General features: G+C 39.9%; 3 protein-coding genes across 4 annotated transcripts; 1 reads left to right on the top strand and 2 right to left on the bottom strand.

Annotated features, from left to right (window-relative positions):
- Window positions 1-43,195: 43,195 nt before the first annotated feature.
- Window positions 43,196-56,578, bottom strand: si:dkey-28n18.9 (uncharacterized). Its single transcript, XM_020937035.2, is given in 15 exon segments — window positions 43,196-44,437; window positions 45,580-45,645; window positions 47,308-47,397; window positions 48,713-48,799; window positions 49,806-49,845; window positions 49,954-50,024; window positions 50,026-50,042; window positions 50,135-50,165; window positions 50,414-50,488; window positions 51,631-51,714; window positions 51,848-51,972; window positions 52,042-52,102; window positions 54,267-54,374; window positions 54,727-54,834; window positions 56,342-56,578. Coding segments are annotated over 15 exon segments (1,107 nt in total). The 5' UTR covers window positions 56,348-56,578; the 3' UTR covers window positions 43,196-44,299.
- A 1,708-nt stretch (window positions 56,579-58,286) lies between these two features.
- LOC129411061 (dnaJ homolog subfamily B member 9-like) lies at window positions 58,287-61,442 on the bottom strand. 2 transcript variants are annotated; one of them, XM_055160799.1, is made up of 3 exons: window positions 61,324-61,442; window positions 60,827-61,081; window positions 58,287-58,772 (listed from the first exon to the last, which is right to left on the bottom strand). In XM_055160799.1, the coding sequence occupies exons 2-3, from the start codon at window positions 61,044-61,046 to the stop codon at window positions 58,507-58,509; spliced, it is 486 nt and encodes a 161-aa protein (XP_055016774.1). In that variant the 5' UTR covers window positions 61,047-61,081; window positions 61,324-61,442; the 3' UTR covers window positions 58,287-58,506. The 2 variants fall into 2 exon arrangements, with proteins under 2 accessions (XP_055016774.1, XP_055016775.1); XM_055160800.1 differs by having other exon boundaries at window positions 61,306-61,414.
- A 541-nt stretch (window positions 61,443-61,983) lies between these two features.
- Window positions 61,984-69,007, top strand: zc3h10 (zinc finger CCCH-type containing 10). Its single transcript, XM_020936998.2, is given in 4 exon segments — window positions 61,984-62,191; window positions 64,878-65,048; window positions 65,051-66,021; window positions 67,423-69,007. Coding segments are annotated over 3 exon segments (1,599 nt in total). The 5' UTR covers window positions 61,984-62,191; window positions 64,878-64,933; the 3' UTR covers window positions 67,936-69,007.
- The last annotated feature ends 3,082 nt before the right edge of the window (window positions 69,008-72,089 follow it).

Here is a 72,089-nt window from a genome sequence, read left to right as displayed (position 1 = left end):
GTATACCTGATCAACATATCATGCTGTTGTTTTATATTTCTGGGTTGAGGGACACTCAGGCGTTCAGACCGCCTGATGTAAGTCCTGTGTAGCTGTAGGTCATCAGGGACAGCAATTTGACCCAGAGCTCTGTATTAGAATTGTATTGAATAGGGAATAAATTCTTTGTGATTTTAATCGATCATTTCCAGTCATTATTTCCTCCAATGGAACACGCTAACATTTTAACATGAATTGTCTCTGATTTTATCAAATAAATTTCCCCCCAAAAGTGTGACTTGTACCCCGGTGTGACTTATTTATGTTTTTTTCTTCTTCATCACGCGTTTTTTGGCTGGTGCGACTTTTACTCCGGAGCGACTTAAAAATCTGGAAAATTCATACTGGGCAATGTGGATGAAGTGTCTTGCCTAAGGACACGACGACAGGTCACAGCACACACCAGCCAGTCATCTGGTGACATTATACACCAGATGCCCTCCCTCTTACAGCCCTCAGCATTTCATCGTACTCTAAACTCGGCAGCTTAGAGCACAATAGAATAATTAATCAAACTGGTGACGCACGCTGATTTAAACCATATTATCAAACACTGGAAACGAGTGCCTATTGTAAATCTCACAATAGACTCAAATGTGCAAATTCTGTCTTATTCAAAAGCCTTAAACTTCATGTAAAAACACAAAGAAAACCTGTCTCCGCCGTCACCCGGGAAACGCACCACTTTATTTGGGATGTCCATGAATCAGGAGCTAATTAGCCACACAATAGGAGCTCATTAAGCATTCATTTGTAATTTAGGGCCTCTGCTCTGCACACTTCCTGTCCTCTGTGGGGTTTAAAGACACGGACACAGATGTTTAAGTGTCTTTGGCTTGTACTAAAGAGCTTAAGGGACATGTAGGACACCAGGGGGACGCTAAGATGGACAGAATGAGTGGACAGAAGAGCAGGAGGAGGAGGAGGAGAGGAGGAGGAGGATGGGGATCTGGGGATGTAGTCAATACACTTTTGTTACACAGGAGAACAAAGAGAGCAGGAGGAATGGGGATTACACGTCAGCAATATATAAGACATAACCAAGGACACAGTTTTGTCACATAGGAGGAGGAGAGATAAAAGAGGAGGAGGAAAGGAAAAGGAGGAAAGGAGGAGATAAGGAGACGAGGTGGAGAATGTGAAAGAGGAGAATCTGTGTATCATTCGTTCATTTGTATTTTCTTCATTATTTGTCTCCAAAACCAAAATGAAAAAACAGATAACGATTAGTTTTTCAGTTTTCGATTTTGTGTTTAAATGAAGAATGGAAAAACGGATAACGGCCGTTTCCTGTTTACGTGACTTCCGTGACTGCGATGCCGGACTTTTGCACTGCGTACGGACTGAATCAGGACTGATCCAGGTCTGATCTGATGTTATAGCGCAAGTTCCAGTTTTTTTAAAGGGGTACCCAAAAGTACAAATTTACATAAGACAGACTTAAGGCACATTCCAAATGTTCTGTCAGGGCAGAGCAACTCTGGCCTGAACAGCAAATACAGTAGATTTGGCAACATAAATTACAGACTTCGGGAGAGATCACTGTAAACTACAAAGATTGGCACATGTGCACTTTTGAATGATCCTGGTCCTGTTGATACAATAAAGGTCCAGCAGTTCTTCTATTTGTGTCTGTCACAGGTAGCAGAACTGCTATAGCCGCTGCATTCAAAATTGGTATTTCACATGCAGGAGCTTCGGGCTTCGAGCAGATTACAGATTGCAGACTCTCAAAGCGACTGCAATCTGGCTTAACCCGAAACACACGATGAGACCGGTGTGCCCACATGTGCTGCAGGAGAAGCTCAGAGAACTGTTGTATTTCAGTGAAGTCTTTGCTGTCCAAAATGCGGGAGGAAACCTCGTGCTGCAGGCTCAACAAATCCCGCTGGTTCCACAGGAAGTCCTCCTCTGAGGAGGCCATCCAGTCCTTAGTTGCAGCCTCCTCCTGTCTCTCAAGAGAAGTCACAGCTGCCTTAGGTCCTTGGAGGTCTCTCTGCTGATGCTCTGCTCTGATACCTGGATCTTGATATGGACAACTTGTTGTGGATTCTCCAGCCATTTAACAATGCACTCTGCAATTTGTTTGCTGTAATTTGTTTGGAGGTTATGGCACAGGTCCTTATGAATCCTCTGGGCCACTTCCCTGATGTGGAGCACGTCCAGTTTCACCCGAATAACACGCCAAGACTGGAGTGCCTGCAGATTCTGCTGGAGCAGCATGAAGAGGTCCTCGATCTGTAGTGCCCAACACCAGGGAGGACACCTCCTGCAATAAGCAGCACCAGTGCTCGCCGTTCCATAGGAACTCCTGTGAGGCAGATGCCCTGCTCTTAGTTGCTGCAGGTGTCTCTGCTCTTTGATCCGTTATCTCTGGTTTTGGAATAGTCCTGAAATTCTGGCTGCTTATTTTTTGAGCAGCCTTCATTTCACAGACTGTTTCTTAAACCAGCCTTAGTGTAGACAATTCGTCTGGTATCTCTGATTTTAGAGGGTTCTCTTGAATACTCTCCTCATCTATTACCTGGATCTTGGTCATTTTTGGTGGTATCTGCAGCCATTTTATTGTACTCTGCAATTTCTTTGCTGTATGCAGGGTAAATCACCAGCCCACATGGTATTCAGAGCATATGTCCTTATGAATGTTCTGGGCCACTTCCCTGATGTGGAGCAGGTCTAGTTTCACCCGAATAACACACTGAGACTGGTGTGCCTGCAGATTCTGTTGGTGCAGCATGGAGAGGTCCTTGATGTCATTTTGGTCTGTGGTCCCAACACCAGGGAGGACACCTCCTGCAGTAAGCAGCAACAGTGCTCATGATCCCACAGGAATACCTCCTTTTCTGGCTCACTCTTCTGCTCCTCCCTCGGTAACTCCAAAATTGACTCCACCAACATGTCTCTGATTGCTGCAGTGCTATCTGTCCATCTCTGTTTGTTTAACTCTAGGAGCATTTGTCACATTATAGATGTGGAACTTGGGATCATATCCATGGAGATGGGTTTGGTCTCAGTGGATCTGTTTTGGTCTCAGTGTCTGAACACTCACAGTCCTCTGGGACTTGGGAGCCACACGAGGAATGTCTTTGGCAAAGTTGGTCATTGGACAGTAGTGTGGCTTTTGATGGGTCCATCAAAAGCCCCAGGTTCTATGTTAGGGCTCAAAAAACGTGTACAGGTGTAATCAAGCACAGACTGGATGAACAGAGGGAGGATATAGAGACATTTTGGGAGGATCAGGGAATGAGTGGCGGCTGTAGGAAAAACAGGGAGGTGGCAAAAGAAGGAGTGGAACAGACTGGGAAATGGGGCTGGACTCTTGGCAATAATACATCACTGTTGAAGTTACTCGTCTCAAGTTGACCTGAGTCTAATTGAAAAATAATGTGCTTTTTCCGCCCTGAAAGTGACTGCTACTTTACCACAATCATTAAGATCCACAAATTCATATCTGTGAGTAAAGTAAACGAGTGCAAGTTCACCCTGTTAGATTTTACAGCGGGGAGAGCGAAAGGACGTATCTGGGGATTACATGTCAGCAATATATAGACATAACACTCTAACTATTGTCACGTAGAAGGAGAGGAGAAAGAAGTGGAGAAGAGGAGAGAAGGAAGAAGAGTGGAAGAGAGGAGGAGGAACAGAGGAGAAGAGGAGGTATCTGGGGTTTATATGTCAGCACTAGTTATAAAGCTTTTTTGTCATAATATAAAGATAAAGAGAGTGGGAGGAGGAGAAAAAGAGGAAGAGGAGAGAAAGAGGGCAGGAGGTAGAGGGCAAGGAGAGGAGGAGAAGGAGAAGAGAAAGAGGAGGAGGAGAAGTATCTGGGGATTACATGTCAGCAGTAAATAGCCAAGGACACACTTTTGTTACACAGGAGGAGGAGAGAGAAGAGGAGAAAAAGAAGAGGAAAGAAGGAGAAAGGGAGGAGGAGACAAAAGGGAAGAGGAGATAGATGAGGAGGAGAAGGAGAGATGGAGGAGAAGATGAGGAGGAAAAGAGGAGAAAGGGAGGAGTCCTATATTAGATGGGCAAAACACTGCAATTCTAAAAGCTGAATAATTTTCCACACAAAACAACAGTGCTCGACCAAGTTCTGTCATTGTGCCCTTATGCAAGACACTCACTCACCTTGGCTGGATGAATGTGTGAGAAACTGGAGGTGGCATCGACGTCAGGGCAGATGTGGCTACACAAATCTTACAGCTGCGTCCAGGTGGTAAAACTGACTTAGTCCTTGATTTAGTTCTTGGTTCAGTCCCTGTTCAGTCCCAGTTTAGTCCCAGTTTAATCCTTGTTTGGTCCCGGTTTAGTCCCATTTTAGTCCTGGTTCAGTCCTGGTTTAGTCCTGTTTTAGTCCTAGTTTAGTCCTGGTTCAGTCCTGGTTTAGTCCTGGTTTAGTTCTGGTTTAGTCCTGGTTTATTTCTGATTTAGTCCTGGTTCAGTCCTGTTTTAGTCCTAGTCCTGGTTTAGTCCTGGTTTAGGTCTGGTTCAGTCCTGGTTTAGTCCTGTTTTAGTCCTGGTTCAGTTCTGTTTTAGTCTTGGTTTAGTCCTGGTTTAATCTTGGTTTAGTCCTGTTTTAGTCCTGGTTTATTCCTGGTTCATTCTTGGTTCATTCTTGGTTCAGTCCTGGTTTAATCCTGTTTTAATCTTGGTTTAGTTCTGATTTACTCCTGTTTTAGTCCTGGTTCAGTTCTGGTTTAGTCCTGATTCATTCTTGGTTCAGTCCTATTTTAGTCTTGGTTCAGTCCTTGTTGTCAGTTCTCTTGTCTCTCTTAAGTGGATGTGTGTTTGACCTTTGACCTCTGTCCTGGCGTCTGATTGGCTCTTCTTCATGGGGACATGAGTGCTCTCATGTAATGACAGTTCATGGAAATGATTCTACTCAACACAACAGCACTTCAGCAATACACTCATGTGGCTCCATGTACACGGAACTGTGAGGATGAACATGACTCTGAAACACTCTGAAACACTGAAAACTAAGTCACAGGAAAAAGTGCAGTGTTAAAATTGACTCTCACAGAATCAATTTGTACATTTTCTCACAGTTTGTATGAGTCCAATCTGTTAATTAAGTTCCTGTTTAACCCTGAAATTAAGAGTTACTTTAACATTTTGAGAGTAAACAGATAACACTTTATAGAGTTATCCTGATTTAACTAAGCAACACACAGAGATGTTTTACTTTTACACTTTATTTTAGTTCATTTAAGATGAAATTACGAACAAAACTGGTTCAAACTGGTCTTCTCTCACAGGAGTTTGAAGTGGTGGGTGGGAGGTGCCAAATTAACACTCGTGGAAGTTGAATGAGCTTTAACCATATCAACTCTAGCAAATTATTCTAACTCCAACACACATTTAACTTTTAAACAGTTAAAAGAACACTTTTTGTATTAAAAACAACTCTGAACTATTTTACCCTGAAATTTGAACCCTCCACTTTTTGCTGTGTAGATCTACATATGAACATATTCATTACATATTTATCTTGTTACACATGTATTTTCAATTTTATTTATTTTTTATTTCTTAAATCTGCACTATTTTTGTTCACTTTTCTGTTGTGGAGTCTGCCTCGTGCTCGTCTCCTTGGGGATGTAATTGTTTGTAATTCATCAAAGTTATAGATACACACACATCACTGGTGCAAGAACAACTACAGTGAACACAGAACATGAGACAAACTGCACACTGACTCCCAAACTACCTTTCATAAAAGACAGTATTTCAATCAGTGGATGTTGGTCAGATCCACTTTGGGAGTAAGTGTGCAGACTTTCTCTCACTTTCTATGTTCAATGACTTTGTAACTGCCTGAATATTCCACAGTATAGCATTAGACTTACATAGGGGTGTAATGATATCCAAGTCTCACGATACAATATCATCATGATATGAACTTCATGGTACGATATTTATTGCGATATCGTGGAAAAGCTCAGTATATGGTGGGGAGGCTCACGGTTAGGGATGTAACAATATCCAAATCTCTCGGAACGATGTTTTCACGATATACATCTCATCTACAGTATTTATTGTGATATTTTGTGGAAGTTAACAAAACTGTGAATATGCTTCTTTTCCCTCTTAAAATGCCTTGACAAGACTTAATCCAAAGAACTAAGACTTAAAAGTGTTAGAACTGTTATTTCTTCTTGTAGTCTGCACTGAAATGGAGCAAAGGATCATGGTCTATGTAGTTCCCTCTGTCTTTTTTTTTTTAGCTATTGCTGCATCATAACTCTTCATTTAAGCAAAGACACTTGCAATTCGATATATTGGTCCATGATATTATTGTGAGAACTTTGACAATACGATGTCATGATATTTCTGTTATTGTTACATCCATAGACTTACAGTATTTATTTGTGTGAGTACAAGAAGCTGACTCCAGGAGACGCTCTGCTCACGTCATAAACTGTAGAAAGAAGTGGACTAAGAGCGTGTGGCGTCACCCTCGTGTTCAGCTCCAGTCAAAAAGTTCACAATGCAAATGGTTACAGCGGCAAATTTGAAGCAAGGTTCTATATTATAAAATAGATTATTTTTTTCAATAGGCAAGATAATGGAAAAACAGCAGGATCACATAGAGCGGGTTAATACAAACAATTTAAGACCAAAATGACGAGGCTCACAGCAGCAGATACAGAGAGAGGAGCTGCAATATTCCACTGTAAGTCAATGGGAGTCAGAATCAGAAGGAGTCTTAAAAGGTTAGATGGGACTGTGGCCTTGGAGCACAGTACTGAGAACATCTTAGAGAGTCTTGAAGCTTTACAAAGGGGCTGAGCAGAACTTGAGACCAACAGAGACAATCAGAGCTGTTGTGGAAATGAGCACAGCTGCTTGACCCAAAAACCAACCAATCCGAATCTTATCTTACCTTATCTTACTGGCCTCCCTCAGCCAGCACCGGTCTTAGCCAAGGCTGGGTGGTATCAGCACACCCGGGAGAGACTGGAGCAGGGAGGGGCTTGCAGCTTTGCACCGCCCAGCATGGTGGCCCAGTCTAGTCGTTCTGTCTGTACTGTGTTTTGTGTTGGGACTATGTGCTGATGTCGCGGAAGTGTTTTTTTTTTTTTGTGTGTGTCTGGCAGGGTATTCCCGGGTTTGACTACCCCAAATTTAAGACTTTTTCTAAGACCTTTTTTAGGCTACTTAAATGAAAATTAAGACCAAAGTCACACCCATTATGCGGGCGAAAAACACCAGGTCTAATTCTAATAATGACCAACCAACTGCCGGTGTTATATCTAGAATCTAAGGCTACATTTATATAAGGACAGTCCTATCAGAAGACACAAAATTTGGCGTAGCGTCTTCACTTTTTATTCTGCGTTAGACGAGTGTTTTTGAGAGGAAATCTGCGTGCATACTGTGATGCAAAAGTGTGTGGAATTGGATTGGGTTCGCATGCCATGCGGCTCGGTGATGACGCTGATGACGCTCGGTGATGACACTCGGTGGTGATGCTCGGTGGTGACACTTGGTGGTGGCACTCGGTGGTGAAGGTGATGATGCTGATGACACTCGGTGGTGACACTCGGTGGTGACGCTTGGTGGTGACGGTGATGATGCTGATGACACTCGGTGGTGACGCTCAGTGGTGACGCTCGGTGGTGACGCTCGGTGGTGACGCTCGGTGGTGACGCTCGGTGGTGACGCTCGGTGGTAACGCTCGGTGGTGAAGGTGATGATGCTGATGACACTCGGTGGTGACACTCGGTGGTGACGCTCGGTGGTGACGCTCGGTGGTGACGGTGATGATGCTGATGACGCTCGGTGGTGACGCTCAGTGGTGACGCTCGGTGGTGACGCTCGGTGGTGACGCTCGGTGGTGACGCTCGGTGGTGACGCTCGGTGGTGATGTATGTGACGTAAACACGTAGGCGATGTGAGCAGATCTGACCAGAGTTTTGCGTCTTGGGCAGTGTAGACGAAACTGGTGGTTTACTCATTGTCACCAGCGCCAAAAACCAAAGTATTGTTTGTGCATACTCCAACGTTCATTCATGTTACGTTATTTCACGTTGTTGTTTTTTTTCCCTCCCTCCATTTAACATTGCACTGAGTAAAATAAAAATAAAAAGGCCAATGAAATTTAAGACCTTTGTGAAAAAAATAAGACTTGGACAACATAATTTAAGACTTTTTAAGGTCTTAATTTAGGAACATTAAATTTAAGACCTTGCGGCTACTCTGGTCTGGGGGCTGTTCTCTTTCTTTTTTTTCTCCTCCCCCTGTCCTCATGTTATGCTGAACTGTTTTCTTCTTCTACCTGTCTTCCTGGTCTATGTCCATCACCTGACCCCACGCCCACCCATGTCATGTTGTATTGTGTGTTTGTGTAATGCACAGATGGGGTTGACAGGTCCAGTTTCACTCCTCGTGTGTCTTGGGCATGTGGAGAAATTTCAGTTCCTTTGTATTTCTCATACATGTGACATAAGTGACAAATCAAAGTTATTTCAAGTGGGTGCGCAGCAGTTACATGTCTAGATCAGGGAACATAAATACATCATATCATGTAATAAAAAAGATTGTAATAAAACAACATAAAAGTGAATTTGCAGAGAAAAAAAAAAAAGATAGCAAAGGGAGCAGAGTTAATTCAGTTTGAGTTCATGGAGTCCAAGTTAATTTCACACATGGAGGAAAACACTTTTTGAGCTTTAGGTCCATTCATATACAGTGGTTTTTCGTTTATCGTGGGGGCTATGTTCTAAAAAAACCCATAATAGGAGAAATCCCTGAAGTAGTCAACTTTATATTTTACAATTATTATATCTGTTTTAAGGCTGTAAAACCCCTCAGCACACACTTTATACACTTTTCTCACACAGAACAGTTACAACCCTTTTTGCATCCTTCTTAAAACTTATTGCTGCTGTCATCCTGATGTTATTTTCCTCTTTCTTTATGTAACGAACCGAAGATTAATTTATTCTGTAATGGCGCCTACAGCCACATAACTTGTACCTTCCTTCAGCATGTCCAGAAGTCCATCTTTTTGTGTGATGGTTACATTTTCGTCTGTCTTTTGGGAGCGACCGCAGGAGTCTTTGTTGGTGCAGAATGTTTAGTCGACATTGTGGGTTTTATCGGGGAGAAAACCTGCAAACATACAGCACTTCAGAATCATACTGATACAGATCCAACATTTATGTACATTTGGCAAACTGAATGCATGAAACACATCACATAGGAAACCGACTGACAATGGTCTACAGCCAATCAGGACGCAGGAGTGTGTTCATACGCTGTAAATAAAAAAAAAAAAACATGCAAAATTGCACACAAAAAATCCACGAAGCAGCAAGACCATGAAAGGTGAACTGTGTTATAGTGAGGGACGACTTCAAAGATTTTATGTATAACTTAAATTAGTTTTTTTTTTTTTTAAGTAAAGTTAAGAGGACACTTCTGAATTTTACATTTGTCAATATAAAATTTGGCAAGACATAATATTAAATATACACAGAGTTTATCTTTTTTTATACTAAATTAGTAGAACAGAAATGATCTCTATTTAATATCTATTTAACTAGACTAGTAAGGAAGGAAATATGAATCAATTTTTCATTCCAGACAAAAAGAGTTGGAGCCAGAGTCAGAAGGAGCCAGAAGAGCCGCATGCAAACTCCCTATTTGGAACATGGCGGCTAGTGTGTTAGCTGTGTTCATTTATATACACAGCCTTTTATATACACAGTCTATGTGTATTTATATACACGGTCTATGGCTGACATAAATAATTCATGGAATAATTCATTTTCAGCATTAAAACACCAGCACTGGAATATATTAAGTGTAGACAAGCTTGTACTCCAGAAATGAGTCAGATGAACTGTCCAGCTGAAGCGCTCACTCGTGATAGGTCTAAGACTGACCAATCACAGAGCAGCACTGACAGACGTGCTTTAGCCTATTTGATCAGAAAAACAGACTGTTTAGATTGTGAATGGTGCAGAAGGTAAGAGCTTTGTGTTTTCAGTTTTGATATTTGATTCTTTCTGGTTTATTTGCCCCGGAAGTTCTGCTGCTAGAACAACTTACCTGAAACATCGTTGCAATTTCGTGGACAAACATGTTTTTCTTTATGGCTTTTAGCTTCTAGTTGTTCACTGAATACTTTATGTACCTTATTCCACCTTTAAAAATGCCTCAAAAATAAAAGAATCTCTGGAGAGCATTCAAGTGCAGTTAAAAACTCTTTGCTGAAGATTCACATAATTAGGACATACAAATACAGACTAAAAGGGAAACTTTTTAACATACAGGTGACAGGAGGTGAAAAAACTGACTCCACTCTCCTCCCATGTTGCACCTGCACTCGCCTTAAATAAGGAGCCATAGACCACAAAATAATACAAAAAATAAGCATCACTTAAGTAAACTTATTTACATTAGCAATAATTAATTTAAAGAAAAATGTAAATAGATCAAATTATTGTTTTAGCAAATATTCAATAAATAATCATGTTAACCACAAAGAATGACCAAAAATCATACATTTTAAGTAAATATTTAATCAAACAAAATAAGAATAATTATCTTAGTAATGAAAAATTTACAAAACTGGGTTTAGGCTCTCACAATTAAAATTAAAATAGGCACTGAGACTTTTTTTTTGACTGGAGTGATTTGAAATACATTTAAAAATAAATGTTGGAAATAGAGATTGAAATCTGTTTTTTTTTTTTTTTTTTTTTTTTTTACACTAAAACAAAATAATGAAATAACAAGCTGTTTTCCTGTTTTACTGTTTTTCGTTCTTAACTGAAATTCAAAAGAATGAATGGTACATGGACCTTTTCTCTCAAATGGATTTAACTAAGTTTATTTTTTCAACTTGTTCTGCTGTTGTGATGCCTCCACCAGTCAGCATCAAGTATTTGTTTGAACTGATAAATGTGTAGCCTGATTCATCAGCTGGTTTCACTTTGTAGAAACCGTGACCTCGCAGCATTAGGATTCATTCACTTGACAGTAGGCGGCTACTTTTTTTCATTTAACCAATCGCTGCTATTTGGTCGTGGTGTATGTAATGCACCACTAACGGGGTTAACTGGTATATTAAGCTTTTCCCAAATCCCATAGGAAGAAGGACAATAACGTCTTTCCCCTTGATAAAATTCACCAAATATTCTCTTTGTTCCGGCTTTAAATCCTCAGTCTCAAGAATCGTTGCCAACACAGAATGTTTGGCTCTTTTCTGTTTGGCTGGTGCCTGAACTCGCACTTCCAGGGTTTTTGCAAACCGTCTAGTGTTTTCTGATTTCTGACCTAGTCGCTGGAGAGAAATTAAACTGAGTGGAGTGTAGAACTCAATTCAGAATTTTAAACATGTCCAGGAGCATTAACTTTTGAGAGAAGAAGAATCCAGTGCATTCTTCCATTAAAAAAACAGGATTTGGAGTTTTTAGCATAGAATATTCCACTACTCAATTAACTGCTAATTGCACCATTTAAATAGCACCTTTTTTGGATTCTATTGGGATTAATAGTATACCCAGTAGAGCAGACTTCTCACTGTTTAATGACCAGTGAACTGGCTCCACTTGTGCCCTTGTGAGTGCAGCAGAGGTCAGATGTGAGCCCGTCTCCACAGCAGCAGCAGGACTCGTGTATGGGCGTCCCTGTCTCTGCTGATGGATTGGTTCCACTTGAAGGCCTCATAACATCAGACTCTGCAGCTTTATCAATATTCATGTGTGCCATCCCATAATATCCAGCTCCTCATTCATATTAATCAGGCCCAATTAGGAGCAGAGATCCAGAGAAGACGGGTTCTCTCAACTGTCTCTAATGACAATGAGAGGGGGACTCTACATTTATGCTGTTGGTCCATTACTGAAGTATAGAAGATTAAAGAGCTCCTCTCATGCAAAATAACTCTTTTCACATTGTATCTTCTGCACATATACAAGCACAATTTGGGTTTCGGTACATCCATTGCACAATAGTTCTGAAATCTTACTGATTTCTTGGAGACAGTCACAGACCAGGGACTATGAAAGGCCGACTATTGCTCATCCCCCCGCCCGTCCTGAGAAAGCCCAGTCTCCGCCCTCCAAACGTGACATAGGCTCTGAGTGAGCCGCCCTTCCTCCGCCCATCTCAGGGAGGGAGGGGGAGACAGGCGTGCACCCTGATAATGGTAGGAATAAACTTTTATTCATCATGGAGATACAGCGCGTTCAGCCGCATGTGTTGGACCCAGAATTGGACGAGGACTTTAAGGTGCACGAAGCTCAAGCACCGCGTCGACATCAGCTGAATATTACTGACAGTGTTGGGGAGTAACAGATTACATGTACCACAGTTACATAATCAGAGTACAAATTATGAGTAACTGTATTCAGTTACAGTTACTGTTTCAGTGAGTGGTAATTGGATTACAGTTACTTTGTTGAAATAAATGGATTACACGGCGGTATTTTCCTGCTTTCACATTTTGGCCTATATCCCCCTTTTTTTTTTTTTTTTTTTCGGTAATTCCACTCATTGCCAAACACTAAACCAGGTCTAAACCGGGTCTAAACCAGGTCTAAACCAGGACAAAACCAGGTCTAAAAACAGGTCCAAACCAGGTCTAAACCAGGACTAAACCAGGAATAAACCAAGAATAAAAACAGGTCTAAACTGCAGTATGTCTCAAACAGCACTGAACAGGACTAAATCATGCCACACTAATAATATTTTAATTTGGTTAAGTAAAGACTGGGTTTTTTTATTGTCTTTTATCAGACAAAACGTCTTATGTAAAGATTTCCTGGTCTTTGCTTATCTACAGCAAACCAAGTAATCCAAAGTATTCAGATTATTTTACTTACTTTAAGTAATTTAATGGATTCCGTTACAGACTACATTTTGGGGTATGTAATCTGTAATCTGTAGGGGAATACACTTTAAAAGTAACCTTCCCAACACTGTTTACTCATTGGTAAAGTATTAATAAACACTAGTAGATACAATTTATTATATCGTGTTCACTGCAGTGTAGAACAATGAGCTTATGCTGTCGCTTCTGTTTAGGTGTTCATGTGGGAATTGTCAGCCGATGCGAGGTGGAGGCGGTAGAGCGGGGGACGAGGGCGGGTGTGAATCGCTTTCTGTTATGTCAAACGAGTCATAGGTGTATCTGCTGCGTCATCGTTGTAGCAGCTTTAGTTCGTTGTCACGTGGGAGGGTGGCAGAAATACGCTGCACTTTATTTTTTAAAAATGCCGACTCAATCTAAAAACCACTTTGACAAATACAAGGCCCACACATCACTCTTAGAAGGTAGAAAGCTCTGAAAAGTTGATTTTGCATGAGATGGGCCCTTTAAAAAGTCCACAGTGGTCCTTATAGTTGAAGGTTTGCCTCCTGCTTGTCTCCATGGAGTAAAAAAAAGGCTATCAAATCATGACAGAATATGTTTAAAATCTGAAATAGTCAATATGAGCTCAAAGGTACAGCCACGTTTATAAAAGAGAACAGAACAAACATTTAAAATTTTGTTAAAAGGGCGCACCTCTGGAACAATTGTACAGAAGAAAATTATGAACCACCCTCTTCCACTTTAAAAAGAAGTTTGAATGTTTAACTCTGGGCAGATATGATAATTATGATTCTTAGTTTGTGCTGTACTTTGCTGTAATTGCTGTGCTCTTATTCTCTTGTTTGTTTCCTCTCGCTGTATTTATGAAGATGAACTAGTTTCAAGATGATGCTATGACAAAGGAATAAAGAATAGACGTAATGAGCTCAAGTTTCAGCCTGCTTCTTTACGCTCTGTGCATGTTAAATATGACAGTTTGTGGAATAATGTCAGAATAAACCTGTGAGTGAGATAAATGTATCAATCAATCTTTCAGTAATTGGATTCCAGATGTAAAAGCATGTTTACTAACCTGGCTCTCTCCAGATGTGTAGCACTCGGAATAAAGTCAATCTCTGTGTCTGAAAGTGATCCAAACCAATGGTGATGCGGCGTTCAAACAAATACTTCATGTTGACTGGTCGAATCCATCACAACAACAGCAACAAGCCACAAATAAACAATAGACCTTTTTCATGACGGTCGGAAGTGCTGTGATGTAAGGTGAACTAACACGTAGAATGCTCTTTTTTATTTTGAAAAACATACAGAATGATGGACTTTGTGTGTTTGTGGATGCATTAGACATCTGTGTGTTTTTAAGACAACTGTGCGTCTTTTTCTCTATTGGATGTAACAATAGACTTTTTCACGACGGCCGAAAGTGCCTCGATGTCAGGTAAACGTCACTTCTGGTTAATGCTTTTCTGTGGCAAAATATCTGGGCCCGGTCAAGCAGAAGTATACAACAAGGCCAAAAATTCAAGTTAATGCATCTGATATAAAAATGTATTCAACAGATACATATGTACTCTAGTTTATGAAACTGTTTACCTTTTTTCTGTACCATTTTTGGTTCTAAAGTTACATACGTTTTAAACAGACCATGTATGAAACATGGAACAAAAATTATTTCCCAAATTTCAAAGACCTGCAAATCATGTAAATAAATGGATGTATTTCATCATATCTTGTGTTATTCCATCTTTGAACTATTGATGAAGGTACAAAATAAAAAAATAAAAAAAGTATTTAAAATGATAAAAATTTGCTTGGAAGGACTGACATATTTTATAGAAATAGTTTCCTTTCATTTTGAAGTAATATTAAAGTATTCGGAAGAAAAAAGTTGACAAATTATGTAAAATCATGCACCTTCTACTTGCTTGCACAATTTTCCCTCCATTACTTTTCCCTCCGTTACCAAGACCTTTCTTAATAAAAAATCTCATTACTCAAAAAGTAAGAGTTTTTTTTAACCTAATCTTGTACCATATGGTAGAAAACTATATGAAGTAAATATTCAAACCAGTTTGTTAAGGATATGTAAGTGAGAACCGCTAGTTATCACTGTTTGTATTTATTGCCCAAAAACTGCTGCATATTTCATTCCCTCCATTACCGACATGAGTTTTAAAATTTTTTGTCAATAACTTGAAAGAATATCACAGGTTTAACTTTACCCTGTTGGAGTGTTAACTCTTTCCTACATTCTGATACTTTACTTATTTCAATAGTCCCTCTAGTTTCTGAATAAGAGCTATTTGAATGTAAAAAATCAACAACGATGACACATTAGTGACACACTTAACAAAACTAACATTATGGTCATAAATAAAGCAGAAGTATTAATTCAATTAATTAAGTAATTTGCTAACTCAGACTGATTTTACAATTAAACTTCTATTAGCATAGATAGATAAATATATCAAATGCAAATATCTACATCATGAAATCAATTTTTTCTTTAAATTAAAGAATCAGTCAAAGTTACTTATGTTTTATTCATGACCATAATGTTGGAGTAGTTCTAATAGTTCTAATGTGTCGTCATTGTTCACCTTTAAGTTTTCGTCTTTCTTACCTTAATAGTTGTGGATAAATTCTTCATGGACAGAATATGTTTTTTGTGGACCTTGTCTGTTGTAGTGAGGGCCCGTCGGGGCCGCTTGTGATGCGCGCTCTGTGGGTTTGTGGATGTGGTGACAGCTGTGGGGGGAGAGGGGAAGGCCGGGGGACAGAGGCTGTGGGGCTTCTGTCATCTCGTTTTAAGATTTTGTATTATTTGGATGGATCACAGACGAGCCTTAATGTTTCAAATGCAATGCACATGATTCCATATAATATCAAATATACAAACTGTAGATTGTGCAGAGTCTAGTCTCAGGGTCTGATCTGATTCTGGTCTGGTTCCTGTTTTGTTCAGTTCATTAAGTTTACTAAGTTACACATTCCAAGACCAGACTTTGAAAAGTCAAGATTTTCAACAATGAAGGCTCATGGTTAGAAAAGTTAACAATTTAAAGTTTTGGACATTTGATTTTTCACACTAAGTTCAGCCCAAATACTAACACATGAAATCAACACAATCTGATCCCCCCACAAATCCTGGATCTTATTCTTTGCTCTTAGTTCATTTCATAATGTTTTATAGAAGTATCGGATTGGGACTCGGACTTAGGGGCAAAAAAATGTGATCGGGACATCCCTATCCATCATTCTGCATGTTTTTCAAAATAAAAAAAAACAGCATTTGTCTGCGTCGTCGTGTTTGTTTTGGTTCACTTGACTCACCCCGTCCACTGTCCTGCTCTGTGACTGGTCAGTATTGAACCTATTAAAAGTGAACTAGACGGATTATCAAGAGTTTCTCACAAAAATCTCAATAATTCATTTCTTGGCATTGAACATTTTCACTGTATTGTGGAACATTTCAAGTAAAGTATTAGAATCTTCACAGAGAAAGCTGACTAAGAACCGTCCACTAGAAAAGTTACGTAGTGCATTATGTAACTTGTACAAAGTGAACTGGAAAACACTGCTCTGTTTTGTAATTTCCATCTATTTGGAGTGTGTAATTGCTTTCTTCTTTGTGACACAGACTGAGCACATGTCTCTGTGTTAATGCTTTTATAATTGCCTCTTCACAAATGCTACTTTCTCCACTTCAGTGTAACATTATAACATTCTGTCCTGTATTCCTCTCTATGAGAACGTGCTTGTCTTTTGTCTATGTAAATGTGAGTGGTTGGTCCCCAGACTCGTGCCCTGTGTGTGTGTTTTAGATACAGAGAGATGTCCTCATGTTTAACTGTGTGTGTGTCTCCTCTAATGCTCTTAACCCTCATGAATAAAACTCTGTCTTTATACAGAAGTGCCCCATAGGCTCACGCACTAACGCACTATTCTTATGTTCTCCATTCATATACGTTCACATAATAACATTACATTATCTACATGTTATTGCTGTGACTGGAATGTTCTACAGTATCACATTAATCTCACATTTCATTCATTTGTTTTTGTTGCTAAAAATAAATAAATAAATAAAAAACTAGAAAAGAGCATGCATTCTCCTGTGTGTGGGGCAGCCTGTCCACAGATCTGACCTTTAACTCAGGCAAGTGATCCCATCTGCTTGGAAATAAATAAGCTTAATGCCATACTGTGGGATATTCCATGCAAAACAATAGCATTTCTATCAAGAAAAACAGACCCTCCACCAGAAAAGTTTAGCAAGGGCAGATATTGGGCTATTTTCTGATCTGCTTCATGTTCTAGTGTGGTTTTCTCATCACAAACAGACCTGGACTTGTGTTTTGTTTCATTCTCACATGTTTAACACACAAACCTGCAGATTTAGGCAGAGTTCAAACAGAAAACACTCTCTCCCACCTCGTGATGTCATGTGGTAATACAAGAAGTGCACCACTGTGTTTTTAAACTTCATATCCATTGCTGTAAATTTTCTAGGCAGAAACCAAAATTTGTTGTATTTCAGTCCCTCTTGTCTTCTTAAATAAATTCTCTAAATCAGACATGTCAGACTCAGGCCCGGGAGCCAAATTTGGACCGCGATATAACAGTATTTGGCCCACAAGATCATATTAAATATGTATTAGAGCTGTGCACTGATTATAGTTCGACTATAGAGACATGATTTATATTAAAATGTTGTTATTATTTTATATTCTGCTTGTTCTGGATTCAGTGTTTAAGCAAAACTATTATTAAACATTTATTTTAATAAAAAAAAAGGTTTAACATTACAGATCTCGAAAAAAAGAGAAATGCAGATCTTGCTGAAATGATTCAATAAATATTTAATTTGGCCCACGACTTAGTCCCAGTTTTTAATTTTGGCCTCTGTGAATCTGAGTTTGACAGTCCTGCTCTAAATTATTGCACAAATTCCAAAGAACTGACTCAGGGCAAAAAGACGACAAAAACTTTCAGAGGCGATAAAAGCAGACGCCCGAACTTAATAACGTTCTTAAAGAGGTGGACACCTGCAGCTTTTATTCAGGTGCGGCCTATATATGTACAATTTTTAAATTTTGTTAAAATTTTGTTGATGCGGGGTATATTCAGGTGCACTCAATAGTCTGGATTTTACGGTAGATTTCATATTTTGGCTTGAGCTCTCAATTATATTAAAAATCTAAACAGCTTACTGCATTTTTGTGTGGTATTGGTTTAATTTGGTCCAATTTTAGTCCTGGTCTAATCCAGGTTTAGTCCCAATGTAATCCAACTGTTACTTTAGTCACAGAGGTGTCCAAATGAGTTTTGTCGGCCATGTAGTTGTCAGATTCTTTAGTTCTACCAAACTGTTTGGAAAAAATGGCCGGATATGCAGTCAGTTAAAAGTTTATTCAGTGAAGCACAACATTTAAAATGAGAGTAAAAATGAGTATAAAATTGGATAAAAGAATCCTAAAAACTATATAATAAAAAATAATATTTAAAAACAAAATCTGGTTTCGGCTAAAATCAGAATTGGAATCAGAAAAATGAGTCGGGCGGTCACTGTTTGAGGGTCCGTGCGGATCTGGCGTGATAGTCCCTCTGGTTCAGCCACCGCCACACCACGTAGTGGTCTGTAAAACGGGAATAAAACAAAGTCTTTCAGACTACAGCAAGTTCCACCACACTGCACTTCAGGGTTGACCAAGTGACGTCCCTTTACTTAGCTCTTTCATGCATGTAATTAGGGCCGCCACGTCCCCCCGCGTCCGGGCCTCTGCCTCCACTCCGCCACGGGTACTCCAACTCTGGAGCCGCTGCGGAAACAGAGGGCTTCTTAACTCTAGTCTGGTCCGATCTACTGTCAGGCCTCCCGCTTGCCCACAAGGTCCCCCAGATACATCCCACTACTTAGCTCTTTTCAGGCATTGAATCTCTCATTGTCAGCGCATCCCTCTGCCTGGTCCAGCCGGTCCAGCTTCGCCCGTTCCCGCTCCTGCACCTGTCTTGCCCCGTCTTTTCTGGTTCCGGTGTTACGACCACAGCCAATAATATTGGGTGGGAGGGAATTCAATTAGTTCAGTTCACCCAGTCCTTCACTCCAGTATAAAAAAAAACACAACACTAAAATCACCGCAAATAAAATACAAACAGAGTAAAAAAAAAAAGGGGTTCTTCTCACATTTGACATAGTCTCCCTCTGAATACTCCTAAATGATCATAGGCAGCTTTACTGTTTTACTGTAAACTCAAGGAATTCTACGACTCTAACCTGTATAATATCTTATTGCATTATGATATTGACCTAAAAATGCTTCTATCTGAAAGTCTCTCCTCCACAAATCTGTTTCTCTGTGCATTCCTCAGTGAAAAGTTGGAGTGTGTGGAAGTGTATGTAGTCTGAGCCCTAGTAAACTTCACACCACCTCTTTATATAATTAACTGTACGATCATTTCTTAAAACATATTCTTGAACAAAGCTTTTCATCTCTCTCTCTTTCTGTGATAAAAATACACCGAGCTTCAAAGACCATCCCTGGAGAATCTCAAATCTCAAACTAATTTATTCCACCACTCTGCGCCGGAGCGGACATTTTATCTCCTGACAGTTAAGAATGGGAGCGTACCATGTGTGTGTGTGTTGTGTGTGTGTGTGTATGGGTGTGTGTGTCTTCATTAGTGGAGATGGTACGGTCCACTCTGTCTGCTGCTCTGGATAAGCCCTGATCTTCTAGGCTTTCACCGCCCACACACAGACTTAATCCACCAAATGTCTCCTCTGGGCCCCACGAACCCTCTGCTCTGCAACCTGAATGGAAAAATGAATCAGTCTGGGTGGTATAACATATATATCTATCAATCCACTGGTGAGAATTAGGGATGATTAGGGAGAATCCAACCCGAGCCCGACAGGCATTAAGATATTTGTGAAAATAAGCGAAAATAATGAGAAGACTTTATTCCTCATCTCTAGTAAAGTGGTAAATATAAAGTGCAGCATCTCATTCACGTTATCCATAGTAATTGTCCTCCGCAAATTTGACCCCAGTCCACAAAACAGTGCTATTAATCCAATTTGAAGTGTTATTTAAAAGTAAAAAGTTGAGAGTAGTTCCTCAGGTGTGTCTGTTTACATCCACACAGAGCACAGATCGAGCTGAAGCTGCAGATTAGCGATCTTGACTCGATTTCCTGTGGATTTTATTGCCAATCTTTTATACTTTAAAAATCATGTATCTGAAATATTGCACCACATTTCACAAATAATACCATATTTTCCGGGCTATTAGGTGCTCTGGATTATAAGGTGCACTGTTATTAAATGGTCTATTTTCCAACTTTTTTCACAAATAAACTGCACTAACTTTAAATTAAACACAACAGTTGGATGGGTCGGTGTGACTTTGTTTGTGGCGTTCACGGTGACTCTGGGCTTTGTTCAGTTGTGGCGTGTAGGGAGGGTGCTGTCTGGGACCGCTGGATTGTCGGCGTGTTCGCAGTGACTCAGTTGTTCAGTTGTGTCTAGAAGTGGCACATTGCACTCGCTTTTTCAGGTTTGTTCCTCTGTTCCGTTCCCTCGTCGGTGTGGAGTGATGAGTGTGTCTGCGGGTGTGTTTCGCTGCGCGGTCGCTGTCTGCTCCGTGTGTGTTTGTGTGCGCTGTGGGTGGTGCGGTTTGGTAGTTTACTGAAGTCGTGCTGAGACACCCGAGTGGAGTCATGTATAGGGCGCTCTGGATTGTGGGGCGCACGTTGTTTTTTGTTGGGGTTAGAGGCTTAAGAGCTCGTCTAATAGCCTGGAAAATACAGTAATAACACAGTTTTGGTTTGTTTCCAAACTAGAAGTGCAGTTCTCTGATCTTTTGAACACTTAAGAGTCTGAAAGTGACTGGTTTTACTGTAGACAGGAAACAGCTCTAGTTCTAGATTTGTCTGATGTGAGTCTTGTTTGTTTCTCCTAAAATTCACTAGGTGCAAAAGGAGAGACACAAACAGGAGTCCTACTTGAGACACTGGGGAGAAACCTTTTTAACGGCTCAAATTTCACATCAAATAGTCTTAAAAACATACTGAACATACAAAACTGAGAAAGAATAAACCATTTGTGATTTTCAAAAATATTTTTATTAAAAGGCACAAATGTGTACACTTTTACTGATTGGTACATTTTTTTTTTTTTTTTGTATAGTTATAGTTTCAATTTTATATACACACACATAGAGCTTTGGCTAATAATCATAACTCCAACTAAAACCTTTCACATGTTCCAAATGCAGTCGTTAATGAGTTTAAGTTTCACATATTGTTGTACATAGAATGTTCAAAGTTTCAAAAACCGGGTTGCTGAGATAAAGAGTCTCCCTGGGTCTCATCAGGAATTTCTCAGTATATCTTCAAGAGACAGTGTGTCCATGGAAGATGGTGACTGGTTCACATTTTGGGTACAGTTCTTTGGTTGAAGCATTTATCACTTGTATTGTACTCATCACATTGGAAAGATGCTCGCACTGTCTCCAGTTGACTTCTACCTGCAACACATAATTAAATAACTTAGTGACAACCAGAGGGAAAAAACCCTTAAACTTATAAACTTATATACATGAGAGAAATGACTTCACTTAATAAAGCTAAAATAATTTAAGTTTCCTATAAAAAAAAATACTCTTCACATAAATACATTATTTAGCTACTGTTAGATTATATTAAATAATATGAACGTTTTATGATTTCTGCTTGGATACAGAAAAGGAACACACAAAAAAGTATAACATTTACAGAAAGCTCATTCCACAGAAAGCAGGGAATTCTCTTGTGTAGCAGCTTGTTAAGGCTAACTGAAACATAAACTGTTCAGTGGCATTTCTATTTGAGAATGAGAATTACCACATACCCTAGTACACAGGTGTCAAACATACGGCCCGGGGGCCAGATGCGGCCCTCCAAGACCTTTAATCTGGCCCTCGGCTGATTTTCTACTAAAATATTTTAATTATATTTTCTATTAAAATTTTGTTAATTTTCTGTGGTGTTTATCACAGCAGCATCTCCAGCGTCTCTGTACGTGGCCCCTCCCACCAGAGCAGCACAAATGAAGACTTGTCTCTTTCCAAACGCTCTTAAAGGACGATCGTTTTGACTGTTGACTGTGACACTCTCATCAGAAAAAATGTCCAACATGAGAAAAGTGGAGCCGAGTGCAGGATTTTCCAAGAAAAACTGACTTATTCCTATTTACATACAAGTTAAAACATTGTGTTGAAATTGCATTTTTCTTAAAGTTTCAGGTTGTTCATAATATAATATTTAAGGAGTTCATCAATAAAAAAAATATTTCTGTAATAGATTTGCTTTTCTCTACACAAATATTTGAACTTATTGTTATTTTTGGGGTTTATATGACATGAGTTTTCTGATCCGGCCCCTTTGGGATCAAAGTAGGTTGGATACGGCCCCCGGACCAAAATGAGTTTGACACCCCTGCCCTAGTATGTAGACTAATCCAACACACTGAAATTGAAACACACACCAGAGCATTTTCTGTTCCAGACTCAAATCAAGTGCGGCTCTACAGTTAGGTTCAAGCTAACAGTGCTAACGATAATGCTAGCAGCTAGCGGTAGCTGCTAATGTTAGCACATAGGAGTTAGCATTACTGTTAGCATTATTAGCTTCAACCTAATTTGCTGCGAGCCACAAAGAGAAATGTACAGACCGTGAGTGCAAGTGCATTGTTGAGCAGGGTGACCAAGCATCCGTTTTTCCCTGAACATGTCAGTTTTTTGCGTCCTGTCCTGGGCTTCCGGAGGTTTGTGTTTTTTTTTAAGTGATGGAAATGTCTGGGTTTTCATTTTCTTTCATTGGGGCCATTAAACTGAGTGTCTGTTCGTTTTCCGTCCCGGTCAGGACAAGTGGGAGGCTATATGCACAAGTTGCGAGGTGAGAGTAGCTCAGTATCAAGGCCCCACCCCCCACTCCCGGTAAGGTGTCCAGGTAAGGTGTCCAGGTTTTCACAAACGGAAATATGGTCACCCTATTGTTGAGGTGATTCCAAATGATGTAGTTTGTCCATAGCCACTAAATAAAATGAAGACATCTACATCTCCGCAAGTGCTAGCAATGATTAGCTCACTAATTAAACAAGAGTTATCATAAATGTGCATTAAAATGGTTAAACCAAGAAAAAGGCCCATGCCTGATGCCTGATAAGCTCTGCCAATATTTTAGGCTGATTTTGAATATTTTCCCCAAATGAGGTAGATTAAATTTATTACAATTTCCCCCCAAAGCCCAATTTTGAAACCATAAACCTGTAAGAGAGCTGTGTAGTTTTCTGCAGTTATATCTTCATATTAAAGTGTGAATATAAAGCTTTGTGTGTATTTTTAGGCAGCAGATCAACCAGTAAAATATCGGCCTGTGCTGGAGATTTAAGGCTGATAACAGATGAGCTAAAAAGTCCAAATATCGACCTGATATATCGTAAAAGTAAGTTCTTCCAGTTCGCTCCACTGGTAGAAGGAAGTCATGGGGAGGAGCAGTCACAGGATCTCTGCTTGGATGACTCTGCTCCATAACCTAATCCCAGAGAAGTGAAGAATATGAAAGGATGGCCCCAAACTGTGTCATTATTTCCATATTTTTGCACACATTTGTTTTGCACTAAAGTAATCCTGCCACAAAAAATATGAAATAAACATCTTTACTGTAGCATCTCTGGCAAAAAATCCATCAAATACAATGTTTTTAATCAGATTGTGTGAAGAAAAATGCTTCTAAAATAGACGCTGGAAAACAGATCTCACAGTGCATCCATCTTTCCCCATGGTAATAAGAAATACTGTGTAAATCTGCTTACTCTGCACTCTGCTATTCTTCTGTGATGACAAAAAAGGGCATTTCTTTGGTTTATTTTGTTTTGTATGAAAATCTGTTTTAAAACTCATAAATCCGTATTTTGTGTATGCAGACTTAATGGGTCACATGTATCTTCATTACTGTTAAAGGCTGTCGTAGAATGTGAAAAACAGAACCAGTTCATGGGGAATAAACCCACACTGGTCTCTTAAAACTGTGAAACTCATAAACTCATGGTGAATAATTATGGTCAAAATGCATAAGGTAGGCGAGAAGTAACTTTAGACCACTGTACAATGAACTAACTCTGTTTTTCACCATTTAAAACAGGTGTTAAGTCAGGTGCAGTGCCTTTTTAAATAATACACAAAATATGGCATTTCCTCATAGAACACATACATGAGAAAAACTGAAATCATGAAACAGAAATGTTCAATTCATTTCCTATTTACAGCATAAAGCTTTTGTCACTTATGTTGTTACCTGATCAAAAAATACATGGAGTTGTGTTTTGGTTCATGTTTGAGTAACCCTTTATTATTAATTGTCTATGTCCCAAACTCATATTACATATTGATTTGGTGTATTTTCTGTTATTATCTACACCAGGAGTGTCAAACTCAAATTTACAGAGGCCAAAATTAAAAACTAGGACTAAGTTGTGGGCCAAATGAAATATTTATTAAAGAATTCTATATGTTTTCTCTTCTTATGTGTTATGCAATGTTAAACCTTTTCTTATTAAAATAAATGTTTAATAATAGTTTTGCTTAAACAATGAATCCAGGGCAAGCAGAACATAAAATAATAACAACATTTTAAACAAATAATGTCTCTATAGCCCAGTGTTTCCCAAACTTTTTTCTCTGGGGACACATATTTTAAAAGTCACAAACCTTTGTGACTCAAGTCAATAGACATCATTCATAAATCATAAAATAAAGGTGGATTTGAGCATTATTGAACATTAATGAAGATATTTTATTGTTGACTGAGTGATCGTGTCTCTGAACAATTAGTATGACTCAAGTTTGAAACAATGAAAAACAGTCACTGAAGCAGCAATAAATCCATAAATCGCCTATTTGGACATTAAATGTAGAACATTTGTTTTTATTTTCAACATTCAATTGAATGAGCAATATTGGAACAAAATAGTCAATAAACTAATTAGAAAAAGATTAGAAATTGTACAGAACATGTCTTAACATTTGAACATTTCTAATCAGATAGTTGGGCCTGTGTGAGTTTTTGTAGTGTGTTCCAGTCCAGGTGCAGGAGGAGACGCAGCATGAATATCAGTGTCAGAACTGTATATCACAGACCTACATGCAGATCGTTACAAGGCGACCCAAAAAAAATCTCTTGCGACCCACCTGAGGGTCGCAACCCAGTCTTTGGGAAACAATGCTAGACCCTATCTGTAGCCGCAGCTCTAATACATATTTGATATCATCTCACTGGCCAAATATAATTATATTGCGGGCCAAATTTGGCCCCCAGGCCTGAGTCTGACATGTCTGATCTACACCTAGGAGTTCTGTATGAATTATGTTTATTGACCCTAATTTGCATTAAAGTTTGTTTTCCCCTAAAAAGTTGCAGGAACGTCTCTCACCAGTAAAGTTCCCAGATGTGCTGGTCTGATGTATGGACATGTGAGATGCTACAGGCTAAAAAGACCAAAATGACGAGTCTCAACTGTTGATGTCCCTAACCTCTTGCAAGGTCTCCAAAGATATGGGAAAAGCAGCTCTTTAAATAAAATCACTCCCTTACTTGTGTGCTTTGAACTGCACATGCTGTACTACCACATGACATCACAAAGTGGAACAGAGTGTTTTCAGTTTGAGAGAAGTCAACCTAAATATGGAGGGTTTGTGTGTTAAACATGTGTGAATGAAACAAACAGAACTCCAGGTCTGTTTGTGATGAGGAAACAAAATTATGACATAGATCAGGAAATAGCATCACATGGGCCCTTTAAGCAAGATTACAGTTACTTCTCAAAATATTGTGCAAGTAAAAAGAGTACTGTAAGTATAATAAAATACCCTAAAATAGAGTAAATGCTGCTAGAGTAAATGTGACATAAGGACGTCTGCCTGTGTGTGCACAGTGCACCTCTCCTGCTCTCGGCTGTGGGGAGTGTTTGATCTCTGGGTCCTTGGCTGTGTGTGGATGAGATGAGGAGGGAGGACAGAGCCAGTACAAAGTGCCCTTCAAAATAAAAGCTCTAATTGGGACCCTGGGGCTGAGGCTGCAGAGGGCGTCCTTGAACAGAGTCGACTGCTGCAGTGTTAAAGGGAAATACAGGCTCTTGTTTTGGTGGGAGACACTTATACACATGTTCTGTACAAGAATTAGACATACATAGCTAGTACAAGGAGGGGCCAGTTTATTAGGATCATGTATTTCAAACAACTATGGTCCGAACTGAAGAAGCTAGTGCATTTAATAACAGGCATGTCCAGAAATTTGCGGACGATACAGTAATTGTGAGTCTCTTAACAGACAGAGAGGAGTCATGGAGCTGTGGTGGATGATTTCATTGAACAGTGTGAATGCTTTTATTTGTCTTTCGATGTGACAAAGACTAAAGACATGCTGGTAGACTTTCGAAAGTCACCTCCTACTGGCACTCATTCTGTGATTCAGGGAACAGAAGTTGAGTTTGTATCTGAATATAAATACCTGGGGAAAAACTTAAACGGTGTGAAACTTTCTGGATTTATAAATTACAGGCAACAAAATATCCTGGGCTCAGTGAAGATTTGGACTTCTCTGTGTTTTTATACCTGAGTTGTAGTTTTTGTTTATATTTTATATATTTTTGTACACAGTGAGTGTTTATATACCCTATGATGTCTCATAGTTCTAACACTGTCATCTTGTGGTGTGTCTCAGGTAGTGTCCACTCCTCTTCCAGGTGGAGCAGCCCTATTGTTGAATTTCTTTTATTTAACTCACATGGTTTACTCATAATTCTGTTTGTCCCCTGTGGAAAGCCATAGGCTGAACCATGTCAGGACTTTGTAAACTGTCCATTAAGACATGCCGTAAATTAATAAAGGCATTTTATTTTAAACAGTGAGAGCCTTGGGTTTTTTGCGTCTTTACCTGGGGACAATTATCGACAGTGTGCTATGGCTTTGAATCACTGATACCATCTGCAAGAAAGTACAGCAAACACTGTTCTTTTTAAGAAAAATCAATTCTTTTAACCTCAGTAATGTTGTCATGACTCTTTTTTATCAAAGTTTTAGTGAATCTGTTCGTGCATTTTGTATTGTCTGTTGGTTCGTTGCCCTCTCTGTGTCTAGTAGAAATCTTCTGGCTCAGTTGGTCAAAGTGGAAGGTAAAATTGGGGACTTACAGCAGTCCCAGCTGCAGGACGTTTACAACAGAAGGGTGATTTGCAAGGCCCAACAAATAAAGGAGAGCCCTGAGCACCCGCTCTGTGAGGAGTTTAACCTCCATCCTTCTGGGTGGTGTCTGAGAATTCCTCGGAGCAGACCTCAGAGAGCTCGGACTTTTATTACCTCCGCCAAGGAGGTTATGTTTTTGCCGGTGTTTGTCTGTTTGTTTGTCTGTTTGTTTGTTTGTTTGTTTGTTTGTCTGTTAGCAACATAACTCAAAATGTTATGGACCGATTTTGATGAAATTTTCAGGATTTGTTGGAAATGTGAAAAGGAAGCACTGATTTCATTTTGGGGGTGATCTGGTAGAAATCCTGGATTCTGGATCACTTTGAAATTTTAGTTAACATTGTGGTAAATGGGGCCAAAAATTTTGTTTCTCAATATCTCGGTTAATTATTGACCAAACCCCATGAAATTTGACTCAGGGATGGACAATGGGATCCTCTTTCATATTCCAAAGGCTGATCCGGATCTGATCCAGAAGACTGATTTTATCGCAATTTATCTAAAAAAATGGGGGTAGTCCTTGGCGGAGGTCTGCGCTCTCTGAGTGCTTTTCTAGTTTCTAAAGCCATAACTAGGATAAATGCTCTCTTTGAGCTTGGATCGGTCATGGTGAAATGCGGTTACATACCTGTTCTTTTTTTTTTTTTGCTTATTTTTAAGAGAATGTTTGTCTGCATTGTCGGGCTAAGCTTAAGCTGTGGTTTAGTGTGTTACTTGATTTTTAGTGTATGTCTGTATGTCTCACACTGCTGCACATTCATTTCCCTCTGGGACAATAATAAAGTTGAAAGCTGAAAGCTACTTGAATGAACGGAGAAATGGATAGATACATTTTTATTCTTTATTCATCATTAGTATGAAAATTCAGTTGTCTGGATTTACACACAGTGTTAGAGAGCCCATATTACACTATTTTATGAACTATCTCATAATATTGTTTTCTCATCGAAATCATGCCTGGAGTTGTGTTTTGTTTCATTCACACTAACCTCCATAATTAGACTGAGCTCTTCTCTCAGACAGAAAACTCTCCTTGTGATGCCATAAAACAGGATGTGCACCATTTCACTAATCATTTGGTCGATTTCAGCTCTGGAATTGCCCATCTCTACTACTGAACTACAGGTAAAAGGAGGTGTTAACTTGAAAACTACCACTTTATGACATCACAAGGTGGAACCAAGCATTTTGAGCTTTGGAGATGTAGACAAACTAATAATAATGCGTTACTCAAACATGTGTGAATGAAACAAACACAACGTGCTGTACATTTTTGGTGAGGTAATGACATTATAAAATGACTTAAAGCTCTCATGAATCCATTTTATGTAATGTAGGACCTTTAAACGTACTGTATGTTTGTTCAAGTAAGTTAATACAAACACTTTTGAAAGTCTAAACTGTGCGACCGCTGTGCAGAATCCAGGAAACCGTTTCCCCATCTTTGTTCTTATTTAAGTCTATTGTGCATATATTAGGTTAGAAGAAAAAGCGAGAGAAACTCATCCAGAATATGCAAGGTAATGGATTATTGGAGAATATTCAAATCATTTCTTATGCCACTATAAAAACCAGAAAATGACTCAGTGGCTCAGGCAATAGATGCATCACGAATTTCAGACTGGTCATCGCGCAATGCATACTGGGAAGGATTTTCCAAAAAAGTGGCGCATCAAACTGCCATGTTTGATTTCCCAGTGGGATGTGTCTATTGACAAATCCAGTCTTTTCAAGTCTTTTGAACCATATCACTTTTGTTTCTGATTCTGATATTGTTGTATTTTAGTTTTGGGATTCGATGATTGTAATTGTGTGGTTGTTGGATGTTTGAGAAACAGGCTTCGGAAGTTTGTGAACTCCATTAATGCAAAAGGGAATCAGATCTGTGTGAATCTATGTGAAACCTCCATTCAAACTGTTTCCCTTCCCAGTGGAATTGAAAAATAGTGACAGGTAAAGGCGATGGGCAGGATTTTCACAGGAAACAAACCTTTGGCTGCCTAAATCATCCTGAGTTTGCAGCGAACATTTTGTATGTGGAGCGCCAACAAAGTGGGATCCCGTTTGTTAAGTGAGAGGTAAAGAAGACAAATAGACTGAGCTGCACTTTCTTGTTCTTGTGGTTTTACAGCAACATCACGTCTTGGTCTCCTTGCAGTGGAAGGTGTTTCTTGGTGAACAGCTGGTGCTTTTCACTTTGGCATTGACTTTTTAAATTCGTAACCAAGGTTGAGCGAGGGATCGGGATTTTACTTTGATGGTGCTTCACATACAGAGTGTTCGCTGCAAACTCGGGATGATTTAGGCAGTCAAAGGTTTCCTTTTTCGTCCTTCCTGTGTATCAATCCTGCCCATCGCCTTTGGATTTCACTATTTTTCAATTCCGTTGGGAAGGGAAACAGTTTGAATGGAGGTTTGTAGTCACACACATCTGATTCCCTTTTGCAGTTAAGAAGTTTGCAAACAAATTTCTCAAGCCATTTTCCGTTGTTAGGATCCAACAACCACACAATTACGATGTTCAAATCCCAAAATTAAAATATGACAATATCAGAACCAGAAACAAAAGTGATATGGTTCAAAAGACTAGAAAAGATCGGCTTTGTCAATACACGCATCCCACTGGGAAAACAAACATGGAGGTTTGATGCTCACTTTTTTGGAAAATGCTTTCCAGTATGCATTGCGCAATGACCAGAAGTCCGAAATTCGTGATGCATGTATAGAGCTGGAGGGTTGGTTAAACCTGTTATGTAATATTATTGCCTTGCGTTTCCATCCCAGCACATGTCTCTCCTCTCTGTGAGCCGTGAGCATGTTGTCGGCCATGATGTGACTGTATAAAATAAAGTGAGTCAGGCTGCCTCCATGTGAGTGAGTGACCTCTGGTACAGTACAGTCTCTAAAGCTGCTGGAAAAACAGATATATTATTGATGTCTCTGTAATAGCTGCAGTTACCGTGTGAACTCTGACGTGGGGGTTTACAAATGATTCCCATTGAGAGAGGAGGCTGTGTGGTTCAATGGAACTAAATCACATTCATGGAACTTATTGTATTGTATTGTTAAGTGTAGTACAGAAACTTTAGGAGACATAATGACATGATATCTGCATTGGAAAAACTCCGCTCCATCCATCTTCTAGCAATCTGAGCAGTGACTTCCAGACTTCCCTCACCCTGGACACTTCCTCCAGCTCCTCCGAGGGGGGACCCCAAGGTGTTCCCAGGCCAGTCAAGAGACACAGTCCCTCTGTGTTCTGGGTTTTCCCCGGAAACCTCCACAGGGAGACGTCCAGGACAGATGAATGAACAGATGCCCTCCCTGCTAAAAAAAAAGTGAAAACAGAACTAAAATTTTAAACAGTTCACAGTGATCCAATTTTTTACCTCACTTTTCTTAGAAATGACTTGTAAGGTACAATGTATTTATATGTAGGAATGCAAATTAAACTTACTGCTGTCTTCTCTTATAAATCCTTATATTCTTATAAATCATTAGTTGACTAATCTAAGTCACAGAACAGGTTTTGGTCACCTCAGACACTATTGACTGATTAATCGACTCAGTGACTAATGTGAAGCAAAAAGAATTTGAACACTCTCTTTAAAGTATAACTCAGACTGAACCTTCTGCATTTTAATACTGGACAGTGTTGAATCGTAGCTTTTCATTAGTGATCAAAAGCAGTGGCAGGCATATGTGCACGAGCAGCACGAGCAGCAGGAGCAGAGTGTGCAGAGACGAGAGGCTCTGACAGATGCTCTCACAGCTGGACTGGACTCACCTGTTACTGAAGGACATGGAGACAGAAGAGGTCACTCAGTTTTGTAAGTGCAGAGCTGCAAATATGACCCTGATCTGGATCAGGGCTGTACTCAAAACATCCATAAAATAATATATTGTGTCAAACTCCTTGGCAATGGCCGTATCGATACGATATCATGATATTTTTAAACAACATACATTTATTCTCAATTATTTAGTTTGTTATATTTACTGACCAGCCAACTACTGCATTAAAGGAGATGGACTTTTCACAGCTTTTAACCAGGTTATAGAGTTCCTCTCACCATTTATTTACTCAAAACTGTGTTTGGAGTGATTTGTGCATGTTTGAATAATCTTTCCAAACAACCCCATTTCACCACCAGTACACACACTGTGACGTGCACACTTTGTTCCCCAATTTTATGTTTTTAATCTGTAATATGTGTAGGATTCAGCAAAAAAAAAAAATAAAAAATCTGCTACTCCATCCATTTTCTTCTGCTTATCCGAGGCCGGTTAATATGCAGATACCCACAGAAGGACAACTCAGCTTTTTGTTGTGATGACGTTTAAGGTGACATCAGCTCCCACTGAACACCACAGTTCAATGAACATTGTGACTTATGTGCAAATTCCTATATAATGATCCACCGATGTCATAGATTATAACAACGCAAACACAATGTGTCTTCTTTAAATCTAAATCTGCTAGACTGAAAAAGTGACTTATTCATACACAGCAAAAAAAAAAAAAAAAAAAAAGTCAATAACTTCAAATTACTCAAATTAAGAACATTTTACTTGATTTGAGTAGATTCAACTGGACAAGTAAAATGATCTACCAACTAATGTGTACCAACATCCAATTTAGAATTTTATTTTAAGTACAAAAAGTTCTTGTTATTTTCTTACCTTAAGTGTGTTTTCATATTTTAAGTACAGAAAGTCTTTCCAGTGGCAGATTATTTTACTTGTCAATTGAAATAATCAAATCATGATAAAAGTTCTTAATTCAAGTCATCTTAACTTGATCTGATTTGAGTTTTTGCAATGTAGAATAACTGTAACCTGATATTAAAGGCAGTGTTGACATGGAATTCTCAGTCAAAACATTGATTTATGTAGTAATACTTGTAATACAGGATTTAATGGATATGCATGAATCGACTAGAGTACTATTGTATCTAGACTATAAACTCTTCTCCTTTCCATTTAATACTAACTAGACAGGTCTCGGTGTTTTATTGACCTTTTCCTATGTATCGTGTTATCTTTAGCTTTGTTTTTGTTGACTTTTAAGTGAAGCGCTCTGGTCAACTGAAGTTGTTTAACCCTTCGGTTGTGTTCATCTCCCGCCCCTTACTTTAGTGTTCCCGCTCAAAATTGACTGGTCTGTTTTAACTGCTATTAAATTAGCACAAAAAACATTTTTCACCACAAAATTTTTATGCAACATTCTTTAACTGTAAACAATGTCTCAAAGTAGTGTTTAACATGAATTTATAGAATTAGACATAACTACGAAAATACAAATAGGCACTGAAAATGTATAACAAAATGAACATATTATGTAAAAAATAAATGGAAAACCCAAGAGCAAAAATTAAGATGTGTGTTTGTTTGTGTGCGTGTGTGCATGTGTGTGTGTGCATGTGTGTGTGCGTGTGTGTGCACGTGCGTATGTGTGTGTGTGTGTGTGCATGTGTGTGTGTCTCCAGGTGTCCCAAAACACATGCTTCCCCTCCAGGTTTGTCGTCTCCAGTATAATTCTGGTAAAAAGAGTTGGAAGCTGGACTTGATTAGCCTCATTCATCAGCAGCATTAGGATTCATTCACTCGACAGTAGGTGGGCACTTTTTATTATTTAACCAATCGCTGCTATTTGGTCGTGACGTATGCACTGTGCTGCTAACGGGGCTAACGAGGTGGTGCCATCCTGGCTAGGACTTGATGTCATCCACACGAGATCCTGCATACTGTGTTGGCCCTGGCATCATCTTTATCACATTTTCCACTCTCACTCTATTTCCTCTGTCCTGGGGGGGATGAAGACCAGAGCAGGTGTCCACTCTTGGACAGGAATGTTGACTGTTGACTGGTAAATCTCATCAAAGTCTGGATCAAAGTCTGTCTTGTCTTCCACTTCCGAGACATCCTCTTCTATCTCTGTTTCAGTTTCAGTGCTCTCTTCATCATGTTCAGAAACCTGGACCAGAACCTCTTCAACAGAGAACCCCTCGGTCAGTCGTATACTCATTGTGCTCAGAGTAAAAGGAGTGCACGGTAAACATCAAGCTCTATATATGGGGTCTGTGTGAAGATGTTACATTGATTGGACTTACAGGTGTGGTTCACATGGGGGATAGGCACAAAAGCGCGGGAAAGATGGGTTCACATAACAGACACCTGTCTAGGATCAGCACATAAGCGTGGGAAAGAGATGTGTACCCTTCAAATACATTGTTCATTCTGAGTGTGTGTGTGTGTGTGTGTGTGTGAGAGAGAGAGAGAGAGTGAGTGAGTGAGTTGGGGTGGTGTGTATGGGGATGTTTTCTGTCTGATGGATGAATATAGTCTGGATCCTCATTCATTTCCTATGGTGGTCACTTTTGACTGGGAACACCATAGGTGTAATAAGGTTGCTTAAAACACTCAAAATTCAATGAAAGAGGAGATCATCACTGTTATATGTTCAAGTGCAGAGTGTGGAGGATATCATAAAGCCTTGAAGCAATCAGATGTAAAACACAATATTTATGAGTGTTTTAAGTTGTAAATCCGTCAGATTTGACCCGAACACAACAGGAAGGTTAAATGTGCTACATAAATCGACTTGAATTGGAGCAGGACTCATATGGCATGGAGATGTGTGTTGCATCGTGAGGTACTTTGCAGTAATAATTCAAACTCATCTCTGCTTATCTTGGCTTGGACCTGGTCTGATCCCTGTAGAATGGTGCTGTTAATCAAAATTTAATCACAATCAAGATTCAATCATGTCTAATTGTCAATGTTATGGTTGAGGGAGTTTTAATGGAGGATCTTTCAGACTTAGGAGGAAGAAATGTGGCTATTTGTAGTCTTAAAGGTTCTATATTATACAAAATTAACTCTTGTGAGCTTTGAGACATTGTTATAATGCATCAACATAAACATATCTGGAGTTGTGGAGTTTGTCTACAATGCCACCCAAAGCTCAAAATGATTTGTTCCAGATATTTGTGATGAGGAAACTACATTACAACATAGATGAGAAAATAGCATCATATTGGCCCTTTAAGTAGCAATAACTAAAAGTCTGTATACTGAAAGCTATTTTTATTTGATTCAAATATTTTGACCCAGCCCTAGACCCCAGTTTGATTTGTAATTGTTTGGAATGATTGTAACTACAATTTACATTTAAAAAGCCCCAATGGAAGTTTATAGGTGGATTATGTATCTTTTCTCCATGGAGATGTTATTTCTTTACCTGAAATGCTCCGCAGTAGAGCATTAAAAATTGTTATTTACTTCATAATGGGTTATTTTTATGGCTCAAAAATACCTTGAAAAACATGCATCTTTACTGGAAACAGGGTCGCCTCTCCACAGATCTTATCCGGCTGTAACTGGTGGTGTTAGCTGCTTATTGCCTTGGAAACAATACTCTTTAATCTCATACTGCAGAACATTCCAGACAAAGAAATAGGATCTCTGTTACGGCCCCAGCTCGAAAGACCACGACAAAGAAAGGGGAACTCAACATCGGCGGAGTTTTGAACCCCTTAAGAGGCCATTTAATATAAACAGTGTCGGGAAGGTTACTTTTAAAAGTATTCCCCTACAGATTACAGATTACATGCCCCAAAATGTAGTGTGTAAAGGAATCCATTACTTAAGGTGAGTATCGTAATCTGAATACTTTGGATTACTTGATTTGCTGTATTATTGATAAGAGGAGGAGACACGGTCCACGCGGCATGGTTTAGTCCTGTTAAATCCTGTTTTAGACCTGGTTTCGTCCTGGTTTAGACCTGGTTTAGTCCTGGTTTAGACCTGGTTTAGACCTGGTTTAGTCCTGGTTTAGACCTGGTTTTAGTCCTGGTTTAGACCTGGTTTCCTGGTTTAGTCCCTGGTTTAGACTGGTTTCTGGTTTAGACCTGGTTTAGTCCTGGTTTAGACCTGGTTTAGACCTGGTTTAGACCTGGTTTAGACCTGGTTTAGTCCTGGTTTAGACCTGGTTTAGTCCTGGTTTAGTCCTGTTTTAGACCTGGTTTAGTCCTGGTTTAGACCTGGTTTAGTCCTGGTTTAGACCTGGTTTTAGTCCTGGTTTAGTGTCCAGCAATGAGTGGAATTAACGAAAAAAAGAAAAAAAAAGGGATTTAGCCCAAAATGTGAAAACAGGAAAATACCGCCGCGTAATCCATTTATTTCAACGAAGTAACTGTAATCCAATTACCACTCACTGAAACAGTAACTGTAACCGAACACAGTTACTCATAATTTGTACTCTGATTACGTAACTCTGGTACATGTAATCTGTTACTCCCCAACACTGGTTATAAAAACATGATGTTAATGGTCGTGGAGGCGTGGCAGGCTTGGGGTGAAGTAGAACAGGAAGAGAGAACATGCACATGAACGCTGCTTTATTGTCCTGTAGTGATTGGCAGGTGAAGCCAGCAGGAAGGGCAGCGGGGGAGCAGGGCAGAGAACAACCTGGGCCATGACAATCTCCATGGAGACAAGCAGGTAGTGGTGGACAGTCAAGAGTTACCTTATACAGTGAGGAGATTAGATGATTATTGCCCAAACATGCTGGTATAAACTTATTCTTTGCACCATATTGAGTACTTGTGCGTGCGTGTTTATATATCTGCAAAAATACAGTTACACAATGATATTTTAAAAAGTACCACAATGTCGTTATCCATCAAAAATCAGAAGACATCTTATCATTCATGTATCAGGTCTGAGTCATTCACACTTGTGTTGGACATTAAGTCTAACAGCTAAGTCCTCACCTCTGTCTGTCATCCTGTTGGTTATCTGCGCTAACCTAATCGTGTCTGCGGAGTGGCGTAGTCCCTGTGAGCCTGACAGCAGCTGCAGAAGGGGAGGGGGGAAGGTATAATGCATTAATATTTATGGATCTTTTAGCGGGTAACACAGAAATGGACTGTATTAGCAAGTCTAATATCCCCCAGTGCAGCGATCAGTGAGAGAGGAAGACAGAATGAGAGAGAGAGATGGAAAGGGATAGAGAGGGAGGGAAAGGGAGAGAGGGGGGAAGGAGAGAGAGAGAGAGAAAGGTAGAGGTAGCTTTCTTGTCCAATCAGAAAGCAGAATGAGCTTGACATGAGTCTCCTAAAATGCCTCTCTCTGTTGTCAGAAAAATAATTATTCTGTTTTTTATAAGGGTATGGTGCCTGGGGCACTTGGATGATGGGGCGATCAATGCGGCATCCTCTGTTGCCCCCATGTGTTCAGGTGTGGGGTGAGAGCTGCAGCTCCCAGGGCCAAACACGCCCTGCTCAAACACGCCCTGCTCAAACACACCCTGCTCAAACACGCCCTGCTCAAACACACCCTGCTCGTGGCAGCTGCGAGGAAACAGATAAGGGGAAACAGATCAGGGCTCAGCTGGACAACCACCAAATATCTCACAGGCATCAGAGGCAGGTGGGACACTTCCTTACACTTGTCATGACAGTGGCGTATGTTGTCGAAGTTTTCAGCTTGTCCAAGAAAGGGTGGAAGTAAAAGGCTGGAGACCAAGTGGATTTCTTAAGCAGGAGAAGTTTATTTACCATCAATAATACAGGACCGGGGGACTTGAAAAGTCAATGTAGTATGATTTCAAAAGTGAACATAGTGTGATCTTTGAGTGTTCAAGTCCCTTTACTATGCTTCCAGAAGAGGAGGCAAGTGATGACACTATGAAGGACAGTAGACACTGGATAGACAAAAGTATACCACCATTTAGAACACCTCGAGCTGATTGAGCGAACCACCTCAGTGCCCACCCACCAGCTTCTTTTATGCCAATCATGACAAACCTCAAAATGACCAACTCGTGCCAGGTAAAACCACAAGTGTCATGCTGGAGAGGGAAGATGTTCATAAACCAATTTAGATGTTTTTGAAATACAAATTTGTGCATTAAGGGCATTACAATCCGTCTGTCTGCCGGTGCCGTGCTATGTTTGTTTCGCTCCATGTAGGCCAAAGACTGTGTATAGAGTGTATAGAAAGAGTCTATGATGTAGGCCTGGAGCTTGGGCTTGTCGTCATGTTGCTTGAGACCCCGCCCCCTGCCATAGAAGATCTGTGACTGGGCCGAAAACTGCACTGGTCAAACTTAAACTGTCCAGCGGGAGCACCTCAAGTTTGATTCTTGTGAGTTTGTGAAATCACAAATATTATGAGAACCCATCTTGCTGCACAAGTTCATCCTCCTCTCATCTGTAAAACTGCAGTGTCTGTAGCTGCGAGACATAAAACAAACAATCATTTTGGAAATGTTCTATCAGGTCTGGTCGATGGTCCTCTCTCGTCCCCGTTCTAGCCTCACACAAACATCTGGAGCACTGTGGGGCACAGACAGAGCACAGAGCACTGAACCAATGTCACTCTGACTTCTCAATATAACGACAAACTTGCGGGTTCTAGGGACATGCCACATCATCATCTCTCAGCTCCAGCCGGCTTTTGATCTAATCTTGAGTTCCACAATTCCAGGTTCCACATCTTGGGGTGACACTACTATTACTTGGTGTTGAAGAAAAAAAAAAAGTGTTTAAAATTTGAAACAAACAGAATAAAACCAAACCAAAAGCATTTACCTTTGGTCAAGTATGCACACTGGAGGAAGCATCCCAGACCAACAAATAAAAAGTGTTCGATGGCTCGGCACATAGGAACTAATAACAGAGCCCAATGTGTGTCTCTTGAGAGGCATCTCTAGTTGTTTGAGGATGCACTCTACAATGTGGGCACTGAAGGTGGATCCGAGGAGGCCCTCAGGGGCACCAAGCTCTTATGTTGGGTATGGGACAGGTTTTATGAATGTGCCGTGCAATGACCTCAAAGCGTCTGCTATCTAGCTTAACCCGAAACACACGATGAGACCGGTGTGCCCACATGTGCTGCAGGAGAAGCTCAGAGAACTGTTGTATTTCAGTCAAGTCTCTGCTGCCCAAAATCTGGGAGGAAACCTCGTGCTGCAGGCTCAACAAATCCCGCTGGTTCTACAGGAAGTCCTCCTCTGAGGAGGCCATCCAGTCCTTAGTTGCAGCCTCCTCCTGTCTCTCAAGAGAAGTCACAGCTGCCTTAGGTCCTTGGAGGTCTCTCTGCTGATGTTCTGCTCTGATACCTGGATCTTGATATGGACAACTTGTTGTGGATTCTCCAGCCATTTAACAATGCACTCTGCAATTTGTTTGGAGGTTACGGCATAGGTCCTTATGAATCCTCTGGGCCACTGTGGAGCAGGTCTGGTTTCACCCGAATAACACACCGAGACTGGTGTGCCTGCAGATTCTGCTGGAGCAGCATGGAGAGGTCCTTGATGTCATTTTGGTCTGCGGTGCCCAACACCAGGGAGGACACCTCCTGCAGTAAGCAGCGCCAGTGTTCATGATCCCACAGGAATACCTCCTGTGGGGGGCCCACGCTCTTCAGCAGCTTTTCTGGCTCACTCTTCTGCTCCATTGAGTTATTCGACCCACCCGAACCCACGGGACTCGTGGCTTAACCGCGGGTTACAGGTCAATCCGCACATTACTACCCAGTGTCAGAAAGAATAGGTTTGGGGAACAGTTGGGTCAATAATCACTGTCGTTCTCTTTGATGACTAACCCAGGACATTCGTTCAGATTCAGTGTAGACGTTATAGGTACGCACAGTGCGTCCAGGTGCCCCTGCAGGCACCACTGGTAATCCAGTTGTCAAAAAATAACTATGTAAGTAATTATGTTACCGGTTAATGAAAGTAACTAATTACCTGATAAAGTCATCAAAAGTTCTCAAAAACACACCCATTGCAGTTTTTACAGTAAAAAAATGTGCTCTATTCAGCTTTATTTCATATGCAAACACAGTGATATCAGGACATTACAAACTTGTGCATCTGATTGGTCACATTTATAATCACTCTAGGTCTCTAATACCTCGTCTTGGTCTTGTTTACCTCCCAAAACAAAGGAAAAACTTTGCAGTTCCTCTGAATGAGACGAGAGCTCAGTCTGATCTGTCAGCGCTGCTTAGATGCACAGTCAAATAACCAGCGTGTCCCACTGACAGTAATTCTAAGTGTGTTTCTGCAGTGGGAAGGCTCATTAGTTCGATTACTTGTTACTGGTAAAAGTAACGCCCTTAGTAAACCATACTACTAAATAAACAGCCTCTTTCTAACTCTTCAGCTACTTGAATTCTTTCACAGCAGATATTCATAGGACCAGAGAATATGACATAGATTTTGAAAAACATTCACAATCCATAATCCATTCCATCAGGTTCCACACTAATGTGTCTGGCCCCACATAAAGCTTATTGATTTCCTTATGTACTTTTATTGATTAGAAAATGCTATAATGGAACATACAAATTTTACCATTCCATATGATGAGTCAGGTTGGTAAGTCTGTGCTACAGTGACACGGGAAGGAAAAAGAGAGAACTGAGTATAATATTTAGAAAAGACGAAAGAAAGGGAGGTTGTGAGCAGATAGAGAAACAATAGAAAAGGGGAGGTGGGGAGAAATAGAAGAAAGGAATAAGATGAGAGAGAGGCACTCAAAATTATTACAGAACTGTGAAAATTGCAAAAATCTGGTAGTAAACAAGAATGGACATGCCACTGACCAGTATCAGCAATTAGAACTGGATGAGCTCTAAGTCTGAAAGACGACTCAGTAGTGCCACCTCAAACTCTGACTTTCATGGGGCCTGTGGGAGCTCGACCAGAAAAAAAATCTACGTAAAAATCGAACGTATAAGGACATGACAAAAATGATATTATGGCCTCGCACTAAACCCAACAGGAAGTCGGCCATAATGGATCAAACTCAGGAATGACAAAAGCACACACAGGTGTACTCAGAACATTTTACACAGTTTTCATCACAAACACTTGAAATCTGGCCAAAAGACACAAAACCCATCTGCAATTACAGATTACCAATTACATTTTGAATATGAATTTGGGTGTGGTTTTTAACAAAATTACAGTTTTGGAAAATAAAAACAAATATATTTTTCTCACACAGATAAACAACTAAGTTGAGGTGGTGTATAACTACTGCTATGATGTAACTGATGTGCTGCTATACAGTTATGGATGTACTGCTATATTTTATTATTGTACTATTAGAATTCACTACACTATAAGCCAGAAAACAGGGACTAGATTATGGCTGAGGGATGCAGAGATCAGTTCATGTAAAAGATATTCTATTTCTATCTATATGTCTAATCAATAAAATAAATAGGGCAAGGACTTATTGATAGGGATATGCTGACTCACGACTCATCACCCTGATCAGACCAGCAAGACACTCCCGTAAGGGGAGTGAGATGAATCCGGGGGATCCTTGTCACAATCGAATAAGATTGTGCAACATACCAAGAGGCCTGGCTGACCTGTGCACCAACGAAGAGGCACTAATTCTAAACCATGGTCGCCTCCCACTATAGTTTGCGTATTAAAATCATTGTATAGGCGTAAATATTCAGTCTCTGCTTGGGAATGTCAGCACAGACTCCTTGTACAAGTATGACTTTTCTATTATCGGAATAAGTAAATTATCTGGACTTTATTTCTGTTTCAAGTGTAATTTTTTTGTCTAAGCAGAAACTAACAAACACGTGAGGAAAAGGGGTTATTTTCCTCAACCCTATCTAAAAAAAAATGTCTCTCTAGCTCCATCTTAAAATTGCATTTGTAAAAAAAAAAAATTAAAATCATTCAGGGCAATTTGTGAAAAAAAAAAAAAAAGGGGCCTAACTTGTGATGGGCCAGTATGCCGGTCACATGACTGCAGGCATGACAGTGTCAGTGGATTGAACGGAGCTGATTTTGGGGAAGGGGCGATGTGGACGGGGACGAGAGAGAGCTCTTTAGGGCCAGCGAGTGCCTTTAACACCGCGTGCGACTTTAATTAATTTTGTTTTTGCAGAGATAAGTAGAGTGTTTTTATTTGTAGCTTCACCACAAACAGTGTTATCTTTGCTAATGGTTATTTTGTGAACACTGCACTGATTAGATTTAATGAGGAGAAGGGCCCAGTCTGACACAGTGAAACTCTCAAGAATTCCAGAGAGAGGGAGGGGGGAGAAACAGCGAGAGAGACAAAGAGAGAGACAGAGAGAAAGACAAAAAGAAAGCGAGCAAGATAGAGAGAGAACCAATAGAAGGTAAGAAAATCAAACAGTCATTAGTCAAAAACAGTCACTGAGTTAGAGAGGGTATAACAAGAGGAACTGAGGAGAAAGAAAAACAATAGAAAAGAGGAGATGGGGAGACAGAGAGAGAGAAAAGAAGGGAAGGGAACGAGAGGAAGAGGATAGGGAGCGATCAGTCTCTTTTCCTAATTGGCAGCATTGTCGCAGTCCTCACAGAGAAACTCGATTCAGAGGACAAATGACAAAGGCAAATTCGCTTCTACAAAAAAAACACAGGAGACGAGCTGAGAGGGAGACAAGATGGAGGCTACAGACAGACGAGATTCTTCCTCGTTTGAGCCATAATATAACTGCACGCGTCATATAAATCAGAACAATGCATTCTAAATCTAAAAGCTGCACGACATAACTTTTGTGAATGAGGGGATATCAACATAATGAAGTTTTTGGAGCTTTTGTACCATTTTAAAACATCGTTCCCTCGTCAAAAACATGCCTAGAGAGCTTTTAGATGTCATCCATGCATGTTTGAGTAATCTAGCGATCTCTCTCGGGGCCTATTCTTAGACTTGGACAAACTTTATTAATCCACAAAGGAAATTATTTGGACGCAGTAACCCACACATCACAATGTAATATAATAATAATAAGTTCCATAAAGGTGAGTTGTTGTACAGTTGTAGGGAGTATTATCTGTCCCTCTACAGAGGCTTTGCACCGTCACGTGACCCCTATACCTACGTCGCCATGACATCGGGCACGCTATGCCATTGACTTCAGCAGCATCGGAGAAACATGGTCTGGTTTTGTTGTGTATTTGGTTGTTCTAGACGCTCTGAAAGGGATAAAACGAATCGTTTCTTCACTGTTCCTCTGGAAATTACTCATCAGGAGCTTAAACAAGGAAATTATTGAAAAAAGACACAGATTATGGCTAGCAAAAATAAACGGTGAAGAGATTTCCTATGGTACCATCAAGACACACTCACGTCACTTTCATCAAGGTATTTGCTATTTAAATTGTTTCATAGTTTATTTAATGAGAGAAGCACATTTACTGAACTAAAATTTCATTAATTTATCCAGGAAAACCCACACTAGTTTACGATCCAACGAAGCCACATTGGGCTCCTATGATCAACATGGTGCACGAGTCGAAGAGTCTGTGAGCTGAACCTCGAAAGAATCAGCCATGAAAAGATCCTTGTGAACGTTAGAAAGATCCACTCACAAAAAGCGATTCATTCTAGAAGACATAGTTGTGGATAAGCAAGGCAGTAAAGAAAACATCGGTCGTACGACGAGTGACATGTTTATAAGTGCGCTGGAAGATACAGTTTGTACTGCCACTCACACTGCAAATGTTTTCTTTTTACATTTTAGTTCAGTAAATGTGCTTCTCTCATTAAATAAGCTATGAAACAATTTAAAAAGCAAATACCTTGATGAAAGTGACGTGAGTGTGTCTTGATGATACCATAGGAATCTCTTTGTGGTTTATATTCTCTAGCCATAATTCCCGTTTTTTTTTTTTTTCGATAATTCCCTTGTTTGAGCCCCTGATGAGTAATTTCCAGAGGAACAGTGAAGAAACGAATAGTTTTATCCCTTTCAGAGCGTCTAGAACAACCAAATACACAGCAAAACCTGCCCATGTTTCTCCGATGTTACTGAAGTCAATGACATAGCGTGCCCGGTGTCATGGCGGCATAGGTACCATTGCTAAGGGTCACGTGACGGTGCAAAGCCTCTATAGTCTGGTGCAGTGGGTGAGTTGTTGTACAGTTGTGGGGAGTATTATCTGTCCCTCTATAGTCTGTGCGGTGGGTGGGTTAATAATAAATAGTTTGTCTGAATAAAAAGGCAAAAACACAACTCCAGGTATGTTTTGGAAGAGGTAACAACTTTATAAAATGACTTAAAGCTTCACAAGAGTAAATTTTATGTAATATAGGACCTTTTAACTCTTAATATTTGTATTTATTTGAAAACTCTACAGAAAATTGAATCGGAAATGTCCTTTTGGAACCAGACTTCAGGCTGTTGTGCTCCATACATGTTTAAATAGGAAAGGGTAAGTGGTTACTGTATTTTTCGGACTATAAGTGGCACTTTTTTCATGGTTTGGGTGTTTCCTGTGACTTATACTCTGGTGCGACTTATATATTAAAATTTTCACACTGACAACCACGAGAGGCTCTAGTCTTGTGTGTTAGTGTCTGCTGCTACTGTACCACTGTTACTTCGCACTCTACTGCGCATGTCTCCTACAGAAAAAGCCGTTATCCTGCTGCAAGTGAAATCTGCGGCCGAAAACAGTAATCGAGCAGCAGAAAGAAAGTTTGGAGTGAGCGAGAAACTTTTGAGGGACTGGCGAAAAGTGGGGATGGAGAACACTGGTTCACAGGAACCGGGAGGGTGAGCTATGAAACTTTCCTGAAGTCACTGGATGGATGGACAAAGGCTGGACTTCAGTGACACCAAAACCATCCTGTCAGGATTCAGAAAGACCGGAATAATTCTAACTGGAACTGATGCTGAGTCTGACGACAGCGACACAGAAGAGGAAGCGGCGCTCTGTTTACCTCTGGAGTTGCTCAGAAGTGACACCGAGGATGAAGAATTGAATGGATTTAGTGATTTGGAGTGAGATGGAGAGTTTGGTAAAATAGTTCTGTTCTGTTGTTTATGTTATAGTTTATCTGAAGAACTGTTCATATGTGATGTTAACAGTCTGTTGTTCTCTCTTCTATTGTTATTACTAGAACTTGACTTTCAAGATGAAATGTTGTTCCTGGTCTCTGATTTTATAAAATGCATTTCCCCAAAAAGTGCAACTTATAGTCCAGTGCTACTAATATATGTATTTTTCTTCTTCATTATGTATTTTTTGGCTGGTGCGACTTATAGTCTGAAAAATATGGGTAGTTGGCTGGCTGGGCTGGGGTTGTAGAGGGTAGGACCAGTTAGAGGACACTGTGGTTTTCTAGGCCATCCCTCTGACCGTCTCCAGATGCAGGTTGAGTTGCTCTGTGTTTTTTCTGGCCGTGACGAGCTGTTTCTCACACCACAGAACCAGAGCCTGCTGCAGCATCTGCACACGGGCCTGTTTGAAGTGTTTAATCTGGAAAAATATAAAGCGCAGAGTCAAATAGGTTATGCTCACATGACATTACATCCTAGAATCCCTATTGATACTTAAAAAATTTTTTCTTTGTTAAATGTTTATGTTTGGAGTGTCTGACAAGTATGACTATGTTGTGCTTTCTACATTTTTTTTTAAAGTGTTAAAATAAAGTAACTCTACATCAGGGGTGTAGTGGGTGTGGTACACGGGGGTACACCGTCCACCTACTTCTCCCGATGTGAGATATAAAAAAATAACAAATATAAAATAGCTACAACTTAAATGTCAAAGCGGAGCTACTGGCAACGGTGAAAGCAACCTGTATAAGCTCATGAAATCTGCAATACTGTTCTATAGAGACCTAAACCAGGACGGAACAGGACTGAGTGTCAGGATGGGCCCAGAGGTGCGCCCGCGTAGACCATCGGGTGACCGGGACAGGACAAAGGACTATCGCAGAGCTCTGCGCCCCACGGGGATCAGCACAGCCGTGACCCGATGGCGCTTTGCAGACACCCTGCTCCACTGTCTCAGGGTTTTCCCTCTTCCTCTCAAGACCTGGTTTAGACCTGGTTTAGACCTGGTTTAGTCCTGGTTTAGTCCTGGTTTAGTCCTGGTTCTGTCCTGGTTCTGTCCTGGTTCAGTCATGAATCACGTACCCCACTAAAAAAAACACTCCACCACTGCTGTACATGTATCACTATTGAAGCCTCAGGTTCCTGTCTAAATGCAACAATAATTCAAAATTTTCTTTAGTGTATAACAGGTTGGTCACAGGCTTGTAAATCAGCCCTGGAGCCTCTAGAATCGTGATATAAAAGCGCTCTCAAAAATTCTTTAGAATTTTAAAAATCTGGTCACCGTATATCGACGTGAAACAAAAATTCTCTGTCCGAATAAAGAAACATAATAGATATAGTACATTTCACATCCTTAGAACATGATTGTTGTCATTCGAAAAGATTTTAAGCCATAAGAAGAATATGGAAAGTTTGTAGATCTTAATTCCAAAACATAATGATAAGGTTCAAGATTTATGGATGAGTTATATAAGTTAAATAAGCCTCTGCCCTCCATCTAAAATTCTAACATCAAATTCTAATCAAATATCAGTAAATTTGTGTAGGACGAGAGCTCACCTCCTGTTTAGCCATCACACTGATCTGATTAAACTCTCCCTCTGTAGTTTTCTTCACCTCCTCCATCTGATCAAAGACAAAATTAACATCATTATAATATTTTAAAAGGTGCATTATGTCATTGTTCTGGTGCTAAGATGTGGTTGTTCCACATTGTGGCATTAAACTTAGGCCTATTCATTTTCAAGGAGATGCCAACAGGGCAATTTATAGGTCAGATCTGTAAGATGCACGATAGATATGTTTAATGCCATACTGTGGAACATTTCAGACAAAGCAATAACATCACATTTAAAGAGGCAAGAATGCATTTCACAAATAAACAAACAAACAAACAAACAAAAACAGTATGCTTATTGTGGAGTGTTTGCTTAAGTGTAAAAGGGATATGAAAATTCATGTCTGGTCCTGGTCTGGTCCAGGTCTCAGTCTCATTCTTGGCCTCAGTCGTGGTCTCACTCCCGGTCCTGGTCCCGGTCTCAGTCCCCGGTCTAGTCTCCATCTCAGTCCCCGGTCTGGTCCTGGTCTTGGTCATGGTCCCGGTCTCAGTCCTAGTCTGGTCCTAATCCCGGTGTCAGTCCCGGTGTCAGTCCCGGTGTCAGTCCCGGTGTCAGTCCCGGTGTCAGTCCCGGTGTCAGTCCCGGTCTCAGTCCCGGTCTCAGTCCCGGTCTCAGTCCCGGTCTCAGTCCCGGTCTCAGTCCCGGTCTCAGTCCCGGTCTCAGTCCCGGTCCAGTCCCGGTCTCAGTCCCGGTCTCAGTCCCGGTCCTAGTCCAGTCCGTCCCGACAGTTTACGCAGGTGCACTTCCGGGCCCGTACCAACACTCAGTCCTGGTTCAGTCCTGGTTCAGTCCGGGTTCAGTCCGGGTTCAGTCCATGTTCAGTCCGTATGCGGCGCAAAAGACCGGCACGTCCATTATCCGTTTTTTCCATTCTTCATTTAAACACAAAATCGAAAACTGAAAAAACAAATCATTATCCGTTTTTTTCATTTTGGTTTTGGAGACAAATAATGAAGAAAATAGTTGTTTTTTAATTTTCTTACTTTTGGTTTTATTTTGAAAAACGAATGAATGAATGATACATGGATTTATGAACAATGCATGGTCATTTTGTGGACTTAAAAACCATAACAAAACACCGTATAATCAGCTTTGTAGCTTCATTTAGTGAACTTGCTTTGCCCACAGTACAGTCACAATTAATAAAATGAACTGACATTTAAAGGTGCACTGTGTAACTTTATGGTGGAAGGTCCGCCACTTCTTTGTTTCTGTGGATATGTCATTTTTCTGCCTGGAATGTTCCACAGTTTAACGTTAAAGAGCTCCACTTTACATTTATTCAGTTACAGGTGGTTTTATAGCTCAAAAATACCAAGAAAAACTGATATTCTGACTGAGCGAGTTCGCCCCCCACAGATCTGACCTGTAATTTGGTGTGGTTCGGTCTACATTACACAATGCACCTTTAAAATGTATTTATTTATAAAAAATATTTATATATATTTTTAAAGCAAGATATGGCATATAAATTGTCTGTAAAGTTGTTTAAATTTAAATAAATTCAATACTAACTGCAACTGTCCTTTTTTGTTTTACTTATTAGTCAATTCCTTTGTTCAAAAACAGTAGCTTTAGTTTAAGTTGTGCAATTCTGCCTTCTGCTGGATGAATGTAGGTATTACACAAAAATGAATCCTTGAGATATTCTGTGTATTTGTGTATTTACCACAGGTTTCTTCACGGGCTTGGCCTTCTCTGCGTTCCTTTTGGCCGTTTCTAACTCCACCAGTTTGCACGTTCTACGGAAGAGCATTTCCTGCAGGGGGCGCAAGAGTCGAAGGTCAGACACCAGCAAAAACAACAGTATCCTCGCCGTTTATTTTGATTTATACTAAAAAAATACTGAGCAGGTTTGGTGGAATAGTAGTGAAGAATTTTCTGGGAACATACGTCATAATTTACTTTTTCGTGAAGGTGTATGCAGTTTACCACATGACATCACAAGGTGGAACAGAGTGTTTTTTGTCTGAAATAAGAACTCAGCCTCAATATGTGTGTTAAAAATGTGCAACAAAACACATTTCTGGGTGTGTTTTGATGATGAAACATTATTACATAGAGTAGAAAATAGTGTCATATAGGCCTTTTACAGTTTTACAATCAGCATTTTTGAATCAATAAACATTTACAGAGTTAGAAAACAGTTCAGACAGTTTTATATTTAGTTGTGTAAAGAAACATAAATGTATAAGAGGTAGAGTTCTGCACCAGGTTCGGGCAAATAGTTGCTGAAATGGGCGGGTTTTAATGTTCTGGAATTTTACGGGCGGGTAGTAATTACACACGGGCTGGTCAGGACTGAACCACCTCTGAGAGTCCGAGCCCGTCCTGACAGTGAGTCCTGGTTCAGTCCTGGGTTAGTCCTGGGTTAGTCCTGGGTTCAGTCCTGGTTCAGTCCTGGTTCCTGGGTTAGTTCCTGGGTTAGTCCTGGTTCAGTCCTGGGTTAGTCCTGGTTCAGTCCTGGGTTCAGTTCCTGGTTCAGTCCTGGGTTAGTCCTGGGTTAGTCCTGGTTTTAGTCCTGGTTTTAGTCCTGGTTCAGTCCTGGTTCAGTCCTGGTTTAGTCCTGTTTTAGTCCTGGTTTAGTCCTGGTTTAGTCCTGGATTAGTCCTGGTCCAGTCCTGGGTTAGTCCTGGTTCAATCCTGTTTCAGTTCTGGTTCAGTCCTGGGTTAGTCCTGTTTTAGTCTTGGGTTAGTCCTGGTTTAGTCCGTGGCGTGTTTCTTCTGCTCAGTAAATAAAGCCTGTGAAGTGATGACAGTGGACTCGTGTCTGTGAATTCTTGAAGTTGTAACTTTTCATTTCGTATTCTGATGGAAGCTTCAGTGAGAATGCTTTTAGGATGGAGGGTAAAGGGTGGAACGTTAACAGGTCCGGGCGGGTGCGGGTTTAACTTTAATAAAATCACGGGTTAACAGGTGGGTGCGGTGCTGTACTGCGCAAGTGCAGCCGGTCTGCAAAAATTCACCGGTGCAGGACTCTGATGAGAGGTTAGCTTTTATCAATACACATTACTTCTATTAACTGTCCCAAACGTAATGTATTTCCTGATGTAAATACTGTATATTCTGTGTACCTTTTCAGCTTCTTGGTATCGAGACTCCAGGTCCAACCCCAGACCCAAAGTGTTCATGTTGTTTTCTGCCACACTCCCCATGTGCTTCTGCAACACACACATTTTCATTTGTTTATTGCAGGTGTAAAGATGCACTATGTAACCTTTTGGTTGGGGGTCCGTCACCTGCTTGTTTCTATGGAGATGTCATTTAAAAACCATAACAAAATAATTTATGATCAGTTTGTAGCTTCATTTAGTGGACTTGTTTTGCCCACAGTACAGTCACAATGAAGAAAATGCAAACTCTGATCCATACATAGCATTGACATTTAAGGTGCACTGTGTAACGTTTTAGTTTCTATGGATATTCACTGCTTAACCTGGAATGTTCCACAGTGTGACATTAAACAGCTCTACTTTTTAGTTACTACTTTTATTCAGTTACAGGTGGTTTTGTAGCTCAAAAATACCCAAAAAAACAGGCATTTTTCTGTGAGCGGGTTCACCTCTCCACAGATCTGACCTGTAGCTTGGTCTGGTTTGGTCTCCATGAAGATAGAAAGGTTTAATGTTCATACTGTGAAACATTCGAGACAAAGCTATAACATCCCTACAGAAAAAAAGCGTTTAACAGACCCTCCACCAGAAAAGTTACAAAATTCACCTTTATTTTGTTTTAACTCACTGTAAAAGAAAAACAACTTTTAACAATTATGCCACTTTGGCAGTATACAGTATGTGCCTTATGTGCACTGTGCAATTTTTCTGGTAGAGGGTCTGCCACTTGCTTGTCTCCATGGAGATAGCTTAGAATGTTCCACAGTATGTAATTATCGTGATATATCAATGTTTCGATATCATTTAATGTGATGATATAGTATAGATATCATGGACTGCTGTATCGATATATTGCAAAGAGTATTTTTTTGGTATATTTTACTAAATTATTTTGTTACAGAGCTACAGTTTTGTTGTTTGTTTAGAGGAAGGAAACTCGTTTATGCGACACATTTGATATTTTCACTGTTTGATGATTAAAATGTTTATGTTTCATATGAACTTTGCACAAGAAATGCAAGAAGACTTTTCTCATGATTAAAATGACACATACCCCCATAGAGCTGAAGACTTCAGACAGATTTTTACAAACCCTGAAAGCACAAAGTTCACAGCGTCACATGTTGTTTTTTATATTCTTTTTAAACTCATAAAAATATGTGAGTCATGTGAGTGGCCTGTAGCCTGCATGTGTGTGTGACCTGGAGAAAGCTTGTTTATCCGGGTCTTCTTCTGACTCCACACACATCTGCAGCGCCGCCGAGAAGTGTCCCACAGGCTACAGAGATTTCTACACACAAAAAAAAACAATTAGTAACATACGAAAAATACAGCAAACAATAAAATAAATAAATACTCTAGAACTGGGAAATTTGTACTTACTTTGTTCCGTTTGCACCACATCAAGGAATTTCTATAAGACAAATTGATGATAAACGACTGTATTTTTATAATAGCATTTCTTTTGTTTTCATTATATTTTTTTATAATAATAAAACAATAATAATAATAAAAACAGTTGATAATATAATATAATTTGTATAATTTACAATGATCTTATCTCAACTCTTTTGATTTAAAATGTCTCAGATACAATCCATAGACACATATATGTAGATTTTGAATATAGTTTGACACATTGTAGGATCATACACAGCTCACCTCTGCTACAAGTTTGGTGGAGTTGGTCAAAGTGTGGTTCAAGTCTCGCTCGTTTTGGAAAAACTCCTCCACATCCTGAAAAGAAAAGCTCAAATATCAACACATACACGGCGCCTGTCAACTGGTCAAAGTTATTCTGGATCCTTGTGGAAGACAATAGACTGTGAAAGACCCGAGAAAGAGTTGTTTTAACCTAAAATTTTTATCTCATGAAGCTAAGGATTCACTCACACCCACACCAGTCATAGTTTTAGCCCAGTTTAGTCCTGATGTAGACTTGGTTTAGTCCTTTTCTAGTCCAGGTTTAGTCCAGGTGTGGTGTAGTACCAGTTTTAATGACTTTCTACAGCATATAACATGCTTTAGAGTAGGGATGGGCATGATTAGTCGATTAATCGATAATTGATCATTAAGAATTTCATCGATTACGTTCATTTTTAATCGACAAACCAAATGTAGGTTGCTGTGCGTAGCGTAGGCTGACCAAACGTTCATGTCCAGGGACAAATGGGGGTCTGGACATGTAGCTCTCTGCACTCAGAAGGAGCGAGCAGACACAGTCGGTCAGTCTGCAACGTGCTGAAGCACAAATGCATATTTAGCAATGACTTGTACAAGAAATTCCACGCTTTCTGTTCCAGTTGGGACAAGTGGGAGGCCATGTGCACAGTGTACAAAGCAGCACATATATTTCATGTCCAGTGGGAAAAAGCTCATCAGGACACCGAAAACATGAAGTTTTGCTAGGTGAGAGTCGCTCAATGTCGATGACGAGTCCCCCACCTCCCCCCCCCCCGTACGGTGTCCTGGGTTTGACAAACGCAAATATGGTCACACTAACCTGTATTCCACTGAGTCGTGTCCTTTAGTCCAACAGAAGTTGAACTGCATCAGCACACGAGCTGTTTTTCTTTGCTTAGTTTATGCAAATTAGCCATGAGGTTTTAAGTTTGGTTTCTGTGAGAGTTGCGCAAAGCTGCATTAAATAGGCTGATGTGGCTCTAGAGTGGTTATGTTTATATGTCGTCAAGTTGAATTTATTTATGCAGATTAGTAGTGCACATAGTAATAATAATGATGATAATTTCAATATAAAAACGCTAATGATTAATCGATAATCGATCGTTAATTCTCCCGAAGATCAATTAAGAAAATTTTATCTAATTCCCATCCCTACTTTAGAGCCAGTGTGTCCTTGTGAAGAATGTGCCACTTACTTTGTGTCCCTCTTTCCTCATCTCCTCCACAGCTTGGCTCAGACGGTTAAATATGTTCTTCTTGGTCTTCTGTCGACCCGGAGGCTAAAATACACAGAATGAATGAATAAATTAAAAAAATCAAAGCATTAAATTACATACAATTGGAATCTGCATTGGCTTCTGTTAATATATGTGCTCTTTAAATGAAAATATGAGTTGAAGCGTGGTCTCTCACCTCTGTGCTGGTGAGGAAATCCTCCACTGCCTTGTTTTTGCTCAGGACGCTGTGAGACGCCACCTGCTGGAGAAAGCGTTCCAGTGCAGCACCGTAGGGTTTCCAGTCTCCCAAAGCCAGAATCCCTGCACAGTGAGCAGAACAATTATCATGTAGAAAGTGTGTTTACAATGGGAGATTCAACATGATCTTACCAAGCTGTTTGAGGACTTTAGCTGAACCATTCACCTGAGCTTTGGCTGGAAGAGGAGGGAACTTAAGAAAAAAAATATATATATATTATATTATTATTAACATTATTGCACTTTCATTTTTTTTTTATTACAGTATACTTTGCTAGAAAAAAGTAAATATTTCACAATACACCTTCACTTCAGTTTCATTATGTTAAGTTTTGCACTAACGTATGCAAATTTTGAGTCATCCAGGGATAAGATATTGAGTCAAACTAAATCAACTGGACTTTGAAACCAACCTACCTTTGTTATTAAACATTCAGCTTTATCAGGGCTTGTGTTGATTTCTCTCACTAGATGTAGCTCTATCACACCTGGGTTTTTGGGTGACACCACTGAAACGTCACCACCCACATCTAGCGGGAGTCACAGTCACCAACACAAGCCCTGATGAAGCAGTCTGGCTGGTAGAGAAGAGTCTGTTTCAAAGCCAAGTCTCCAGTTGGTTTGTTTAACTCGCTGATCATTTTAGCACTGCATTTTCCTCAAGTATACACTGCAATCATCTGTGAAACTAGAGGCTATTGTCTTTAGCCTAATTTAAACTGCTTCACTCCAAAGTGCACCAGCAGCAGAGGCCCCTGTTTAGCATTTGTGGTTTGCCAAAGATGTTCATTTTGTCTTCTTATATACTTTAACTTCTTGGATTCTTTTTAACCCTTACATACTATTCAGGTTAATTTTGACCAGTTTTGACATTCAAAAGTAGTAAAAATACACTAAACATCATTCTTTGATCCTGAAATTTGATGACTTTTCCTAAATTTTGCCAAATACACAAAAATGAAAATATTTTAAAATGTTATACTTTAATATACCACTGCTTTGAATGCACTGACTAGTTTGAAATAAGCATAACGGCTGCAGTGGATAAAAATGGTTATATTATAAATTCCAACAATTCCAGAATATTCATGTCAGTTTCAAATGCAATAAATATTGTCATCATATTGGCTTTTATGTTTTTATGTGTTTTGTAAAACAGGACATGATACTGTGTGATAGCAGATGTTTTTCTCAAAAAACAAGTGCTGTAAAACTTACAAAAATATGCTCTTCCTGCTCTGAAACATTATATTTATATATTACAGATATTTATTCATGTGGGACAGTCTATTTATTTGGTATAGACACTTACTGTAAGGGAATTCATGGTCTGGGCCAAATTTGACCTGGACCATACTGTGAAAGCTTAAGAAATGAACAGTATGTAAGGGTTAAAGACAATATATGTTTCGGCTGCTGCTGCTGGAAGACATCTTCAGAACTGTCCCCGGTGCTGGTGGTAACGTGTTGTATATCAGCTGTTGTTACGTCACCAGCAGCACCAGTGACAGTTCTGAAGATGGCTTCCAGCAGCAGCCGAAACATGTCAACAAGGTAAATACACTTTACTTTGTCTTTAAAAAGAACCTCTGGCAATATAGTTCACCCACATTGTCTAGTATGCTGTATTTTCTGGGCTATTAGGCGCTTTAGATTATAAAGTGCACTGTCATTAAATGGTCTATTTTCCAACTTTTTTCACAAATAAACTGCACTGGACTTTAAATGAAACCCAACAGTTGGATGGGTCAGTGGGACTTTGTTTGTCACGTTCACGGTGACTCTGGGCTTTGTTCAGTTGTGGCGTGTAGGGAGGGTGCTGTCTGGGACCGCTGGATTGTTGGTGTGTTCGCAGTGACTCAGTTGTTCAGTTGTGTCTAGAAGTGGCACATTGCACTCGCTTTTTCGGTTCGTTCCTCCGTTCTGTTCCTCGTCGGCGTGGAGTGATGAGTGTGTCTGTGGGTGTTTTTCGCTGCACGGCCGCTGTCTGCTCCGTGTGTGTTTGTGTGCAGCTTTGTAGTTTACTGAAGTCGTGTTGGGACACCTGAGTGGATTCGTGTATAGGAAGCTCTGGACTGGGTGCGCAATCATTTTTTGATGGGGCTGGAGGCTTAACAGCGCGTCTAATAGCCCGGAAAATACAGTAAATGTGCTGTATGTGGTGATGGTGGTGGAGTTGTGCTGCATAAATCCAATGCATTATTATTATTTGTCCTACAACAGATCTAGTTTGTTTTGGTATAGCCCTAGTTTAGACCTGGATTAGACCTGGTAGCATTCGGAAAGTTAAATCTTTTTCATACTAGTTAGGAAAGTTGGAGTACTTTATATACTTATACTGGCATAGTTGTACTCACTATGACTCCCTGTATCCCGGGCACGTCCTCCTGACAGAACAGGTGCTGCTGGAGCCAGTCGAAGTCGTCATATGTGCGAGCGACATGGTACTCCCCTGTCCCAGAGAGCTGCGCACAAAACAACATCATACTATACTGTACCATCGCCACTGTACTGTTAAATATTAGGCAAGTGTTTGACTTCCACACATTTTTGACATACGACAGAGGGGCCCCTCCTTTTGAATGTTTGATGTTGTTTGTCATGGCCGTAAGAGGCACCAGGCCACTCTAACCCAGTTACAAAGCCCTACCATTATGACAAAGTTATTATGAGTCTATAGAAAATATATAAGATCATATATTCTAAAAGTAAATAAAAATCTGTCTTCCAATTAGTCCAAGACAGTTCAGCTTAATTTTCAATCTAGGCAGTTACAAAATGATGTATAAACTTATGTCTGTGTGTCGTGTTACGTACCTTCTGTGATATGATTATGAATGTGAGGTTGTCTCCCTCTTTCACCACCTCGCTCACTTTGATACCGTCAGCGTGGACACTCAGGACAGACCCCTCCTTCACTTCTTCCTGGTAAAACAACATACAAACTTGTCTTTAGATATTAGAGAACCGATACTCAAAATAATTCTATATGAAAACTCGGCCCAGATTCTGATGTTGTGTCACTGTGGCATTAGGCAAGACACTTCACCCGCCTTGTCTATGTCAGCAGTCACCTCCAGTCTCTCTCTAAAACCTTCAAATCAGGCAAGAAATCCAGGAGTAATAATGGACTCAGACTTGAAGTTTAACAGCCTCATCAGATTAATAACATATTCAGCCTTTTACATCTAAAATACTGCAAAAATAAAAGGTTTACTGTCTAAAGCAGACTTGGAGAGACTTATCCATGCGTTTGTCTCCAGTAGATTAGACTACTGTAGTGACCTGCACACTGTCCTCTCCAAAAGAGCTCTGAGACGCTGAAGAACATCCAGAAAGCTGCAGCTCGGGTCCTGACTCGAACCAGGAAGTCTGAGCACTTGCGTCCTGGTCTCAGGTCTCTACACTGCCCCCTGTGGCTCAGAGAATGGACTTTAAAGTGGCTCTGCTTGTCTCTCCATGGCCTTGCACCAAAGTAGTGTCAATTGAACCATCTACACTGTGAGGAGCTCAGGGACCGGTCTTCTGCTGGTGCCCAGAGGCACGACTAAACACGGGGAGTCAGAGTTTCAGACTCATGCAGCTAAAAACTGAAACAGTTTAAACATGTGAGACAGACTCTACTTTGACTGTTTAAATCCAGCCTCAAAACACTTCTGTTTAGCTGCATATGATTGAAAGATTTTCATTTTTCATTCTGCACTCTTCTCTCTCATTTAATGTCTCTCTTTTTTAAATTTTCAGATGATTATTTATGTTTTGATTTGTTTGTATTGTGATTTCAATGCATTTCTTATTCTGTAAAGGACTTCGAATTACTTTGTGTACTATACAAATAAACTTACTTTGCCTTGTCTGTACTGTAGTATGACTGTGGGTATGTGTGTAAATGTTGGTAGTTGTCAGAGGGACTGATGAGGCAGCAAAGTGCTTCGTGAATGACTAATGCACTGTAGACAACTTTGGGTGTCTTAAAATGCACTAGATAAACCCAATGCATTATTATTTAGTGTGATATAAGAAACTGCAATTTAAATATATTCATTTCATTATTTTTAAAAGGTTAAACTTACTAGGGTTTAGTCTGGTTACTCTACACAACTTAGAACTATATTTTCTTAACTAGAAAGAATGGACTTTTCATTTAAATGATCTTCCAGTGCTGGGGTGGACGTAGGGGTGGGGGTGAGGTGGGGTCAGGAAAAACAGTTCAGAGATAAACAATGGTTACATGGTTATCTGTTACATATTTCTGACAGGCCATTCAAAGTACACAAATCCACTCAAGTGATACATTACATTAGTTGGTACAGCCTTATTCCATTGTTGATCTCCATATGCCTGTTTATAGCCTTGTCTCTAACCCTGGTGTCGCACACAACAGTCACATGACCATAAACAGTCTGTTAGAATCATATTAGGATAAGCTTACCATCATTTTGCCAGTGCAAGTATCTCCTTTGTAAGTATTGTTGCTTCCCAAAACGTAGATCTGGTGGGTAAAACTTGTAGATCTTGTTGTTTTTGCAGCCGTAGACTTTGCAGTTTGCTGAATTAGCACAGGATTTCCTCTGGCCCTACGAGCGCACGGCCCCGAGCTCACCAAAAGTAGTAAAAGTTAGAGATGAAAAATGCTTGTGTAGGGAAAAGAGGCCAGAGTTAGTCAGTAACTCAGAGACACGCCCACAAAAGGAAACTGCAGTAACGGACCAGTGGGCACCAAGCCAGAAAAACTGCAGTACATTAAAAGTACACTCAGGATAACTGGAAGTCTGGAGGAGTTGCATATGACAGAGTTGAACTTAGGGTTAGTTGGAAGTATGATTAACAGTAAAAAGAGAAATTTAACGTAACTACAGCTACTACCACAGCTGCTACTACTATTACAAAAACTGCAGTATATGAAAAGTACACTCAGGATAACTGGAATTTTTGAGGAGTTACACATCACAGAGTTCAACGTAAGCTTAGGGTGAAGTACTTTTAACTGTAAAAAGAGAAGTTTAATATCTACAGCTACTACTACTACTACTACTACTACAACTACTACTATTACAAAAACTGTAGTACACTCAGGATAACTGGAATTTTGGAGGAGTTACATTATATCAGAGTTGAATGTAGGGTTAGTATGAAGTACTTTTACCAGTAAAAAGAGAAATTTGATATAACTACAGCTACTACTACAAATGCTACACAAAAACTGTAGTACATGTAAAATATAATCAGAATAAGTGGAATTTTGGAAGAGTAACATATGTAACAGTAAAAAGAGAAATGTAATATAACTACAGCTACTACTACTACAACAACTACTACTATTACAAAAACTGCAGTACATGAAAAGTACAATCAGAATAACTAGAGTTTTGGAGGAGTAGCGCATGACAGAGCTGAATGTAGGGTTAGGCTGAAGTACTTGTAACAGTAAAAAGAGAAATTTATTAATATATACAGCTACTACTACAACTGCTACTATTACAAAAACTGCAGTACATGAAAAGTACACTCAGGATAACTGGAAATCTGGAGTTACATTATGTCAGAGTTGAATGTAGGGTTAGTATGAAGAATTTTTACCAGTAAAAAGAGAAATTTGATATAGCTACAGCTACTACTGTTACAAAAACAGTAGTACATGAAAAGTAAACTCCGCATAACTGGAATTTTGGAAGAGTAACATAAGACAGAGCTCAAAGTAGTGCTAGACTGACTACTTGTACTACTGCTACTACTACTACCAGTACTACCACCATAGCTACAACCAGAGGTGGGACCAAGATGTTGTTTTGCAAGTTTCACGTAAGTCTCAAGTCATTCACCTCAAGTCCAAGTCGAGTCTCGAGTCACTGGCCCATAAATCCAAGTCAAGTCCACATCGTCTACTCTGAGCTTCAAGTCATTTCAAGTTTTTAAACCACAGAGCTTACATTTTTTAAGATAAATTGTACTTTAAAAAAATCATAGTATATTTATATATGAGCATTTATATAAGAGTTGTAGACATTAATTTAATTAATTTTTCCTTTTTATGTTGTGACAAGATCTCTGTGTGAATCATTACGGTCAGAACAGAAAGAATTCAGATTTAAAAGAGCTTCTCAAGTCTTCTCAAGTCACAGGCCTCAAGTCCAAGCGAAGTTCCAAGTCACTGACCTTCAAGTCCAAGTGGAGTCCCAAGTCTTAGTCCATTTTAATAAAGTCAAGTCTCAAAAAAAGTGACTCAAGTCCAAATCACAACTTGTAAGTCCTGACTCTGACTACAACTACTGCCACTACTATTACTACTTTGGGAGAGTCAAGGTACAGCAAAGAGAATAATCTAATACTACTGCTACTTGCTGATGCTGATGATCCCAGAGAACAAAACTGCAAAATTAAGTCAAATTAGACTTTATTATAACTTACAAATTTAAATCAACCAAAAACAATCAACAAACTAAACATTCTATTCTCTTAGCTGTACAAAAGTTTTAGAGTGAAGATGTTTCATGACTTCAGGCAGATAAGAACAATCTGACCAGATCTAAGGAAGCTGCTTGGATGAACTGCGGAACATCTATGGATCACACCTGGACAACAAAGCCTATACATGATTTAAAAGTAAATATCCTCTTCAAATTCTTCACTGTCTGAAAATGAAAACTCATGATTATGAAAATCAAATTGTTCAAAAACAACGTCGTTTGAAAAAGTCCACATGAATTCTGTATCCATCTCGAAAACATCTCCTTCAAAAAAGTGAAAAATATCGTTGAAATTTGGTTCCTCGTGACGGACACCGGAGGAGTTCTTCAAAAATGCTTCATGTCCCAAGCGGTCATACAACTTTCTTTCCTCGGAACTGGATAGCACTTTGTAAGCTGCAGGGAGGAGATGGGGAGAGAGGGAGAGAGCAGAGGAAAAAGAGAAAGGGGGTGTAAGGGAGAAAGGAAGAAAGAGGGAGAGGCATAGATAGGATAGGAGAAAGAAAACGAAGGCGAGAGGGGAGAAAGAGGGGAAGAGATGGAGAGAGAGTGGGGATGGTGATGTTGAGAGGAAAGGGTAGAAGGAGAAAGAAGGGAAGAAGGGAAGAGAGAAAGAATGTGTTAGAGAGGGGTGAGGAGCGGGAAGACGTGGGATGAAGAGAGAAAGGGCAGGGAGTGATGAACAGAGAAAGGAGCAGAGAGGGAGGAAGAGTGGCAGAGTTAAGAAGGAGAGAAGGAAAGCGTGGGAAACAAGAGAGGATGAGGAATGATAAGGGAGAGAAAGAGAAGGAAGGAAGAGACAGAATTAGTGAAGGAATAAGTACACAAATATAACTTTAAAATGAACTTCAGTAAGCCTCAGTAATACAAAAATGTATGTTTATGTTGAAATGTGTCTGACCGATTCTCTAATTTTGACTTAATTTGGTGGGATTGCAACTATTGGAAATATAAATTACAGTTTTACACCAATCAACAAGCAATTTGCAAAGAAATATTGAAAAATGTGCTGAAAATTGCAGGAAGTAGAGAGTTCTAAAACATACTGATGACATCACAGGGAGCATTGTGTGTTGAATGAAGCATTGTGTGCATATCAATATTACTTTGAATATTTGTGGTTCACGCCCAACTACTATCAGATCAGATATGAATTACTTTTTGTGGTCTGCTTTGGATATAATCTTACCTGTGCAGTTTATACTTTGTCCTTCTGTTAACATAACTTCATAGTAAACCATAGTAAACCAGTTCACCATTTATATTTTTGCTGTTTGTTATTATATTATATTATGATGTGTGAGCTACAGTGTCCAAGTAATTTCCCTTGTAGCTCAATAGTTTGTTTACGTCTATGTCTACGTCTAGGTAAAATAGAGTTACTTCAATTAGGCCTACTCTTGTAAAAATGTGTAAAAAATGTGTAAAAGAGTAAAAACTTGACTATTCTAACTTTACAAAACCTACAACAGGATTTTGTATTAACAGGCTGATATGCAAATCATGATTACGCAGTTAGAAATGTAGGCTATGCCAGGAATAATATCAGCCTACTTTGCAATTTTCAACACGTTATACCCTTAAAGGTGCACTATGTAACTTTTTAAATGCTTGTTTCTATGGTTATGTCATTGTTCTGCCTGGAATGTTCCACAGTATGACAAAAAACAGCTCTACTTTACATGAATTCAGGTGTAACAGGTGGTTTTATAGCCCAAATATATCTAGAAAAACAGGCATTCTGACTGTGAACGGAGTTGCCTCTCCACAGATCTGACCTGTAAATTGGTTTGTTTTGGTTTCCATGAAGATAGAAAGGTTTAATACCAACTGCGGTTGAATTGGTTTGATATTGGATATTGGAGTTTCGACACATTCAAAGACATTTAAATTGTGATGTACATCCACGATTCTTTTCAAACAACTTGTGACGTTTTCATAATCATCCAGGGTATATATCAAAAGACAGTAAGTATTAAAAAAATTATAATAATAAAAAAATTACCACTGACCACTGTTGATTTTTCTTTCCTTACCAAAGGGGTACCAACAATTTTGTCCACATCTGTACATCACAAGTTAATCACAAGTTGAATTCACAAATATGCACTAAATCAGCTCATAGTATGATTTTTAAAATAATTATCGTCTTGTGATATATACCCTGGATGATTATGAAAACGTCACAAGTTGTTTAAAAAAAAAAAATCTTTGATATATATTACAAGTTAAATGACTTTGAATGTGTCGAATATCCAGTATCCAATATCAAACCAATTCAACCGAGGTTTAATGCCATACTGTGAAAAATTCCAGATAAAGCGATAACATCTTCATGGAGAACAACATTTGACGGTCCCTCCAGCAGAAAAGTTACACAGTGCACCTTTACAGTACCTCCTTTCATATTTTCGTGATGGCTCAGCTCCACGTGTTACCCGTGTTGTTACCTTGTGTGATCTCCCTGAAGCGCTCCTCCGCCTCTGCGCTCTTGTTCTTGTCCGGATGATATTTCAGCGCCAGAGAGCGGAAAGCTTTCTTGATCTGGCTCTGTGTGGCGGTGGGCTCCACGTTTAGGGCATCGTAGAAGTTTCTTTGTGCATGAATGGATCCGCTCGCCAATGCGCACGACAGGCACAACAGAGCAAGCACGCACGCATGCATTTTCATCCGGTCAGCTGCACGCAAACACTACACAACTCTCCCTATAAACGTAAATTAAAACAGGTTTTTAGTTCTTGTTGTCTTATTTTTCCGGTTCAACAACTTTGTGCAATGTGCGTAGTTTGTTTAGGAAAGTGAGTGAGTCATTACGCGATCAGCTAACAAAGCTCAACAGCTGCTACTTTATATGCAAATTTGTAAGATATATATATATATATATATACACATACATATATATACATTTGTTAGATATAGATATATATACCTAAAACATGCTACATACGTTTCCAAGAACAGTTGATAGTTAAGGTCAGTTAAATACAATCAATCAATGAATCTGCCACAGGGACTACAGGTGGAAATTAGCACTGATGCTACAACCTGGTACAATGCATCTCTCCTGTTAAGGTTAATGTAAAAAAATGTGCGCTGTCTCTGTCTCAAATAAATAAATAAATAAATAGTTTAAATAGTAAGTTTTGCAGGGGAAAAAATATAGCCTTAATCCTGTTTATAGCAAACAAACAAACAAAAAAAACACTCTTTATAATCCGTCTATATATTTTTGTTGTGAGCGTTTTTTTGTTTTTGTTTTTTTTATTTATTTTGTTTGTTTGTTTGTTTTTTAATTAAATTAGATTTTTCTGGCTAGATAAAGATTAAGCAGGTTTTTAAATACTTATTATTTTTCTCACATATAATTTTTCACTTTTGTAAAGAGCAATTCGGCTTTGTTCTTTTCCTCTTCCATATATATTTGTATGTATTACTATTTTATTAATTTATTTATTACAGTTTTAAAGATGTTATGTATATTTTCTTCTTTTTTTTTCTTTACACAATTATTTTTCACCCTTTTAAATTAACTAAATATATATGAATTTTTTTTTTCAATTTTATTTTAGATGTGAAAAACGTCCAGATAGAATGGCCACTAGAGGGCAATGTGGACGAGGAGCGTCTTCTTCCATCATGGACGTCTCGCCAAGGGAAATGTGACAACAACAAACAGCTAAAGGCCTTGAAAAAACATCGTAATAGTGCATGTGCGTAGGCTATTACCTGGGTTATTTCTACGGGAACAAGTTGGAGATATTCCGTGATTTTGTCCCTCACCCTGTCGCTGTTTTTTATCCCGCTGCTTGTACTCGGTAAGACAATATTAGCATTTAGCATCTGTGTAGCTTCGGGTTATAGCTAGCATGCTAACATCAGTCATATGAGCGCTGCAGGTGTTTTAATGTGAACATGATTTACCCAGGTTATAATGTCGGGGTTGCAGTTTTATTTAGTACGTTATTAAAATGACAAACGTCTAATCTGTTTTTCTACGGCTTATAATTATTTTTCGACCACGTGCTATTGTTTACATGCCTGTATTTCGTTTTGCAAAGTGTATTTACACCATCAACAAGCTGATTAAACATTACATTTACTAGTTTTACTATTCCAAATGCGTGCAAATGTTTGAGATAAATTGTAAGTAAATCAAAATCTCACTGTTCAAATCTTAATATTATTCTGTGCGTTCTTAGGCACCATTAGAAAACTACAATGGGCACCGTTAAACAAACTATGATGTAAAGCTCATAGACGGACTATGAGCTTTACATCCTCAGATACCTCATTACTCAACCCGAGGAAAATTCTTCTTTTTCGTTTTTTTAAATCCCCTGATGACTGTTTAGGAGAGTTTTTAACTGTTAACATTTACAAGGTTAAAGAATCCGTGTATCATTCGTTCATTCGTTTTTCAATATAAAACCAAAAATAAGAAAACGAAAAAACAACAGTTTTCTTCGTTATTTGTCTCCAAAACCAAAATGAAAAAACGGATAACGATTCGTTTTTTCAGTTTTCGATTTTGTGTTTAAATGAAGAATGGAAAAAACGGATAACGGCCGTTTCCCGTTTACGTGACTACCGTGACTGCGATGCCGGACTTTTGCACCGCGTACGGACTGAACTAGGACTGATCCAGGTCCGAGACCAGACCGAGACCAGAGCGGGACTGAGACCGGGACCAGAGCGGGACTGAGACCGGGACCAGACCGGGACCAGGGCGGACTCCGAGCTTTGACTCCGGGCCTCCACGGGGTCCGAGCCTCAGCTTCGAGCTCCGGCCCTGCCGTGGGCTCTGAGCCTCCGGTCTGGTCCCGGTCTGGTCCTGGTCTTGTCTCGGTCTCAGGCCCGCTCTGGTCCCGGTCTGGTCCCAGCCTTAGTAGCGCTCTGGTCCCGGTCTGGTCCCGGACCTGGTCCATTTGAACCAAAAGCTCTTAGTTCGATTCATTTTCATTGGTGTGAATGCGTCAGTCGGAGGCTTTGCACCACCTCGGAACCAGACGTGGTTCTTGAGCGCGGAGGACCAGAGCAGCTCTGTCCCGGTCTCAGTCCTGCTCTGGTCTCGGTCTGGTCTCGGACCTGGATCCGTCCTGATTCAGTCCGTATGCGGTGAGACTGGGACCAGACCGGGACCAGACCGGAGGCTCAGAGCCCACGGCAGGGCCGGAGCTCGAAGCTGAGGCTCGGACCCCGTGGAGGCCCGGAGTCAAAGCTCGGAGTCCGCCTGGTCCCGGTCTGGTCCGGTCTGATCCCGCTCTGGTCCCGCTCTGGTCCCGGTCTGGTCCCGGTCTGGTCCCGCTCTGGTCCCGGTCTCAGTCCCGCTCTGGTCTCGGACCTGGATCAGTCCTAGTTCAGTCCGTACGCGGTGCAAAAGTCCGGCATCGCAGTCACTGAAGTCACGTAAACGGGAAACGGCCGTTATCGGTTTTTTCCATTCTTCATTTAAACACAAAATCGAAAACTGAAAAAACGAATCGTTATCTGTTTTTTCATTTTGGTTTTGGAGACAAATAACGAAGAAAACTGTTGTTTTTTCGTTTTCTTATTTTTGGTTTTATATTGAAAAACGAATGAACGAATGATACACGGATTTTAAAGCTACAGCATGTGATTTTCTGGATGTGGCACGTCTCCCCCATGATTACATGGAAACAGAGTTAAAATCACATTTTAAAACATTCATGTTTTATGCCATACTGTGGAATATTGTAGCCAATATTTCCTTGGAAACAAACAAACAGGAGGAGGCCCTTCTCCCCTTCAGGAGCTCCTCAGGCTCCTACAACTCCGCTTAAACAGTGAGAGATACAGGACAACATTCATACCATACTGCATACAGCTGTACAACAACTCACTTTAATGTAACAGATAACCCTATGTCCTGTCAATCATCATCATTGTTACAAAGTCTTCCTATAACCTTTTGCATAAAGCTGTGTTTTTATATTTTATTACTTATTACTTATCTTTCTATTTTATTTTGAGTTGTACATTTACATTTTTATAATTATGTCTAATTTGGCACCTGTCTCTTGCTCTTTTTTGCTACTTATGTAGAATTTATTATTACCATTTATATTTTTACTCTTTGTTATTATATTATATTGTGATGTGTGAGCTACTGTGTCCAAATCATTTCCCTTGTGGATCAATAAAGTTTGTCTAAGTCAAAGTCTCCTCTGGGCCATTTAAGAGTCAGGTTGGTGGAGATGCTCACACAGTTAGGACACATGTTAAAACAACCCCAAAAAACATGCTTTTATATTAATTTGTTTTGACTAAAAACTGACATACTCTGGCTTTAAGAATAAAATTGAAAGTCTAATTTCTTCACTAAAACAGAGCAAAGGGTTTTGAGTAAGTTTGAATAACTTTTTTTAGCGTGCTTCTGCAACACTTGCTATTTAACTTATCTCATCTTCTCATTTTAAGTAAAAAAAAAAAAAGGCTGCATTATTAATTCCTCATTTTTTATAATATTTTTCTTTCCCTTAGGTCCTGCCCACGCCTCCCGATGAGTGCTGATTCCTCCCGGTGCCGGTCGGAGCGCTATGCCTGACCGGGACAGCTCCTACCTGTCTGGCGGCAGCAGCGGGGGGACTCTGGGCGACGAGGGGGGTCCTGTGTCGGGGACGGGGGGGTCCGGACCAGCCACGGGCTCTGGGGGATGGGGGGTGGAGGGGCGCTAGGCAACGGGAACAACTGTAGCAATGGAGAAAGCAGAGGCCAAAGCACCGGGCAAGGACTGGACGGAGTTTGTAGAGACTTCATAAGGAATGTTTGCAAGAGGGGTAAACGCTGTCGATTCAGGCATCCCGAAATCAATAAAGTAACCGATTTGGGCGTGCAGAAAAATGAGTTTATTTTCTGCCACGATCATCAAAATAAGGAATGTCTTCGCTCAAACTGCCGCTTCGTCCACGGCTCAAAAGATGACGAAGATTACTATAAGAAAACAGGAGAATTGCCTCCGAGATTGAGAGGCAAAGTAGCGGCCCGGCTTGGTTTGTCCCCTATGGATCTCCCCCATAGCCGTGGCGAAGTCCCTATTTGCAGAGACTTTCTGAAAGGAGAGTGCCAAAGGGGAAACAAGTGTAAATTTCGCCACGTTAAAAAGGACTTTGAGTACGATACAAGCAGAGTAGGGGGCGCCATTGGGTCCGCCGCTAGTATGATGGTGAATGGCGTTGGTGGGATGGGAGGAGTCGGAGGCGGGACTTATGGCGGAATGCAGGGATTGGTTGGAGGAAGTGCCAATAACATAATGGGAATGGGGTGTGCAAGTATGGGTGGATGCAGGGACCCGGCTATGTCAGGAGTTGGTGTAAGTGGAGGAGGCATGAGTGGGTGTTTGTCATTAAGTTCATCAGGACAAAGACGATACGATAGAAGCTCTGTGTATGACCCGCTATTAGAAAGTAGCCTGTTTGATGCTGGTTCGTTGGAGGCTTCGATGGACCATGCGACTCTGCAGATAAAGAGGAGGAGGTTGGATGGGTTGAGGCTGAGCGATGGGACCAGCGGGGGGCACTATGACCTGGGGGTGCAGGCCGCGTTACAGCCGAGGCCTCTGGAGTACAGGTTTCTGGAGGAGGAGAATGCTCTGCTGAGGAAGAGAGTGGAGGAGCTCAAGAAACAGGTATGTCTAGAAACAGATGTTCAGTGTGTTTAATAGGAATATGTATAGATATATTTTTTACTTAAATAATATGCATAACATAACACACTTAATTACAGTGACTGACAGTGTCAAAAACAGCACTCGGATCTAACAGGATCAAGACTGAGACTTTGCCTGCATCAGTGTTCAGGCAGATGGCATTTGATAAGAGCAGTCTCAATGCTCTGGCTCTAAAACCTGACTGGAAAACATCTAAGGAGTTGTTCAGTTGGAGAAGGTAAGCTGTCGGTAAACAGCTTTTCCAAGGATCATCAAGGAGCATCAAGACTGCTCTCCTTTTGGAGAGGCTTGATGACTGCAGTTTTCAAAGCTCTTGGGAATGTTCCAGATTGAAGTGACTTGTTAACTATGTGAGCGAGTGGTGACGGCAAACTGTTGACGACAGACTTTAGAAATCTAGCGGGTAACATATGGAGGCAGCAAGTAGATGAACTCAGACTGGAGACGATCTCTAGCGCAGTTTTGTTAGTTACAGGTGCAAAGTGAGGTCAGCTGTGACAGGGTTGTTATTTGTGAAGCCAGGGTTATAGCGCACGCAGTACTTAAAATTTAGGGGTTCTTTATTTCTCTTTCCTTCATACTAGTTCAGAAACAGAACCAGTGGGCATTATTACAGCATTATCACTAATGTAAAGGTACACAAAACAAACAGCAGTGGCACCTCTGAGAGAGGATAAAAATAAACGCATTCCACTATTAATTCATAGAACGCATTTCCTTACCAATATGGTTGAGTTTGAACTTATGTGGCCTAAACAGATCTTTCTCCAGCAAAATACAGAACTTTTCTGATGCTTTCTTAAGCGCAAGTGTGCAAGACTTATTATCTTTCAAAGTTCACATAAAGGGATACAGCACTACAGCACCACTGTGTGGGAAAAACAGGTATTACAATGAACAAACAAAAAAATGAACAAAAATACAAACAATACAATTATTATCTACCCTTTTTCACATGTACCCCATTTTTCACCTGGTTACATTTGCACTGTGAAAGTGATGGCATTTTGAATGCCCTGAACCATGTCATTAAAGAATACGGCAAAGTGCAAACTTATTGCACATCGATGTGGAAATTTGTTCTAATGGTAATGGAGCTGGAATGTGATGTAATCATTTATAAAAGTATTAATGTAATGTATGAATACATATTAACTTAGCGTTGCATTTCTTTCTTTTTATGAGTCTAGGAAAAATGTCTTTTACAGTTTTCATTTCCCTGTAGTTGATTCAAAAAACAAAGGCCGAGGGCTCTCAAATCATTTTATAGTATTTTTTATATTGCTTTAAAATGGATACTACGGATTAGGGCCAAAATACTAACTGTGTTTTAAACATGTCTCTATTTTTTTCCCTCAGGTCTCAAACCTCATTGCCACCAATGAAGTCCTTCTGGAGCAGAATGCCCAGTTTCGCAGCCAGGCCAAAGTCATGACCCTCTCTTCCACCCCGGCCCCCTCAGAGCAGAGCATGGCACCCCCTGTTGGCGCTGTGAGCTCCTACAACCACAGCATCGCTCAGACCCACACCACTCTGAGCAGCGCCGGACTCCAACCGCGCCCGGTCACCCAACAAGACCTGGTAGCTCCCACGGGTGCTCCGACGGCCCCACCCACAAATGCAGCTCCGCCCACCGCCCCTCCCCCTCACATGAATCCAGAGATCACGCCCATGTCTGCTGCTCTGGCTCAGACCATCGCACAGGGCATGGCTCCTCCCGTCTCCATGGCGCAAGTAGCCGTTTCCATAGCACCCGTAGCCGTGTCGATGACCCAGGCTCTTCCAGGTATCACCATGAGTCACGCCACGACCCCCATGGTGTCCTACCCCATCGCCAGCCAGAGCATGAGGATAACCACTCTGCCACACTGACACTGAAACAGTCAGTGTGGATTTTAGTGTGAGAATTATCGTTTTATCTATAGTTTTTCTTAATGACTGGCTCATTTGGTGACTCAGGAAATTACAATGGCTGTAATTACTCAGCTAATAGTCTGTCCTCTGCAATAGGTCTACAAGATCAATCAGAAACAAATTGAAATTGCAGTTCGAATGGACGCTATTAACAAACCGTCAAGGCTGCAGTTTTAGAAGCGCTATCATTTCCCCCACAGGCAACAAACACCTAATTCTGCATAAAAACTGCTAACCCTGCAGTTTAGATCTGTGCAAACATGTTCTGATGTTCAAGTTCATATTTCAGTCTTTCTGTCAATTCTCCTAGACATGTTTAAAATGTGAACTTTGAACAAAATCCTATTATTAAAACAAAAATAAAGCTCTAATCTTATCACAACGCTTATCAGAAAATTCACAATTAAAGATTTTTCCCAAACTGTTCAACAGAAACAACAATACAAACAACAAAATATCTTCTAAAGTGGTTCATTCTGATTTGAAAACATATATTGGGCAAATTGAATCCTTATTTCAATCCCAATACTTATTTGCAAAAATCATCATTCATTTTTCATTTCATAGTGGGTTTGTTTGATCATAGATTTTATTTTATATGTTTTCTGGTTTGTGTGATAAGGTAAAAGTGGGATGTTATGCAGTCTTTCTGTCATGTCAATTCTATAATTACTGATTACTTGGTCTAATTATGTTACATACTTTAAATGGTTTCACAAAATGAGTCAAAGTCATTGGAAAAACTCTGAAATCGGTGGATCAACATGGATACAACTTGAAACAAAAATCTACTTTTCACGTTTGGCCTCTAGAGGGCAGCAGGAGAACACACAAAACCTCCTCGTTGATGTTAGATTTGAAGGAGCGAACTTTTCCCAGCCATGGACACAGTTGTTGGCAGAAGTCTGTGTACCAAAGGGAATTTAAATGACAATAAACGTGAATGAAAACTTTTAACTGAAGAACCTGCTTTTCTCTAGTGAACTGTGTACAAATAAAGACTGAACACTTCAGTTGTGTTTAAAATATAGTTTGTTTTTTGGTACATTGTGCTTTGCCAAAAAAAACTAAACTATCTAATTACAGTCTTGTGTCTTTTCCAGTTAATTTAAAGGAACCATATGTACGATTTTGATTTCACGTTTCATAAACATGTCCAAAGTTTCTGTTCAATTGTGTTCAAATATAGGTTTTACTGTTAACAATTGTAATGCTGATTCATTCCTGATTACAAAACAAATGTGCATGTTCAAGATGATAATCCACTCAGAAAGCAGAATGAGTGTCATTCATGTGCTCAGTGCTGAAATCCAGTTTGTTTAATAACTGCAAGAGGCTGCACACATTTCCTTTGAGCCCATTTGCAATTTACACAATGAAAGGTTAAAAAAAAATGGTCAATGAACTGAACCTGAAATGCAATGACAGAAATGCGAAGAAAGAAATGTATTCTTCAAATTGCCAGATACAAAAGTTTAAGTAAAAATAAACATAATTGCAGTACATTCTGAAGGTGTCATTCCAAGCAGATGACACTGCAAAAACTACTACTAAGTACCTTACTTTACTAACTGCATTACTACTGTAACTGATGATTTACAGTGGAGAAATGTACTCTCTCAGGCACCTCTAAATACAATACAATACAGACTGCAGGAAAAGTGTACATGCTATTCAGATATTATAGATACATATGGTTTATTTTAAAATATGTGTGAGAAATAACGTTTTAACAAAAAGTAAAACTACTTAGAAAATAGGACAAATGCACCCTTTATACATTTCTGTTAATACATTTTGATCAAGCATAGTCTTTGTATTACACTCTTCACTACTGCTGACATCTGCTTGTCTAGCCTGAGTACACACAGCTGTTTACATGGATTGGTTGGGTGGAGTAACATTGTGTAAACTTGTATTTAAACCCTTTTTCTACTTCAATGAAACAGTATCCGGGTAACATGGAAGTGTTCACGCTTGTCCTGGTTTGGTTTGGTCCTGGTTTAGTCTCAGTTTAGTCCCCAAGTGTGGAGGCACCCGAAGAATCCTGTTAGCTAAACAATTTATAGCATGTAGTGGCACCATTTACACATGTGGCACTTGGCTCGATTGGAGCAACGTACGTAATTTGCGTATTATTCAAAGCAGATAATATACTGCAATGGTTTTGAACATGCATGGGCTCTGTAAGTAAGATTGCTCCCCCTTTTTAGATCAGATAATAAAGAAGATAGTGCACTGTCATAGCACGTGTACCATCCAAGCGTGACCGCAGCATTAAGAAAAACGAGTTTGGACTGCGTACATTGGTTAGATTGGCTTGGGAATTAAACGGTTTACTCTAATAGTGATGTTAGCAAAATTGTGACTTAATCATCAAGTTTTAAGTTATTTTAGTCTCGTTAAAATGTAAAAAAAAAAAAAAAAAAAAAAAAAAGGCAAACATAATAGTTAAAAGACAGGATGCAAAGTCATAGCACGAGCCTGACTGCAGCGTCGAAAGAGTCAATGGGGCATAATTTGTTCCAGGGGGCGTGTTTTTGTTTCACATAACGGGACTGGCTCGGGGGCACTGCTGGTGGTGCGTTCTTCTTCCTCTCCAGCCAGACAGCAGTACTCATTACATTACAGTTCCACGTTTAACAACCCGAATTTGCCGTTTCGTGCAAGAAAAACGATGCTTTAAAGACAATACGTGGATAGCGCAACGGTTACGCACTCGGTAGGTCGGTTCGGGACGGTTTAGGAATGATAGCAAGTTTACTCAAGTAATCGTGACTGTAAAATCGCACTTGTTACAGAAGTTTAGGTTAATTTAGTCGATCTTAACATGGAAAACGGCGAGAAACAGGAGCAAGGCGAGGAGAAGAGCGTGCAAGAGCGGCCAAGCGCGGATGACACTGCGAAGAAAGCGCTAAGTATCGAAGAACCTCCAAAAGCGAAGGGGATCAGCGCAGTGGCCGTGCTATGGACCTTCGGGAAGTGTTTGGGTGCCCTGTTACCCGTGTACCTGGCCGGGTATTACCGGGTGAGCACGAGCTTGTTGGTGTGCGGGATGATGGTGTACACGGGCTGGAAACACGCCAGAGAGGCGAAGGAGGCGCGGCTCAGGTCGGCGATACAGCTGCTCAATGACGACGATGAAGTGATGAGCACCAGAGTGAGCAGAATCAAGAGAGAGCTACCAGCGTGGGTAAGATGGCACGATGTTTCCTATGCTAAAGAGAAACACAGAAGCACAATGTATTTAAACGTGTTTATTTTATTTTTGTATTATTCATAGTGACAAAAATCTGCAGTACAGACATCAACAAAACATAAGTATGAACATATATACAAATACCACCAGAGAATGGAACAAATCACAACCCAAAAGAAGACAAAACACACACACACACACAAGTATCCTGCCAGGACAAAAGTAGGCCTATGCATTTATCAAGTCAATCTATTGATCCAAAGTCATTTATGCTACAGAAAGGTTTAGTTTTTATCCCCCATTCTGATCATTCTGAAAACCCATGGATATAACTTTACACCAGCACAAATGATGAATACAACGTTACTTAAAAAACATGCGGCATACAATAAAACTATATTATGAAAAATGACACTCCTTATAGTTAAGTAGGTTACAGTATTTCCTTTATATGGTTAGATTTGGGCATTAAAACAGCTTATACAATTGCCTGTTTGTCTAGTAGTCCATTGTTCCCAGAGTACATTTCAAGCTGAATGAGAAGTGAATTAACTAGTCATAAGTGTTGGGAGTAAGTAAATACTATTCTTGCTTTTTTGAGTAACTGTATTCCAGTATAGTTACTTTCTTCATTTGGTGGTACTTTTTAAAAATTGAAGGCAAGGCTACTTGGCGATATTTGAAAAAAGCAAACTCATTTCTTGCATTGTGTTTGAGTGCAATTTTTTCATCTCTAATTAGATATAAATCAAAGCATAACAAACAGTGCAGTGCAACAAAAATGTAAAAGTAACTCATGTAGCATTCAGAATACAGTACTTTGATTGGCGCATGTAACAGAATACATTACAAAATACACATTAATGCAGGTATTCCATATTCTGTGACTAAATACATCATCTAAATAGCCTAA

This window comes from Boleophthalmus pectinirostris, unplaced genomic scaffold (assembly GCF_026225935.1).
Source record: "Boleophthalmus pectinirostris isolate CB_2022bp ecotype Guang Dong unplaced genomic scaffold, ASM2622593v1 HiC_scaffold_3, whole genome shotgun sequence".
Lineage (NCBI taxonomy): Eukaryota > Metazoa > Chordata > Actinopteri > Gobiiformes > Gobiidae > Boleophthalmus > Boleophthalmus pectinirostris.
Note: the sequence above shows the minus strand (reverse complement) of the source record. Positions and strands in the feature narration are given on the sequence as shown.

Excerpts from the sequence above, each read along its gene's own strand:
- LOC129411061 (XM_055160799.1), bottom strand. The coding sequence starts at position 61,046 with ATGAAAATGCATGCGTGCGTGCTTGCTCTGTTGTGCCTGTCGTGCGCA. Across the intron at positions 58,773-60,826 it reads CTTCAGGGAGATCACACAAG|CTTACAAAGTGCTATCCAGT; the intron begins GTAACAACACGG and ends TCCTCCCTGCAG.